This window comes from Cnephaeus nilssonii (genome assembly GCF_951640355.1).
Source record: "Cnephaeus nilssonii genome assembly, chromosome: X".
NCBI lineage: Eukaryota > Metazoa > Chordata > Mammalia > Chiroptera > Vespertilionidae > Cnephaeus > Cnephaeus nilssonii.
In genome coordinates, this window is record NC_137071.1 from 69,574,763 (window position 1) to 69,646,851 (window position 72,089).

General features: G+C 43.0%; 2 protein-coding genes across 8 annotated transcripts; both read left to right on the plus strand.

Annotated features, from left to right (window-relative positions):
- Positions 1-11,192: 11,192 nt before the first annotated feature.
- Positions 11,193-36,416, plus strand: LOC307095330 (nuclear RNA export factor 2-like; the record flags this gene model as incomplete). Its single annotated transcript, XM_079764562.1, is given in 29 exon segments — positions 11,193-11,213; positions 11,439-11,468; positions 11,472-11,522; positions 11,633-11,737; positions 11,895-11,930; positions 14,842-14,945; positions 15,130-15,240; positions 15,361-15,419; positions 15,501-15,622; positions 19,991-20,043; positions 24,021-24,147; positions 24,770-24,853; positions 24,965-25,069; positions 25,165-25,245; positions 25,366-25,435; positions 25,574-25,662; positions 25,781-25,888; positions 26,045-26,172; positions 28,210-28,246; positions 28,711-28,779; positions 28,863-28,918; positions 29,065-29,172; positions 29,293-29,351; positions 29,447-29,562; positions 29,664-29,706; positions 30,326-30,398; positions 30,924-31,106; positions 36,177-36,237; positions 36,372-36,416. Coding segments are annotated over 29 exon segments (2,334 nt in total).
- Positions 36,417-45,148: 8,732 nt separating this feature from the next.
- ARMCX5 (armadillo repeat containing X-linked 5) lies at positions 45,149-58,891 on the plus strand. 7 transcript variants are annotated; one of them, XR_013813258.1, is made up of 6 exons: positions 45,149-45,269; positions 45,487-45,545; positions 47,450-49,304; positions 50,398-50,494; positions 51,117-51,177; positions 51,253-51,389. XR_013813258.1 is itself a non-coding variant. In XM_079765923.1 (5 exons), exons 3-4 carry the CDS (start codon positions 47,850-47,852, stop codon positions 51,409-51,411), a joined length of 1,614 nt encoding a protein of 537 aa, XP_079622049.1. In that variant the 5' UTR covers positions 45,149-45,269; positions 45,487-45,545; positions 47,450-47,849; the 3' UTR covers positions 51,412-51,419; positions 58,459-58,891. The 7 variants fall into 7 exon arrangements, 4 of the variants coding, with proteins under 4 accessions (XP_079622049.1, XP_079622052.1, XP_079622050.1 ...); XR_013813259.1 differs by lacking the exon at positions 50,398-50,494 and having other exon boundaries at positions 47,450-47,542; positions 49,248-49,304; XR_013813260.1 differs by lacking the exon at positions 50,398-50,494 and having other exon boundaries at positions 49,248-49,304.
- Positions 58,892-72,089: the final 13,198 nt, after the last annotated feature.

The following is a 72,089-nucleotide window of genomic DNA, read 5'->3' on the forward strand; positions in this document are numbered from 1 at the left end:
TGGGTGGGACAAATACACAGAACAACTCGTCCTTTGGGTGGTAGTGTTAGCCTTGTACAAGGTCAGCTTTAGCTTCCTGAACATGCTGTACCTCTCATATCAGTCACAGGCCAGAGTAAAAAGGATTAGGATGATGAATCCAGTGGCTCCTTTTGAAGTTTTTGTTTTCAGGGCCATGAATGACTTCATAAAGGCCTCTTCTGGGACCTTGATCTAACCTATAAGAAGTGAAGTGAAGAAAGGGAGTTGGGAAATCATCAGTGCCAGGAGTCCTGAGTTTTATTCCAAAGCCACCCAACTTCTGCTTTCTTGCCCTGTATTCCACAATCCCACCTTGGGAAGAGCAAAAACCTATGTGGCTCTGATGTAGTCCTAGTGGTTGTCCTAAAGGAATCCTGAGTGTATGAGGACATACAACATCCATTAATACTAAAGTGGAGATACTCTGACAGCACAGTGCCATTTCTTAATCTATGTGACAAAAATGCACCTTTAAATGTCCTGTAACATATGCCCCAGAATGAGCACTGTGGCACATTGTGTATTGGGGAAACCTCTTGTAAATCTAAATGTCAATAATGGGAAAGGGTCCACGGAATTCAGAATATTACTATACATGTGTTCAAAGCACAAAGGCAGTTAAATTTATACTAAGAGAAAAAGATATTCTGGGTACTGAGAAATAAAAAAGGTGAATAAATACCTATAGTGGTAAGAATAGTAGAACATCTTTTTAGAGTAAAATTTGCTTGTATACATAGTAACTTATTTAAGATGTATTTACAGAGATTTTTTTTAAAATAAATTATCTATGAGTTCTCATTATTTACTCCCCTGATCCTCTCAACTGAGTCTTAGCCCTGTATCCTACCTAATAAAATGGTAATATGTAAATTACTATCACTCCACTATGCCCACGATTGGGCCAGAGGGAGGCGCAGGGGGCGGGACTCGGGGTGGCCGGGGTAGCCCATTGGGCCGGCAGGACACTAAGCTCGCATCACCAGTGGGGGCGCGAGCTCAGCATCTGCGTCATGGCTGTGCTGAGGAACAGAAGGGGCCTCTGGGGCAGCGAGCTCACGTCCCACCGGGGACCATCAAAAGAGGGGGCGATCGAAAGCAAAAGCGTGGGAGCTGGGTGCCTGTCAGCTTCGGCACCAGGCCTTTCAGAAGCCTCCGCTGCGCCTGGTGCACCAGCAGACAGGCACCCAGCTCCACCAAAAAAGCAAAAGCGGGTAGGGGACCCTACACGTGCATGATTCAATCATGCATTGGGCCTCTAGTATAACAATAATTACCTTTAATTACACCAAACAAGTTCATCTTAGACTGATGAAGAACACCTGTACCATTTCTAGCTGCTCCTGGGAGAAGTTAGGCATGGAATTGGAGGAGGGCATGGGTGGTAACTTGGAGAAAGTACTCTGTGTCTCTTCAGGGCTGATACTTTTCACAATCAGGTCATTATTGCAGATTTTTTACTTCACAGAACTGTGGGAGCTGAGTAAGTAAATTCTGTAACTTTGTCTTCTGAAATAAGAAGACCAAAGTTCAGACAGCCAGAAAGAGAAGCTAGATTTAAAATGGGGAAGAAGAGAAACAAACCATAATACATAAGCACAAGCTGGAGACCTTGATGGCAGACTGAGTTTGTTCTCAGTTTTCCATAGTTAATGGCATGGGTGTCATGCAGAATCTGAAGCCCTTTACCATATATATAAATACACATGCCAGATCAAGGAATCAGGAAAGCAAAGAGGATTCAGGGGAAATTTGGAGAAGTTGCATGCTTGGCCAATGTCTCACACTGTTAAGGTGAACCAGCCAATAAGCAATGTCTGAGCACTACAAAGAGGCAATGTCTTTACTTCCACTCTCAAAATCTCTCATCATAATCTCTCTTGTGACTCACTCTAAAAACAGACATACAGGTAAGTGAATATTTGAAAATGTAGTCCATTCTACCCAGGTTGACATATTTAAAACAGACATAATATGATTTCATTTATAAGACATTCTGGTGCCCAGGCAGTATGGATCAGCATTTGAACGTCGACCTATAAGCCAGGAGGTCACAGTTCGATTCCTGGTCAGGCACATGCCTGGGTTGCGGGCTTGATCTCCAGTATGGGGTGTGCAGGAAACAGCCGATCAATGATTCTCATCATTGATGTTTCTATCTCCCTCTCCCTTCCTCTCTGAAATCGATAAAAATATTTTTTTTTAAAAAAGACATTCTGGTAAAGGTAACCTACAGGAATAGAAAACTGATCAGTGGTTGCCAGGGGCTGGGACTGTATAAACGTTGTGACTACAAAGTGGCATGGGAAAATGTTTTGACTTGGTAGAAATTCTGTATCCCATCATCCCCACTGAAATAAGGATGATCATGTCAATGGCAGTATCTCCCATCTCATCTGTGACCTAAATGTGTCAGCTTCTTTGGAATACTTCAAAGATTAATATGCCATCCTTGGGAGGAATCAAGATGGCGGCAAAGTTAAACAACTAATCTGCTGCCTCGCACAACAATTTCAAAAATACAACTAAAAGACAAAACGTCTACCACCCAGAACCACGGGAAAGCTGGCTGAGTGGTAGATTTACAACTAAGGAGAGAAAGGAGCACAAACTCTGGAGAGCTGAGGTACGGAGGCGCGCGAAACGGGCTGGCGGCGGGTGACTGGGCGTGGAGCTTTTCTTCAACCCGCAGGGAGACAAGCTCCTGATCACTCTGAACTCCAGTTTCTGGGGACACGCGAGGGACCCAGACACCTACGGGGAGAAGCTGGACTCTCGGCCATTGGGTCGGAAAGTGAGAGTGACTTTTTTGCAGAGGTGTGCCCAGCAATCATTGTTTTACTGCGCTGGAGCGTGGGGCGCAGGGACTTGGAAACGCAGAAAGGCAGAGAAGGCTGACGCCAGCCATCGCCGTTTGCCACGCCCCAGCCTAGTGACGCCCTGAGACCCCGCCCAGCCCTGAGGCCCTGCCCCGCACATTTTACAAACCCGCCCAGACTCCACACAGCGGCTTTTGCATATAAATGGTCTGTTCTGTGGCAGCTTAACCAAATAAACTGCAGCTCCAGTCAGACTGCTCCAAAACCGCCCAAGCAAAGGAAGAGAAAACTAGTTCTTGCTGTAGCTCCTTCTGGGGGACACACAGTACACAAGGGTACACAAAGAGTGTCCACCTCAAGTAACTGGGAGGCTGACCCATTGAACCAATAGGACATCTAGTACACAAAGCTACCCTACCAACTCAGGGAAGCAGCGAAAATGAGGAGGCAAGGAAACAGATCACAAACCAAAGAAATGGAGGAGAACAAGCGACTGGACATAGAGTTCAAAACCACAGTTATAAGGTTTTTCAAGACTTTCATGGAAAAGGCTGATAAATTCAATGAGACCCTTGAGGATATGAAAAAGGACCAACTAGAAATTAAACATACACTGACTGAGATAAAAAATATTATACAGAGACCCAACAGCAGACTAGAGGATCGCAAGAATCAACTCAAAGATTTGGAATACAAAGAGGCCAAGGACACTCCTCCATAGAAGCAAGAAGAGAAGAGAATTCAGAAAGTTGAAGATAGTGTAAGAAGCCTCTGGGACAACTTCAAGTGAACCAACATCAGAATTATGGGGGTACCAGAAGAAGAGAGAGCAAGATGCTAAAAACCTATTTGAAGAAATAATGAACGAAAACTTCCCCCACCTGGTGAAAGAAATAGACTTACAAGTCCAGAAAGCACACAGAACCCCAAACAAAAGGAATCCAAAGAGGACCACACTAAGACACATCATAATTAAAATGCCAAGGGCAAAAGACAAAGAGAGAATCTTACAAGCAGCAAGAGAAAAACAGTTAGTTACATACAAGGGAGCACCCATACAATTATCAGCTAATTTCTCAACAGAAACCATGCAGGCCAGACGGGAGTGGCAAGAAATATTGAAAGTGATGAATAGCAGGAACCTACAACCAAGACTACTCTACCCAGCAAAGTTATCATTCAGAATTGAAGGGCAGATAAAGAGCTTCACAGATAAGAAAAAGCTAAAGGAGTTCATCACCACCAAACCAGTATTATATGAAATGCTGAAAGGCATTCTTTAAAAAGAAGAAGAAAGATAAAAATTATGAACAACAAATACATATCTATCAACAAGTGAATCTAAAAGTCAAGTGAATTAAAAATCTGAGGAACAGAATAAACTGGTGAACTTAATAGAATCAGAGGCATAGAATGGGAGTGGATTGATAATTCTCAGGGGGAAAGGGGTGTCTGTGTGGGGAGTACGGGAAGAGACTGGACAAAAATCATACACCTATGGATAAGGATAGCGGGGGGGAGGTAAGGGCAGAGGGGGAGTGGGAACTGGGTGGTGGGGAGATATGGGGGGGAAAAGGAAAAACAATTGTAATCTGAACAATAAAGATTCATTAAAATATATATATATATGCCATCCTTATCAAAACGTTCTCCAATGCTCTGGGAAAAGAAAAATCCTCTCAGTCCCTAACAGCAGCTTCTTGATCCACTAACACATTGACTTCAAAGGCATTTCAAAATATATGACCAAAGGTGATAACTTCTACAACTATTTTACCCTTGCATGTTATAGAATACATTTGTAGTCATATATATTTTACAATCCAACTTGTTGAAAGTTCCGATATTGCATTTTGTATTACACTTTTAGTTTGTATCTCATATCTGTGGTGAAATGATTTTTTGTAGGATTTGGTGAAATTCAAATGTAAATTCACACATAAATATACAGTATTAGATACTTTTATAAGCTAGAAATAATGCATGATTGATTAATATAAATTTTTAAAAAAACTAAAGGAACCAGAACTGGTAAAACAGCCAAATATCAGGAATTTTACCTTAGTTATTAAAAAGTTATTAGGTAATATAACAATCATGAAAATGCATCACTCAGATCTAATTAGTAGTAAGCATTGTTGACTGATGGTCCCAGCTGCTGTCCCTCTGAATTTACCCCCACATTCATACTGAGGCAATGCATCCCATGAGCTGATCCCTGCCAATAACTGGTGCTAATGTACTTGCATTTCTGTAAGGTGTGAGACTTCTCTAACCAGAGTCTTTGGCTCCAGGTCTCCCCTTCAGCCTGGCTTAAACCTTAGGATGTCACTGCAGTCTAACTAAGGCTCTTCCTGTTAAATCCTCCTTCCTTTACTTCTCTCCACCAATATCAGACCTGCATTGTCATCTGAAGGCTCTCCCCACCTTCTCCCATTTCCTCCCTTTTAGCATTCATGGTGTTTTGCCGGAAGCCAATTCCAGTATGTCAGCAAGGGCTGAATCATCTGGGGTGGCTGAAAGGCATTTCCCCAAACCTGAAAGGGATGCATAAATTGATTGCTTGCTGCCAGAGAGCTCAGGGCATCTTAATCTACATATTATTGCCTCCTACTGGCCAAACACCTGAACAGCCGCAGGCAATTCCTCAATCTGACAATGGACTCTGTAGACTAACCCTGGCCTTTGATGTATATCTCTACCTTGCCTTAGGACAAATTGTGTTAATAAAAAGCAAGGGGTCCTGAGACAAGGAGAACTTGGTTTCTTTAGCCAGGCTCCTCTGTCCCCGCCCCCCCCAAAATGCCTTTCAAAATTATGTTTCGTCTCTGGACTCTTTATTAATTTATGCACAGCCCCTTCTCCAGGTTTCCTAAACCCTTCTAGATGCCGGATCAAGACCACCGGCATTAAATGGCGCCCAACATGGGGCATTAGTGTTTACTCCATTTAATCTCTTAATCATTTATTCCCATTTGGACAGCTATTTCTCAGAGGACAGTGCTAACACAAATTGTCCAAGAAAACTGGTGGTAAAGTGGGGTTGGGTTCTGGCTCACTGCCCACAGGCAAATAAATAAAATAACCTGAGTGGCATGAGGACACAGAGAGTCCCTATCACAAGATGGCCAAATGGCTAGATATTTTATCAATCTTGAGGTGGAAAAAAAGCCTGCATGATAAAAACATCCTTGCTGGAATACGGGCATTTTAAAAGCTAGGAAAGGGATAATGCCTATTAGGAGAGTGGAGTTGTCTGCTTACTAGTTGGCTAAATTTATTAATACCCTGCAGAGGAAAAATGAGAGCTAAAGGTCATCAACAAGTATGAGAATCTGAGAGCATTGCTGGTAGCTTTTGCAGTGAAAGGGCAGAAAAAGCTGAGCATCAGACTTTGGAATTGATAGATATACAGAGCTTCAGATACATTTAAGTCAAGCATGTCAAACTTGCAGCCCGCGGGATGCATTGACTCACAATGAATATTTTTGTGGCTCCGCCAATATAACGGTATGTAAGAAATGTTTTAATAAAAATTTTCTGACTTAATTTTTACAATATCCTGTTATACACAATTATTAATAACTAACTACAACGTTCGCTAATGACTGATTACTATAATCATGTTGCATTAATTTCCCTTATGTGCCTTATGTGCAGGCGCACCATTTCTCTCCACTAATACTAGCAGCGAATATTTTAGCAGCCAATTGCCACATCATTAGTCTTGGACTGACTTGTTTGGTGTGTGCGACAGGAAATATTTTGCTTTCAGACAACAAGAAAAATGGGTTTATTTGCATTACGCTTATTAATTTGTGCAATTATTTGGTGTCTGGTAAGTTAATGTTCAAGAAAAAAATATTAATTTTTATTAAAACGTTCTATTATTTTATGTTAATGATTACTCATTTATTTCAGCCCTTTGTATTCAGCATGTTTCTATTGAAATAAACCTACGTTTCTATGAAACTTTTGTTCTCTTGCGGCCCACATAAACTTAAACCTTGTTTATTTGGCCTGTGTTAGCCTTTGAGTTTGACATGCTTAATTTAAGTACTCAGGCAAGGCAAGTGTTTATATTAATGTCAGGACTTTGGTTGAAAAAATCTGGGATTTGGAAATATGGAAGCAACATCTGGATGGATACCTCTAAGCACATCCTTGAGGATGTTGGTTTTGCAGATTACTTTGAACCTCAGAAATTGCAAAAATAGCCCATGATTGTTTAGTTACAATACACTCCCCTATATTTCCATCACCTCAACAATGCAACAGGTACTACCCTCCGAAGCTTCTTCTACACAAGGCTGCCAGACCATTAATGTTGTCACAGCATGAACTAACTGTGGGTATTCTGAGCTTCATAAGGAAGGAAAGAAATTTGATATTGAAGTTGCTGCATGTAAGAATTGCCTAGCATGTACCAGTAAGAGCTAGGGAAATAGTCCCAGGATTGGGTTCTACAGGTACTTGATCAAGGTGGCCAGAATATAATACTGGATAAGCAAGAATTCATTTACTTAGGAGCACTTTCTGGGGACATAGGATTTAATATCAGGAAGGACCCCAAGAGATAGGGCAAATTTGCTGTTAATGCACTCCTTAGAAGTATTGAGAAAGCAATGATCTATTTTGAATTAAATGTAAATGCCTGAGGTACTGGTATACAAGAGAGGGAAAATAATGCAAAGTCTCATAAAGGTGGCCTGGATGAAATGACTATTTTATAGGAGAAGAGAAGACTCAGCTGAGGATAATGTTCCATAGAAGGGCCCAGAGGAAACACTATTCATCTGGACCATCAGGAATGTGCTGCTAAGAGGAATACCAGCATCACTAAAATATTCAGTGGTGGTTTTCCTCTGTAGACCAGGAATGATGGTGAGAAGCACAATCACAGAGCTGAGCTTATTAATATCCATGGGATAAAGGCAGATCTTAAGTGCCTGAAGCCAAGAGGCCAAAATTATAGAAACCAGCAACATCAGTGGGGAATAAAAAGGGGGGTTACTCACAAGGAGTTGTGAATATGATGAATGGAACATGGAGTCCCTAGGAGGAATATAGCCGAATAACCTAAGAGCGTGTTGCTTAATATCTACAAGCTGAAAAAAAGACAAGAGTGTTGGAGAAGAAGGGTGATGGAGGTTTCCCCAATAACATCATGCTTCTTGCTCTGTTTCTGGACCCAGTTCAATTTTCAGATCCAGAACACATTTATTAAAGAGGGAGCAATGTCTTGAGAAGGAAGAACCCTGCAATATCACAATAATAGATACTATAATGATTCTGTTAGTCCTTCTCTAAAAGGAGCTATGGCTGTGCCCTCAGTTGACTGTATACAAGGGAAATGAAAATGCCAAGACATTTCAACAACTATTGAATGCAGAGCCTGAGTTTGACTTTGATATCTGGGGACCTATGAATCATCATGGCCCAACTGTTAAAGAGGGGGCATACAGAGACTAGGTAATAAATTTTAAGCTTTGCCGAAACCGGTTTGGCTCAGTGGATAGAGCGTTAGCCTGCAGACTCAAGGGTCCCAGGTTCAATTCCGGTCAAGGGCATGTACTTGGTTGCGGGCACATCCCCAGTAGGGGGTGTGCAAGAGGCAGCTGATCGATGTTTCTCTCTCATCGATGTTTCTAACTCTCTATCCCTCTCTCTTCCTCTCTGTAAAAAATCAATAAAATATATATTTTTTTAAAAATTTTAAGCCTCACAGTAACCACAAAGCAAAAATCTTCTATAGGCACACAAAAAACAAAGAGAAGGGAATCATAGAATACCACTATGAAAAATCATCAATTTACAAAGGAAGACAATAACAGAGGAAGAAACAAAGAAACTATAAAATATCCAGAAATAGTTAATAAAATGGCATTAATAAGTTCTTACCTATCAATAATTACTTTATATACAAATGGATTGAATTCCCCAATTAAAAGTCATAGAGTAGCTGAAAGGATAAAAATACAAGACCTAACTATATGCTGTCTACAAGAGGTATTTTCAACTTTAAGGACACATATAGGTTCAAGGTAAAGTTATGGGGAAAAATATTCCATGCAAATGGAAACCAATAAACTGCAGGGACAGACATATTAATATCAGAAAAAAATAGACTAACTCAAAAAATGTGACAAGATACAAAGAAGATCATTCTATAATGACAAAGAGGACAATTCATCAAGAGGATATAACAATTATCTATACTAATAAAAGGGTAATATGCTAATTAGACCAGACATCTTCCAGACGTCCTTCCAGACAAAGCCACAGTGGCAGGGGCCAAGGCAGAGGCAGTTAGGGGCAGGGGAGGGCGATCAGGCTGGCAGGGGAGGGTGGTTAGGGGTGATCAGTCTGGCAGGGGAGCAGTTAGGGTGCAATCAGGCCAGCAGGGGAGCAGTTAGGGTGCAATCAGGCCAGCAGGCAGAGGCTGTTAGGGGCAATCAGGCTGGCAGGTAGAGGCGGTTAGGGGCAATCAGACAGGCAGGCAGGTGAGCAGTTAGGAGCCAGCGGTCCCGGATTGTGAGAGGGATGTCTGACTGCCAGTGGGATTATACCTAAACCAGCAGTCAGACATCCCCCAAGGGGTCCCGGATTGGAGAAGGTTCAGGATGGGCTGAGGGACTCCCCCCCCCCCCCCCGTGCACGAATTTCATGCACCAGGCCTCTAGTAAATATATATACACCCAACATCAGAGCAGCTAAATATATTAAGGAAATACTAACAGATCTTAAGGAAGAAATAAATAGCAATACAACAATAAAAGCATACAGTCCTCGCTGGTTTGGCTCAGTGGATAGAACATCAGCCTGCAGACTGAAGGGTCCCAGGTTTGATTCCAGTCAAGGGCATATGCCCGGTTGTGGTCTCAATCCCCAGTAGGGGACATGCAGGAGGCAACCGATCAATGATTCTCTCTTGTCATGGGTGTTTCTATCTCTCTCTTCCTCTCCCTTCCTCTCTGAAATCAATAAAAATATATTTATAATAATAATAATATTAAAAGCATACAATGCAGGGGAGAGATCAACCAAAGGACTTGTGTGCAAGCATATGCGCCTAACCAGCGGTTGGGGACAACAGGGGGGTGGGGGCATGTATGGGGAGGGGTGTGGGATAGGAATGGGGGGATGAGGACAAATATGTGATACCTTAATCAATAAAGAAATTAAAAAAAGCATACAATGCAAAAAGAAATTAAACTGTCCCTATTTGCCAATGACATGATTTTCTACTTAAAATATTCCAAGGAATCTGTACAAACTCCTAGAACTAATACATGTGTTCAGCAAGTTGGTGGGATACAAGACCAACACACAAGAGGAAAAGGGGGGTTGGAAGGAGTTAGGAGAAGGCAAAGGGGGGATAAAGAATGATGAAAGGAGAGTTGATATAATCCAATATACACATTATGTATTATAGAATTATACAATTGAAATCTATATAATTTTATAACCAATGTCATTCCAATAAATTAAATTTTAAAAAATTTAAAAGTCAATCACATTTGCCTGGCTGCAGTGGCTCAGTTGGGGTTTTTTTTTAACAACTTTTTTTAGTTTAATTTCCAAAACATATAAAGAGTTCATACAACTCAATACCAAGCAAACAAACAACCCAATCACAAAGTAGTCAGAGGACCCGAAAATGCACCTCTCCTAAGTAGACATATGAACAGCCAATAGATATATGAATAGATGTTCAACCTCACTGGCAATGAGGGAAATGCAAATCAAAACTACAATGAAATACCACCTCACATTTGTTAAAGTGACCATTATCAACAAGACAAGCAATAACAAGTGTGGGGGGTGGGTTGTGGAAAAGAGGGAACCCTCATTCACTGCTGGTGCGAATGTAGACTGGTACAACCATTATGGAAAGAAGTCTGGTGATTCCTCAAAAAATTAAGAATACAGCTACCTTGTGACCTAACAATCCTTCTCTTATATATGTATTCGAAATCATGTATTTACACAGATATTTGTACCCCTACATTCATTGCAGCATTATTCACGGTGGCCAAGACATGGAAACAACCAAAGTGCCCTGTGATAGAGGACTGGATAAAGAAGATGTGATACATATACACAATGAATACTACTCAGCCATAAGAAAGATGAAATAGCGCCCAAAACAGATGGACCTTGAGAACATTATGCTAAGTGAAATTAGTCAGAAAAAGCTAAGAACTATGTGATTTCACTCACATATGGAATATAAAACTGAAAATCGTGAACACAAACAGCAGTGTAGTGATTGCTAGAGGGAAGAAGGTGGGAGGAGAAGGGGGTCTTAATATATGGTGACAGGAGAAGAGGACTTTGGGTGGTGGCCACATGGTGCCATTTTCAGATCTTGTAACATAGAAACCCACACCTGAAACCTATATGTTCATGTTGACCAATGTCACCCCAATAAATTTAATTTTAAAAAGAACAATGATAATAAATCATGCCATTGATCCCTTCTTTAGAAGCCCTTTAAATTTCAGGAGAAGTTTGGAAAAGAATAAAGTGTAGAATCTGTTCTCGAGCCTTAATTCTGTATTGTCTCTCCTCTCTAGCTCTTCTTTTCATTCTTAGGTTTCCTATGGAAGAAAGTATGATCAGACATAGTTGATAAAGTCAACCCAGAGCCATTGCAGTGTTCCCTTCACTCCAGTGAATGTAAAAAGGGATGGTGAAGCTTGATGATGGGACAGAGGAAAGGTGGAGAGACCTGCCTCAGATGGGGTCATTGACCTCTGACATTATTGTTGTTGCTTCAACCCCTGTAGTTTCACCATGTGCAAAACAGGGCCCGGTTCTTTGTCCAGGATGCTCGCACTGCCTTGGCAATGAAGGATGTCAGCTACAAGATTTGTGATGAGGAGAACCGAAAGGTGTGTGCTGAGGTCTTTATCTGTCCTTAGTCCTGGGACAGGAGGACAGGCAGAGCTGGTCACCTTCTGTAGTACTGGAGTTCCTGGTTCTAACCCAGCCTTTTGTTCCTACAGATGCTTGTCTTTGTCAATACTTCTGCTGTACCCTACTCTACAGAATAAGCTGGAGTTAGAAGAAATGGAGCAGCTAACGGTAATGCAGACTCAAGGCATATGTGTGGCCACATTCAGACCCACCTGCTCCTCCTCCAGCCCCTGACTTCCCTGTTTACAACACAGCCTCAGAGCTCTCTCTCTCTCTCTCTCTCTCTCTCTCTCTCTCTCTCTCTCTCTCCAGCTGTCCATGAGCACACAACATGATGTGTCCCAGAAAGCTCTTGATCTTCGTAAGCTTCCCTTTCACCCAGGTACAGTGGACAGCAGTAATTTTAGGGCAGGTGAAGGCAGAGGGTTCTGCCTGGGGCTTAGCAATGGTAATAAAGGAGGGCTTGGCACTGCCCTTAGACCCCTCACAACCTTCTGATTTCCAACTCTTGGCTTCCTGAAGACTTGGTGCACCATGACATTGATATAATTCTGAACAGAAGAAATTGCATGGCTGCCACCCTGCAGATCATTGAAGAGAATTTTCCTGAGGTGGGGCATTAGACCTAGTGCTGGTGTTATGGTAGAGGATGGAACAGATGGAATGGAGGGAAGATTTGTCTCCAAGCTCTTAGATAGTAACCATCACTCTAACTCATCTTCCCCAAAGCTGTTGTACTTGAACATGTGCAAAAACAAACTGTACCAGCTTCATGGCCTGCCTGACATTGTACAGATGGCACCCACAATGAACATCCCAAATCTTTCAAAAATGAGGTGAGAAGGAGCCAAATAAAATTTGGGTTGAGTTTGGGGTGTAGTGGCATCAGAGTGATGGCAGGAGGTAAGCAAAGATGCCAGTGGGAGAGAGAAGGGGCTGTGGGTGCAGTGACATGGATTTTCCTCTTCCCTTGGACTCTTTTTCTAGTATTCTTTTGATATTTCTCAGCTGAATTCAGCTTGGGAGTGGGAGAATATCAAAGGCCTGAAGCTCAAAGTGCTGTGGCTGGAAGGGAGCCCCTTGTGTGACACCTTCCCAGACCAGCCCACCTAAGGTTGGTGATAACCACTGCCACTCTTCCTCGGAATCTTTGCCCCCTGGGAGACTGAACTGACTCTGAGAATGCATGTGTGCAAGAAGCTACAACCCTTGTCCTCTGGAAGGACCACAGACCCCACTCTCTCTTCTTTCTCTGTTTCCCTTACCAGTGAGGAGTTTCCTTCTTCTGACCTGCTCACCTGTTCTCCTGGTCTGAGGTAAGTTCCCCACTCGTTTGCACCTAGCTTTCTCTAGCATGCCCTCCCAAGAGTGTGCTCCAGGAGCATCAAGACCCGGAGGGTCCAGCATTGAGCCCGATATGGTGCCCTGCACCGAAAAGGGCCCAGGGCCTCATGTTGAGAAAGCCTTCCTACTGGGTGCTGAGATGGGGCTTCCTTATCCTGCCCTGAGAAGAGCCCTGTTTCCCGTACACCAAAAGGATGGCTGCCGTGATGACATCTGTTCCTCTGACCCACTGCCACGAGCTGAGCCATCCTTAGGGGGAAAAAAAAGTTTCCCTGAGTTTAGAGGCCAGAAGTGAGCCACCAGCAGTGAGAAGAGGGCCTCTGGAGACAGCAGTGGAAGGCAGAGGGCAGAGTGGTTTGAGGAGACAGAAGGACAGTCCTCTCATGGGCACTGTCCCTCCCTCCATACATCATTTCAAATGCCTGGCCCTTCAGAGGAACCCTGAGTAGCCTGACATGAATAGGATTCCTCAGGCCAGGAATCATCTAAGACAGGCACAGATGCACAGTGGCCATGAGGCGAGAAGGCAGTGATTTTAAGAGGGGACCACAGACCCCCCCCCCCAAACCCAAGCTCAGCTGGGGCCTGATGCTTTACTCCTTCTGGGAAGGTCTCCTGATCCTGTGGCTGGTGTGTTTCCCCTGCCTAGTATAGACTGAGCTCCCATGTGTGACAAAGGCTCCACTGGTTTCCTATGGGCCTCAGGCCAACAGGTGCATGTTCCCCATTACTAACTGGAGATCCAGGGCCAGCCAGGGGCAGGTGAAGGAAAGGGCTGCTGCAGGGGAGCCATGTCCCCATTATTTTCTCTTCTTCCATGACCCACCCCCACTGCCAGGGAAAAGCTTCTTTCCCTTCCCTTTGCTTTGCTTTCTCTTTCTCCCTTGTCTCTACACTCCTGGGTCTCCACAATCCCCGCTATCTTTACTTCCTTTCTGTCTTCATCCCTCTCCCTTCCCCACCCTGCCACCTTAATCCTCCATCTCTCACCTCCCTGCCCCAGTGTTCTTGGGAGTGTCCTGGTCCTGGAAGGATGCTGGACCCTCAGTGAGGTAGCAGAGCCCTAGGCTCCCATCCCATTCCTTCTCTCTAGAGTGTTCACTGGGGACTTGGAGAAAGGAAGGGAGACAGGGAGGGGCAAGAATCTTGGAGCCTGGGCTGCAAAGGCTGCTAGTTGTGGCACTAGAGAAGGGAGTCAGAGTTGTTTAGGTGGGAACTACCTAAAGAGGAGGATCAAGAGTGAGAAAGGAGAGCTAGAGAGAAGCTTCACAACCCGGAACCGTGAATCCTTTTTATTTTTGGATTTGGACAGTTCCATCAGGGATGATTTCCCAGAGTTGTTATGGCTGGTAAGTGCCTTCATTCATCATCTTCTCTTACTAACTTGATTACCTCCACACCCTCAAGCCCTTTGAGTCCTGCCTAGATTACATGTTTGTATCAGACCATTATCCATATTGGGGGATATGAACTTCTGAAAACGACATGAACGTGATCTCTGGAAAAATGTTCTACACACAAACACATACATGCACACACAGGCAAAACTGCATATAACAGTAGAGATTTCCAGGACCTCATGATGCAGATGCCCACTGTAATCTTGCCATGAAATTTACAGGATCCTTTCATTCCTGACCTCTTACCTTCACCATCTCCTGGGCCCATCCTTTCCCCTAATCATCCAAGACCACCTCCCTGGTCTATACTGCTGACTTCCTCTTCTCTTTTTCAGGATGGCCAGGAGTTAGTTCTACTAACTACCATTGACATTGATAGACACCACTTAATAAAGCCTGCAAAAATGAAAAAGAAGGATCTAACATCATTGGGGGTATTGTAAGGGAGGCTTTATCAGCTACTTGGTCTCAAATGTATTTGATTCCAGGAAAGCTGTAAAGGATCTGGTGTTCTGAAGACTCAAGACCTGCAATTCATGCAGGAGTAAGTACCCCTGAAAGTTTTCAAGTCCCCTTTGAGGTTCTGTCCATTGAGGTAGACTGTATTCATTGTCCCCTCACAGATATTACTTGATCTATGACTCTGGAGATCGACACTGTCTTCTCTGTGCTTATCAAGATGAGGTCTGCTGCTCCCTGAGCATTCCTTTTATGCTGGACGACCCAGTCCATGAGTATCACAGCTCAGACTCTCATTCTGGGGGCAGGGAGTGTCTCTCCAGTAGAAACTTGTCAGCTGATTCAAACACCCCCACTGTCTGGACCTCCACATCCTGTTTTGTTTTTTCTCCTAGAAGCAGCTTGTTTGAGTACTTCAAGGATAACAGGAATATGAGGAACCTCCAGGACCCCAGTGCGTGTGGGATGTGGAAAACTGGTCAGTCATAGGACCCAGAGTGCAGCAACCCTGACTTTTGCTGTCCTTCCCCCACAGATTTGGCATTTTCAGCTGCTGAAACATACACAACAAAACGTGACATTGTGAGTTCCCTCTGTGTGTTGCCCAAAACTCAGCATGACCTCAGCTCCTTCGTGGTGGACGTGTGGTTCCAGTTAGTGAGTACCTACTTTCTCCCTCAGGCAGGCCCAGAAAGACACAGGTGTAAAAGGTGCTGTGCCTGCACTTGTTTTTTTGTTTTGTTTTGTTTTGTTTTGTTTTTCAGGAAAGGATGCTCTGCTTCTCTGTCAATGGGATAAGGAGTCCTGGCTGAGCTCTATCTCAGAACTCTCACAGCTTTCCTGATTTCTTCCCTTTCCCTCCTATTTCTTCTGTGTTATTCTGCCTCCACTCTGCCCCTGAAGAGTAACCTGTGTTATTTTTAAATCATAAATTCAATAAAAATTTAGAAATATATTCTGCACTGCCAAAAGAAAAAATTAAAATGTGAAAGCAGGAAGAACATATTTGCAAACAATATTGCAGACTTTGTGCTAATATGCCTGTATATAAAGGACTTTTGCTAACCACGAGCAAGAGAGACAAAGATATCAAAATTAATTAAAAAGCAAAATTTTTCTCCAATAAATGTTTGCACAGAAGCCAAACCACATTGCCCAAAGAAATATTCAGAGATGCCACAATTAGTAAAAATCCAATTTGCATAAAATCACTTATATGATTGAAAAATTTAAATATGTAAATATTCATATGCACACACACAAATATATATATATATGCATGTGTACATATGTATATGTATATAAAACATGAAAATATTTTAAGATAGGTAAACACCAACCTTACACATCTAGAAAATGTGCACCAATCTATTTAAAGTGGGTTTCTTTGGGTCATGTTGAGAGGATCATATAGATGAAAGATATGGGATGATTTTATTTTCTAAATATATATTTAATAGTGTTTAATATTTTGTAATTAGGCAAATTTGTTGAGACATTTGAAAATATCTAACATGTTGAAAGAAATTCCTATATTTACTTAGAAAATTTTTCATGTTATACTGTTTTACAAAATATTATAAAAATACAGCTTGACAGTTTATGTATATGTATGTGTTTTTTGTCTTATGTTTCCCTCATTCCAAATATTCACATTCTTGAGTGCTTATTTTTCTTCAGCTCATTTGGAGGTTGGATGTCCTCCTTCAGGGCATAGAAACCCAGGAAGGCACTGCTGCTGAGGGAGGGAAGTGGCTGAAAAACAACAGTTAAGTTCTGGCTAATTCATTGGAGCTCAGGCCCTTATCTCACTCTCTTCCCCTTAGGAAGCCTTCAGGTCAGACCTTCAAAGCTACAATTCTGGCTGTGGCCACTAAGTGGGTAGCTTCTCCCCAGGCACCACCCTTTCCACTGCCCCCCCTCCCCCCCACACACACACCCGAGCCACCCAAAGGAAAAGGTATGGTTTTTTTTTTCTACTCTCATTCCAGTGCCCCACCAAACTGTTTGCTATTTTCTTTATAAATTTCAGTTTGTCCCCGAGTATGACCTCTCTAAGGTGAACTGGAGTTATTTTTGCCATGTAACTATTTACAGATCTTTAACTTTGTCTTTCTTTAAGTCAATCTTATATATTTTACAGAGAGTTTATTAAAGCAATGCAAGGTGGAATAATGTCCATTCTATAAAGCTCAGCACCAGTGTCTGCATCACCATGTAATATCTTTATACTCCAAACAAGCTCCTCCTACACCTTCCTAAACTTCAGCAACTTCAGGGAAGGCAAGGACTCTTAATTTGCAGATACAAGTGTCCTTGTGAGGAATACATGAAGGAGTATAGTGTAATACAGCCCACACAGAAACTGGTCACAATTGACGATCTGAATTCTCTGGGAACTCTACGTGCAAACATCTACCTGGGAACTAGTCATATTAAATCTACTTAAAGCCTACGTGGAGTTGGCTTGGTTGGAAACAGTTGCCTAGGTGAGGCTAGTAGCAAACCCAGGGGGCAGTGAGAACAGGAAGTTAAGTCTTCTCTAGCTGCTAGGACCCTCCTCTCTATGGCCTTGGGGGAAGGGATTTCCTGTAAGGACTCCATCTTACTTGCGTCGACTTGATTCAAGTTTGCGCCCCTCCTCGTACTTGCCACAACCCTCCAGATTCCACAGATTCTCCTCATAAATACCATGTGAGGACAGTGGTGACAGGTTACTGCCTTCAGACTACACCAGCGGTGAGTTGGTCAGTGTGAGTCCTCACAGGACCGGAGGGATTCTAGGCCCCCTCCCCCACCCCTTCCCACGGGATACACAGCCAAGCCACTTTTAGATGGGGGAGAGTTGGCGGGGGCCCAGGCTATTTTCCACTCTCTTGAGGAAATGGGTAGAGTGGTCCCTGACACACCATCCTGGTTTCACATGGAAAATCTACTCCCCCCCCCCGCCCCCGCCGTGGGAAAATCTCCCCTCCTGTGGATATGGTTATGACAGAGCTGAGATATTCCCCTTGGATGAGGGGAAAGGTGTGAGTCATCTATACCTCTCTGGTCCAGGATTTAGTGAGTGGGGAGGGTTACATGAGCAAGGGAGTATTGGAAATTAACATTCTTTGGATGCATACTAGAGGTAGGGGAGGGGCAAGGAACCCACCATTATTATTGAATTTTTACACCAACCAGTCAGCATATATTGTATTATCTCCATAGCAGCGTCTTTTGGCTTGCTTTATAGCCCAGCATATGATCTGTTCTGGAATGTTGCATGGGTTGTCATGTGCAGTGTTCTATGTCAATTAACTAAATTTTGTTGTATGTGTTATTTAAAAATTCATTTAACTCATTTTTTATCTGAATGTTTTATCTGTCATTCGGTGAGGTGCATTAAAATTTCCCACTGTGAATTTGTTCATTTCTTTTACTTATGTCATTTTTTGCTGTATGTTCTCCATTTACTTCTATCAGATTTTGCTGTGTATCTTTTGGTTCTATGTTAAAAGGTACATACAAATTTAAAATTTATTAATATTTTAATATTGAATTGAACCTTTAGTAATAAAGACATCTCCCTTTTTCTCTAGTAATGTTTTTACTTAAGGTATGTTTTTTTCTCTTTTGAATTGTTACACCATCAGTCAGTCAGTGTTTAAATGGTATATCCTTTGCTATCGTTTTTAAAATTTTCTATACCATTATATTTACATATGTCCCTTTTAAGGAGCATTTGATTGAATAAATGTAGAACACTAATCCCAAAATAAAATTAAATAAATAAAAAATAAAAGAAAACTTTAAAAAAGGTAAAATAATAGTAGTAATAATAATAATTAAAAATAAAAATATAAAAGTAAAATCATGTGAGAAAAAAATTAATTTCTCAAGTAAAAGATAAAAAATAAAAATGTGAAGTAGTGAAGGTCATTCACTTCCTCTACTGTTCTGCTTGGCAGGTCTGTTTCCTGTCAGGTAGACAGCACAGTATTGAAGTTCCCTGCACTCTACCGCTCCTCTGTGTCATAAACCACAACCCTGTTTTCAAGCAGTCAGGAGCTCTTTGTTTCTCAGCTTGTCTTTAGTTGTATGTACACAAGAGTCAATTTCTGATACAACCCCTGGTTGGCAGTGTTTCTGTATTGATATCTGGTGCTAAAAGGCCCCTCCCCTACCCAATGATTAGATTGCTTTCACTGCAGCACTCAATACTGGGTTGGTGGGATAGACTGCCCTAGAGCTGGTTTTCTGCTGGTCTCTCCCTGCTCTGAACCCCAGGTTCCACAAAAACAGCTTTCCCCTGCAGTCTTGGCGAGTGTTTTTTAATTGGAAGATCCTATATACTGGGCTTAGTAATCAGAAGCAAGAATTTAAAAAGAAAAAGCCACAGGACACACACAGACTCGCATCTTTTCCCCCTGGCACTCAACAGCTTATATACTGGTAGAACTTCAGGCTGCCTTTCTGGGCCCAGCCCTGATATGGGTTAATTTCTGTAGTGCCTTTCTGCCAGCATCCCTGTGGACTCCCTTCCACATTTGAAGGCTACACTGGCCCCAGCAGCCGCGGATTTTGTGGGGCTCAGTCTTCCTCTGAGACTTTAGTTCCAGCTGCGCACATTTCACGTGCATTTTGCTCACGTTTCTCCCTCCAGCCTGGATTCAAGATCACACCTTTCCCTAGGCCCCTGGTCGGCAAACTGCGGCTCGTGAGCCTCACGTGGCTCTTTGGCCCCTTGAGTGTGGCTCTTCCACAAAATACCACAGCCTGAGCGAGTCTATTTTGAAGAAGTGGCATTAGAAGTTTAAGTTTAAAAAAATTGGCTCTCAAAAGAAATTTCAATCATTGTACTGTTGATATTTGGCTCTGTTGACTAATGAGTTTGCCGACCACTGCCCTAGGCAATATCTGACCTGTGTTTAATTTGCCAGTTCCGGGTGGATATTAATTGATTCAGCTGTTCCTTCTCTCCACTCTGTGAGAAGGCGCAGGGCTTGTCCGCATATTTGCGCTTCTTTGTCTCCTTCTGGACAGACTTTCTACGCCCCCAGGGTCGGAGAGGCTGGAGTCTTGGTGTTCCTGGATTCGTAGCTGAGGCAGCTCATCCCTGGGGGTTGTGGTTGTAGGATCCTGGGAGGTATCCGAGGTTCCCTGTTGAAGGTAAGGCTGGGCTTCAGATCACTGCCACTCTCCCCTTCAAGATGGCATGGTTTCCATGGCAGAGCTAGCTGCTCTGGGAGAGATTTCAGCAGCAGTAGAGGCTGCCTGGCCAGGTGAGCCTGGTCTGGCAGTCCCCAACAATTCCTTGGAATATAACTGTCCCTCACTAACAAATACAAACACTACCGCACATCCACACACTCTCCGTTCGTGCTTTCACTCACACACTATCTTGCAGCTTGCAGTCCCATCAGCAGCCATCTTGGATCTCTCCAGAGTATGTTCTCTAACCATATTGCTATCTATATCTATTTCCAGCTGAACAAAAAGGAAGCTTACTTATGATATTTCAAAGTATTATTGAGAGCAAGGCTGGACAGAGGGGGACAGTTTACGAAGCTGTTATATCAGTCTCATCTGACATTGAAGTTTGGACTGTACTGAAAAAGAATGTACAGCTTGCTAATTAGTCATGAAATAAATTTTGTATCTGATTATATTTTGAAGGTATGAGTTTGCTTCCCAGGTTGTGGCAGGGTTAATAGATTAGAAAGTCCTGATAGAAGGCAAAATTCATATGCCTTCCTAGTGTATAGCCCATGTATGTTCATACTTTTGTTCTTTATAAATCCTGTCTCATTTTCTAAATGTTTCCACACAGTTACTCCCTACTTGAAGATTTCTTTCCTGATTATGCCATCTTTTAAGTAAGACTCTCAAATCTAGAGGGGTAGAGGCATTTTCTTTCTGGGGTTTGTGTGATTATTCCACTCAGGCAGGTTGACACTTGGCTTCCCTATGATAATGTTAGGCCAAGATGTAGTACATGGTACGTGACCACTGATGTGTCTTCAAATTTATTTTTGTTCTCAATTTCAAATTACAATAATAGCAGTAGTTCTCTTCAAGGAAAAATAAAGGTTGGTATTTTTCCATAATTTGGGGGAAACTTCATTATGAATATGGTAGGTATGAGCATCAGCCTTTCACCTTCAGGAGGATGATGGAAACAAGGCAATGAGGGGTTCCCAGAAGGACCTTCAAATATGACAGTAACTATTCAGATAGCCTGGTTTGCATGTAGCAGCACCTAGTACTATGCAACTCTTTCACTCTCCATGGTCTTCTTTTTCTTTTCTTTTTTTTAAATAAATCTTTATTGTTCAGATTATTACAGTTGTTCCTATTTTTCCCCCCATAGCTCCCCTCCACCCAGTTCCCACCCTACCCTCTGTCCTTACCCCCCCCACACACACTGTCCTCATCCATAGGTGTATGATTTTTGTCTAGTCTCTTCCCCCAACACCCCCTTCCCCCCATGAATTGTCAGTCCACTCCCTTTCTATGCCCCTGATTCTATTATATTCACCAGTTTATTCTGTTCATCAGATTTTTTTATTCACTTGATTTTTAGATTCACTTGTTGATAGATACGTATTTGTGGTCACTTTGTTGTTCATAATTTTTATCTTTACCTTCTTCTTCCTCTTCTTAAAGAATACCCTTCAGCATTTCATATAATACTGGTTTGGCGGTGATGAACTCCTTTACCTTTTTCTTATCTGTGAAGCTCTTTATCTGACCTTCAATTCTAAATGATAGCTTTGCTGGGTAGAGTAATCTTGGTTGTAGGTTCTTGCTATTCATTACTTTGAATATTTCATATATATATATATATATATATATATATATATATATATATATATTTATTGATTTTTTACAGAGAGGAAGAGAGAGGGATAGAGAGTTAGAAACATCGATCAGCTGCCTCTTGCACACCCCCCACTGGGGATGTGCCCGCAACCAAGGTACATGCCTTTGACCGGAATCGAACCCGGGACCCTTGAGTCCGCAGGCCGACGCTCTATCCACTGAGCCAAACCGGTCAGGCCTGAATATTTCTTGCCACTCCCGTCTGGCCTGCATAGTTTCTGTTGAGAAATCATCTGATAGTCATATGGGTACTCCCTTGTAGGTAACTGTTTTTCTCTTGCTGCTTTTAAGATTCTCTCTTTGTCTTTTGCCCTTGGCATTTTAATTATGATGTGTCTTGGTGTGGTGCTCTTTGGATTCCTTTTGTTTGGGGTTCTCTGCACTTCCTGGACTTGTAAGTCTAGTTCTTTCACCAGGTAGGGGAAGTTTTCTGTCATTATTTCTTCAAATAGGTTTTAAATGTCTTGCTGTCTCTCTTCTTCTGGCACCCCCAAAATTTGTTGGTACACTTGAAGTTGTCCCAGAGGCTCCTTACACTATCTTCATATTTTTGGATTCTTTTTGTTTGTTTGTTTCTGGTTGGGTGTTTTTTGCTTCTTCGTATTTCAAATATTTGACTTGATTCTTGGGATCCTCTAGTCTGCTGTTGGATCTCTGTATATTATTCTTTATTTCAGTCAGTGTATGCTTAATTTCTAGTTGGTCCTTTTTCATATCCTTGAGGGTCTCACTAAATTTCTCGGAGGTTTCTAGAAGATTCGTGAGTAACTATATAACCGTGGCTTTGAACTTTATATCCAGTAGTTTGCTTTCCTCCATTTCTGTCATTTGTGACCTGTTTCTTTGTCTCCGCATTTTGGCTGCTTCCCTGTGTTGATAGCGTGGCTTTGTGTGCTAGGTGTCCTATAGGGCCCAGTGGCTCAGCCTCCCCAATTACCTGAGGTGGACACTCTTGGTGCACTCTTTTGTGGGCTGTGTGCACAGTCTTGTCGTTACGCCTTGATTGTTGTTGGTATCACTGGGAGGAATTGACCTCCAGGCCAATTGTCTGTGAGGATCAGTTGTGTCTACGATGGGAGAACTTCTTTGCTGGAGACACCCTAATGGGGCAAGACTTGCTTCAGTGGGGCTTTGACACTCGCTGAGTCTTCCCCCTGAGTGTGTCTCTTATGTATGTGAAGAGTTGTAATCTGGATGGTCTCACTCTGACCCCTGGGTACTCTGGCTCTTAGATCTCCAAGGAGGTGCAAAGTCAGCCACTGCCTGAAGCCACCCAGCAGGAGCTACAGAGAGATCTTCAGATTCCTCCTCTGTGTTTCGGGTTTGAAGGTGCCCAGATGAGGCCAAGCTGTGAAGCAATGCAAGCTGCTGTCCAGCTTTGGGCCCTCTTTTGGGGGCTCTGAGGATCTCTGACCCAGCTGCAGTATGTTAGGTTTTAGATTGCAAAGGGCCAGGCCATTCATATGCAAAAGCCTCTGCGCACAGCTTGGGTGGGTTTGTAAATTGGGTGGGGCGGGGTCTCAGGGAATCACCAGGGCGGAGCAAACAGCTATGGCTGACCATCAGCCCTGCCCCGATGAGGTCCCCGGCTCTCTGTGTCCCACGGCACCGTGCAGGAACAATGATCGCTGCAAGCACCTCTGAAAGAAAGCCGCCCTTGTGTTCTGGCCCAATGCCAGACAGTTCAGTTTCTCTGTATGAGTCTGGGTACCCAGAGTCTCACCCGGAACTGGAGTTCAGAGCAGTCAGGAGCTTGTGTCTCCTGCCCGATTGAAAAACAACAGCGTACTCAGTTGCCAGCCCTTTTCCGTGCTCACCTCCGGACCTCCACACTTCACTTCCGCTCCTTTGCACCTCCTACGAGTCTCAGTGCGCTTTTCTCTTTTCTTCTAGTTGTATAATTTCCACTCAGCCAGCCTTCCCGTGGTTCTGGATGATATCCATTTTGTCTTTTAGTTGTAATTTTGAAGTGGTTGTGCAAGGCAGCAAGTTCAGTTGTTTACCTATGCCGCATGTTGGTTTCTCTCTCTTCTTTTTCTTTTCTTGCTGTAAAAGTGAAGAGTGATAGAACCGGAATAATGGTTGAACATTCCCAATTGTAGACCTGTTATAATTGAGGTGAGCACATATAGGAAACTTTTTAGCATTTCTATACATATCTGAACACGTACTTCTATACACTTCCCTACAGAACCCTCTCTAACTTCCACCCTAACAATATTGGTGTGAAGTGGATTAAAGCATACCAAGATAGAACTCCAGAAAGACAAATGGAAAACACACAGGATGGAACCCTGGGGGACTGGTTCAAGATCACAGTGAGTATCCTGACAAAATGTAGGAAATGTGTAAGAGAGGCAGATCAAGGGGAGTTGTGTTGATCTCATATAAAGATGCTAGGAACTTTGTTAAGATCAGGAGGAATTAACATCTTTGATTATCCAAAGGTCAGGTTCAGAGAAGCAGTAAAAAGGGAACAGAGTGACTGAAGGAAGGTCGACTACAGGCAAAGGTAGAAACTACTGCCAAGGAGATGGAGCAACTCCACACTAGATGTCTCCGTTTGATTCTCTAAAGGTTGTGTGTGTGTGTGTGTGTGTGTGTGTGTGTGTGTGTGTGTGTGTTTTATCAGAGGGACAGGTAGGGTCTTTAATAGGTAGGATCTTCCCTGGAGCCTTATTAAAGGAAGCTCATTTTAAGCATCTAAATTTGATTATTTGGAAGGTAAATATTGGAATAGAGAAAAAGGATAATTAGAAAATCCATCTGGCAAAAAAATAAAAAATAAAAACACGTTGAAGTCATGTTAATGGTCCCTACTTTAAAGTCTTTTAAAGTTTGGTAGGAGGTCAGAATGAAACACTGTGTTGGGCTATTCTCTAGCCTTATTTCCATGTTGTCTCTCCTCTCTCCCACCCCTTCCCTTTGTCTCATCCTTAGGTCCCTTATGGGATAAAATACGACAGGACATGGCTAATGAATTCAATCCAGAGCCATTGCAGTGTCCCCTTCACTCCAGTGGATGTAAGAGGGATGGTAAAGCCAGATGAGGAGGCTCAGGGAAGGGGGGAGAGATGTGGATCAGCTAAGGCCAGAGGCCACTGACATTATTGCTGTTGCTTTTAATCCATGTAGTTCCACTATGTTAAACACCTGGCCCAGTTCTTTGTCCAGGATGCTAGTGCTGCCTCTGCATTGAAGGATATAAACTGCAAGATTTGTGATGACGAGAACCAAAAGGTATATGTTGAAGATACTCTGAACACAGGCCAGAGGCTACTAACCTTCTTTGGTATTAGAGTTTCGGGTGCTTATCCCACCTCTTCTTCTTGCAGATATTTATCTTTGTTAATACTTCTGCTGTACCCTACTCTGTGTGCAATAAGTTGGAGCCAGAAAAAATGGAGCAGCTAAAGGTAATGTAGACATAAGGCATGTTGTGTGCCCACACTCAGACCCACGTCTTCCTCCTTCAGTCCCCAATTTCCCTATCACCACAATAACCTCAGAGCAGCTCTCTTCATCTCCCTCTACAGCTGACCATAAGCAAACGTTATGATGTTTCTCAGAAAGCTCTTGACCTTCATAAGCTCCGCTTTGACCCAGGTACAGCTAATACTAGTAATTCTAGGGAAGGTGAAGACAGAGGAATCTGCCTGAGAGGGAGACCTAGAAATGGTAATGAGGGAGGTGCTGGTCCTGGAACCCTCAACCTTCTGATTCCCTACTCTTGGTTCCCTGAAGACTTACTGGGCCATGATATTATTATAATCCTAAATCGAAGAAACTGCATGGCTGCCACCCTGCAGATCATCAAAAAGAATTTCCCTGAGGTGAGGCCTTAGACCCAGTACTGGTGTTACAGTAGGGGGTGGAACAGATGGGACAGTGGGCAGATTTGTCTCTCAGGTCCTAGATGGTAAGCATAACTCTAACTCTTCTTCCCCAAAGCTGTTGTCCCTGAATTTGTGTAAGAACAAACTGTGCCAGCTGGATGGCCTGTCTGAGATTATGCAGATTGCCCCCACAATCAAGATCCTGAACCTTGCAAAAAATCAGGTGAGAAGAGGGAGCCAGGTCAAAGTTGGGTTGAGAATGGGTGGTAGTGGTCATCAGAGTGATGACAGGAGGGATGCAAAAGTACCTGTGGGAGAGAGAGGGGGTTGTGGGTGCAGGAGCCCAGATGTACTCTTTTCCTGATATTTCTTTTCCAATTTCCCTCATATTTCTCAGCTAAAGTCAGCCTGGGAGTTGGACAAGATAAAAGGGCTGATGCTCGAAGAGCTGTGGCTGGAAGGGAACCCCTTGTGCAGTACCTTCCCAAACCAGCCCACTTACATAAGGTTGGTGAAACCACTGTTACCCTTTTTGGGAGAGATCTTTCCTCCACCCCCTAAGAACCAAATTATCCCTGACTCTGTCCCTCTGCAAGACATAGAACCTCTAGTCCTCTGGGAGGACCACAGGCCCTGCCCTCTTATTTCTCATTGTATGTGACTCTCACCTGAGCTTGGAAGTCTCCTTTCCTGCCCTAACCGGTTTGGCTCAGTGGATAGAGCGTCGGCCTGTGGACTGAAGGGTCCCAGGTTCGATTCCGGTCAATGGCATGTACCTTGGTTGCGGGCACATCCCCAGTGGAGGTGTGCAGGAGGCAGCTGATCGATGTTTCTCTCTCATCGATGTTTCTAACTCTCTATCCCTCTCCCTTCCTCTCTGTAAAAAAATCAATAAAATATATATTTGTTAAAAAGTCTCCTTTCCTTTCTCTGACCTGATCTCCTCATGTGGAGTTTGTTTTCCACTTCTCTGCACCCACCATTCTCTAGCATGCCCTCCCAAGAGTGTGCTCCAGGAAACAGGACTCTCCTTCATCACAAGAACCAAGGGTGTCCAGTCTTGAGACAGATGCTGGTTCCTTGCATTAAGAAGGATCTTCTAGCCCAGGGCCTCATGTTCAGACAGGGCTTCTTGCTTCTTAGATGATATAGAGTATCCTTATCCTATTCTGGGAAGAACCTTCTACAATCCCACACTGACATGAGGACTTTCCCACCCCATGCTGTTGCCAATTCCCCCAGAGGGCTGCTGTCATGGCATCCGTTCCTCTGGCCCAATGCCAGGAGCTGGGCTCTCCTTGGGAGAACCCAGAGTTCCCTAGATAAAGGGCCAGAAATTAGCAGAGGGCCTCTTGAGGAAGCAGTGGAAAGCTGAGGGCAGAGAAGGTTGAGAAAGAAAGTCCTCTCAAGGACACGACCCCTTCCTCCACACTTCCTGCCTGATCATTCAGAGGAGCCCTGGGTAATATGATATGAATAGGATTCCTTAGGCAGGGAACCAACTAAGACAGGTACAGGTGCACAGGGGCCATGAGGAGAGAAGGTGGTGATCACAAGATGGGGCCACAGACCCCCAACCCCAACTTCAGCTGGGGCCTGACCCTTCTGGAAAGGTCTCCTGTTCCCATGGCTGCTGTGTTTCCCATGCCCAATTCATATTAATCTCTCATAGGTGACAAAGGCTCAGCCAGCATCCTCTGGCCCTCAGGCCAACAGGTGCATGTTTTCCATTCCTACCTGGAGACCCAGGGCCAGCCAGGGGCAGATGAAGGAAAGGGCTGCTGCAGGGGAGCCATGTCCCTTTTCTTCTCTCTTCTTCCCTGACCCACCCCCACTGCCAGGGCAGAGCTTCTTTCCCTTCCCTTTACTTTCTCTTTATTCTGTGCCTCTACTATTCTGTGTCTTCCCAATCTCTGCTCCTATTTTCACTCTCTTTCTGTCTTCATCCTTCTCCCTTCCACTCCCTGTCTCCTAATCCCTCCCTCCATCACCCCCTTGCCCTAGGGTCCTGGGCCATCCCTGGGGCATGTCCTGTTCCTGGCAGGATGCTGGATCCCCAGTGAGGTGGCAGAGCCCTGGGCCCCCACCCCATTCCCTCTTCTCTCTGGAGCCATCAGTGTGGCCTGGGAGAAGGAAAGGGAGGCAGGGAGGGAGAAGGAGCTCTGGAGTCTGGGGTCCAAATGCTGAGGGCTGTGGCACTGAGGAAGGAGGCAGGGCCTTCTAGGCAGGAGTTAACCAGGAGGATGGAGAGGGATGGAGGGATGGAGGGAAAAGCTGAGGGATGCAGGAAGGAAGGGAGGTAATATGAATGTGAAGGTGTGGAGAGAGGTGAGGAGACTGTATTTCAGAGATTCCATGTGGCAGATGGTCAGTGCTCAGCAGGGAAGTGGACCCAGAAGCCTTGAAATGTGAGGCTGAGGAGGGCAAAGGGGATTCTGGGTGGGCAGAACACCCGTCTCTGTTCATTACATCAGTGTTTTTTAAGTAAATGGAAGCATTGCAACCCAAACTATCAACCACTTCTTTCTTTTTGCATTTGGACAGCGCCATCAGGAAATACTTCCCCAAGTTGTTACGCTTGGTAAGTGCCTACATTCATCATCTCTTACTTACATTGACAACCTCCACACCTGCCCTCAAGCCCTTTATGTCTTGCCTGGATTACATGTTTGCATCAAACTCTTATCCATTTGGGGGAACGTGGACTTCTGAAAAAATACACGAATATCTCTGCAAAACTGTATACACACAAAGAGAGAAAGAAAGAGAGCCAGGGAGAGAGGGAACGAGGGCAGGAGGGAGGAAAAGTGAAAGAGGGAGAAATACACACACACACACACACACACACACACACACACATGTTGAATAAAACAGTAGAGACTTCCAGAACCTCATGATGCAGACACCCACTGGAATCTTGCCCATGGAATTTCCAGGTCCTTTTCACCCTTGACCTCTGATCTTCACCATTTCCTGGGTCCATCCTTTCCCTTAATCACCCAGGACCACCTCCTTATACTGCTAACTTATTCCTCCCTTCTTCAGGATGGCCAGGATTTACCTCCACCAACTGTAATTGACATTGTAGACATGGACATAATAAAACCCTGTAAGGTAAGAACAGATCAAGCACGATTGGGGTGTAACAAGGGATGCTTTGTCTACCCACATATTTTGAAGTTGTCTTTTGATTCCAGGAAAGCTTTAAAGGGCCTGAGACCCTAAAGAATCTAGTCTTTCAATTCCTGCTTCAGTAAGTACCCCTGGGATCATGAAGCAAAGGAGGACTGGGACAGGAAAGGATACACAACACAGGTCTGCTCGTGGGTTAATAGAAGCTTTCAAGGCCCCTTGGTGGGCCCAAATCTGAGAGAGAGCCTGTTCCCCTTTCCCCCACAGATATTATTTGATTTATGATTCTGAAGACCGAGAGAGTCTCCTCAGCGCTTACCACGAGGAGGCCTGCTTCTCCCTGACAGTTGCCTTCAAGTCCGAAGACCCAGCCCTGTGAGTATTACAGCTCAGACTCTGATCCTGGGCCATGTTGCTCCCCAGCAGACATAGACCAGCTCTTGGAAACACCTACCCTGTCTGGACCACCACTTCCTGTTTCTCTTTTTCCCCTAGAAGCAGCTTGTGCGAGTACTTAAAGGATAACAGGAATATGAAGGAAGTCAAGGATTCTGGTAATTGCATGATATGAAATCAGTATGGGAAAGGGGTGTAAAGGGGGCAATCATAGTCACCAAGGGACCAACCCTCCCTTCTCGTTCCTCCACAGACCTGCGGGTTCAGCTACTGAAGCATACAAAGTGTGAAATTGTGAACTCCCTCTGTGTGTTCCCCAAAACTCAGCATGACCTTAACTCCTATGTGGTAGACCTGTGGGCCCACACGGTGAGCACCTGTTTTCTCTCTCCTGCAGACCAAGAAAGTCAGAGGTGGGTAGGAGGTTTAGAAGGATACTGAGAGCCCTAATAACTATTCTTTCCTTTCAGGAAATTATGCTCTGTTTTTCTGTCAGTGGGGTTTTTAAGGAAGGTGAGTGTATGTAGAGTTCATTCCCCAGATCCCCCACTACTCCCTTTCCCTAACTGGACTTACTCCCAAACTTTCCCCCGCTTCCCAGGTTACTCCCTTTCCTTCCCTTCCCTCCCCTTTCTTTTCTTTCCCCCTCCCCTTCCCTTCCCTTTCTCCCACACCTACCTTGCCCCCAACCTATTGTGTTCTGACATGCATCCATGCCTTTTTATCTCAACACAGCTTAGATATTAGAGACTCAACCTGTAGAGTTTTATAGCTTTCATCTCAGTTCTTTACTCTGTGACATAAGACCCAATATCAAACCATTTCGTTTTCTCATTTGCAAAATGGGCTAGTAATATCCTTTTCTAGGAATGCTTTAAAAAGTGAATCAAGTGAACATGTGTTTTTCAGAAGATGTGACACGTTAGGGGGTCCTATTACTGGGAGTTGATTATCTCTATTGTTGTCTTCTCAGTCCTTGAAACTCCCTCCTGAGTCACAGTGAAATACTGTCCTGATCTGGTTCCCATCAGGGTGCTGCAAGAGTATCAGTTAAGTCCCTGATTGGGGAATGCTGCTGGTGTGAAAAGTATGTACAACTCTAAGAGGGGTTACTTTTTTGTTGTTATTAAAGTGGAAGGAAAGTCTCAAGGGTCTGTCCATGCCTTCACCCGGACCTTCATCTTGTCTTCTGGCAGCAATTCCAGGTAAGTGCTGTGTTGTGGGTACAACATGGGAATGAACACCCATCCCAGCCTAATTCCCGTGGTGTAGGAATATGGTGGTGCAGCCTGGAGCTTTTCTCAGTATTGTGGAAAGCCAACAGGTAGATCCAAAGAGAGGTATAGGTTAGTGGTTAAGACTGTGAGCTCTGGAATCAGAATACCATATTCTTTTCTGATCTCAATACTCAATAGCAGGCTAGAGTGACTTTGGTGAAGATGTAAGACCTTAGTGACTCATTGTCCCCTTCTGAAAATGGGAATTAGAACATCCATTCCTTGGGCTGCTGTAAAGGGTAAATGCATTAGTACTAAATCTAAAAATTGAGTGAAACTGGTCCTCAGAATCATAAATCAATCTCTTCAAAGGTGAGCTTAGTAGGAGAGGCAGAGGTACCAGGCAAGGAATCTGGGGGGCAGGCACAGTTGGGGTATAGAAGGAAACTGGTTTCTGAGTGGCAGTGGGGGCCGGATCATTTTTGGGAGTCTGAGGGCCCATCTTTCTTCCAGTATGTGCATCGTGAACGATATATTGACTGTGGGGAACGCCAGGATAGAAGAAACCCAAAGTGCATTCTCCATTCCAGTACCTACACCCACCTTCAGCTCCCTGTCTACCCTGTCCCAGGAACAGCAAGAAATGGTGCAGGTTTTCTCCACCCAGTCTGGGATAAGCCTCCAGTGGTCTCAGAAGTGAGTGCTGGGAATCTATGGGAATAAGAGAGAGCTGGGAAGGCAAAGGAATGGATAATGGTAACTTGTAGTTAATTTGTAAAAATAATTATTTGGATGTTGTGCTTTCAAAAAGAGCTCATAAAATATGTATATTAATTTTATTCTGATATCATATATAATAAAAGTCTAATATGCTAAGTGTCCAGTTGACCAGCCAGCAGTTCAACCAATCAAAGTGTAATATGTTAATGATACGCTAAGGCCGCTCAACCACTCGCTATGATGTGCACCGACCACCAGGGGGCAGACGCTCTGACCAGTAGGTTAGCTTGCTGTTGGGGTCCAGCCCGATGAGCCAGATGGGCCGGCTGAGCGAGAGGGGCCTGCTGAGCAAGAGGGGCCGGATACGCCCTGGAGCCCTCCTGCAGTCCCTCCTTAGCTGGCCAACCTCCCACGTCTCTCCCTGACCCCGATCTTGCACTGCTGGGGTCCCTCAGCCTGGCCTGTGCCCTCTCACAATCCGGGACACCTCGGGGGATGTCCGAGAGCTGGTTTCAGCCTGATCCCACAGGGGGAGCCCCACTCAGCCAGAAGCCAGGCTCACGACTGGCAAGTGCAACAGTGGTGGCAGGAGCCTCTCCCACCTCCGTGGCAGTGCTAAGGATGTCCAACTGTCATCTTAGGCCCGCTACCCCCAGGGACATCCCCCAAGGGCTCCTGAACTGCGAGAGGGTTTAGGCTGGGCTGAGGGACCCCCCCCACCAGGTTTCGTGCACCGGGCCTCTAGTATGTAAATAATTTTTAAAAATATATTGTTCAGATGACATGAACTTGTATATACAGTATATAATCCTAAGGAAAACATTAAAATTTTATAATTAATAAACAAGTTCAGCATGATTTCAGGATAGAAGATCAATACATAAAAATCAGTTATATTTCTGTACACCAGTAATGAACAATCCGATAAGGGGTTAATCTCCAAAATATATAGGGTACTCATACAACTTAACAAAAGGAAAACAATCCTATTTTAAAATGGGCAAAGGACCTAAATACATACTTCTCTAAAGTGGACAGACAGAAGGCCAAGAGACATGAAAAAATACTCTAAGTCACTAATCACAGATGCAAATTAAAATGACAATGTGCTATCACCTCACACCTGTCAGAATGGTTATCATCAACAAACAACAAGTGTTGGCAAGATGTAGAGAAAAGGTGGGAATGCAGACTGATGCAGACACTGTGGAAAACAGTATGGAGTTTCTTTGAAAAATTTAAAATGGAACTCCCATTTGACCCAGTGACCCACTTCTAGGAATATATCCTAAGAAATCAGAAACACCAATCAGAATATATGCATGCTATGTTCATACCAGCACAATTTACAATAGGTAAGATTTGAAAACAGCCCAAGGGCCCATCAGCAAATTAGTGGATAAAAAAAGTTGTAGTACATTTTCACAATGGAATACTAGGCTGCTGTAGAAAAGAAAGAACTCTTACCATTTGCAACAGTGTGGATGGATCGGGAGTATTATGCTAAGCAAAATAAGCCAGTCAGAGAAAGATAAGTATCACATGATCTCACTCATATGTAGAATCTAGTGACCAAAATAAACTGAAGAACAAAATAGATCCAGAGATTGAGAAGCATGAAACAGACTATCAAAACCCAGAGGGAAGGCAGGGGAGGGTGGGTAGGTAGGAAGATATCAACCAAAGAACTTGTATGCATATATGCATTACCCATGAACACAGACAATAGGATGGTGAAGACCAGGGGTGGGCTAGAGGTGGTCAATGGGAGGAAAAAGGAGACATATGTAATATAACAACAAAGAGTAAAAAAAGGAAAACATTTTCATTTATAATAACATCAAAAATAACATACTAAAGAACAAATTTAACAAAAAATGTATACTACAAAATTTGCAAAACATTGTTGAAATAAATTTTAAAAGACCTAAATAAGTAGAAAGATATCCCATGTTTCTGGATCAGAAGAATTAATATTAAGATTGCAATACTCCCCAAATTTATATACACATTCAATGCAATTATGTCAAAATCCCAGCTGGTTTCTTTGTACAACTGATAAGTTAATTTAAAATTCATAGGAAAATGCAGTAGACCCAGAATAGACACAATAATCTTCAAAAAGAATAAAGATGACTCATAACTTCCCTATTTCGAAACAGTACAAAGCTACAGTAATCAATACCATGTGGTACTGGCTAAGGATAGACATATAGACCAATGGAATAGAATTAGAATCTACACACACACACACACACACACACACACACACACACACACACATACCTCACCGTTATGGATAATTGATTTTCAACCAGGGTGGCAAAAATATTCAATGAATAATGAATAGTCTTTTCAGCAACTGATTCAGGGACAACTGGATACACACTCACAAAAGAATTAATTTGTACCTCTATCTCACACCATATACAAATACAAATCAAAAGTTATAGCTAACACTATAAAAATCTTAGAAGAAAATATTGGGTTAAGTTCTTTTTTATCTTGAATTAGGCAACAGATTCTGACATTGATGCTAAAAGCACAAACAAAAAAATAAAAATTAAATCAATTGTACTTCATCAAAACTTAAAATTTTTGCATCAAAGGACACTAACAAAATGAAAAGACAACACACAGAATCAGAGATGATATTTTCAAATCATATACCTGATAAGGGATGTGTATCCAGAATATATATTTAAAAAGCCTCTTAGAATTCAAAAATAAAAAGGCAAATAACTCAATTAAAATGAACAAAGATCTCAAAAATAAAATAAAATGAACAAAGATCTTAATAGACATTTATCCAAAACAGTGACCAAAAGGCAAATGAAAAGATACTTAGCATCATTAGTCATTTGCAAAATGCAAAACAAAAATATAATGAGATACTATTTAACACATATTAGGATGGCTATAAATGTTGGCAAAAATGTGGAAAAACTGGAACCCTCATATTTTGTTGGTGGGAATGGAAAATGTTGTAGCCACTAAGGAAAAATGTTTGGAAGGTCCTCAAAATGTTAAACATGACCCTAACTGGTTTGGCCCAGTGGATAGAACATTGGCCTTCAGACTGAAGAGTCCCCAGTTCGATTCCAGTCAAGGGCATGTACCTTGGTTCCGGGCACATCCCCAGTTGGGGGTGTGCAGGAGGCAGCTGATCAATGTTTCTCATCGATGTTTCTAACTCTCTATCCTTCTCCCTTCCTCTCTGTAAAAAAAAAAAAATCAATAAAATATATATATTTTTAAAATGTTAAACATGCATTTACCCTATGAGTCAGAAATTCCACTCATCTATCTTATATAATAAAGAGGTAATATGCAAATTGACCATCACACCTTTGCACAAGATGGCCATCCCCATATGGTCATAAGATGGCCACCACAAGATGGCCGGTAGGGGAGGGAAGTTGTGGGCAATCAGGCCGTCAGGGGAGGGCAGTTGGGGGCAACCAGGCCTGCAGGGGAGGTAAGTTGCAGGGGGGACCAGGCCTGCAGGGGAGGGCAGTTGGGGATAACCAGGCCTTCAGGGGAGCAGTTAGACGTCAATCAGGCTGGCAGGGGAGTGGTTAGGGGCAATCAGGCAGGCAGGCAGGCGAGCAGTTGGGAGCCAGCATTCCTGGATTATGAGAGGGATGTCCCAGACTAGAGAGGGTGCAGACTGGGCTGAGGGACACACCCCCCACAGTGCACAAATTTCGTGCACCAGGCCTCTAGTATACAGTATATAAAAGCCTAATATGCAAATTGTTCCCACTGGAGTTCAACTGGGAGACCTATCGCTTGCTATGATGTGCACTGACCACCAGGGGGTGGTGCGGAATGAAGGAAAGCCCCAGCTGGCATCTGGCAGCTGGGGAAGGGAGGCCCTGGCCAGCAGCTGGAAGGCTCCGATTGGCCCTGATCACTGGCCAGGCCTAGGGACCCTACCTCTGCATGAATTTCATGCACCGGGCCTCTAGTGAATATATATCAAGATAATTGAAAACATATGTTCACACAAAAATTGTATGCAAATATTCACAGCAGCATTCTTCTTTTTTCAAAATATATTTTTATTGATTTCAGAGAGGATGGGAGAGGGACAGAGAGACAGAAACATCAATTATGAGAGAGAATCATGAATTGACTGCCTCCTGCATGCCCCACACCAGGGATGGAGCCCACAACCCAGGCATGTGCTCGGGAATCCAACTGTGACCTGGTTCAGAGGTCAACACTCAACCACTGAGCCATGCTGGCCAGGCTCACAGCAGCATTATTCTTAACAGCCAAAATGTGGAAACAACCTAAATGTCCATCAATTTAGTAAAGGATAAATAAAATGTGGTATATCTATACAATGGAATATTGTTCAATAATAAAATAGAATGTTCTGATACCTGTCATAACATGGATGAACCTTGATACTATTATGTTAAGTGAAAGAGGCAGACACAAAAGACCATGTATTATATACGGTAAGTCCACTTACATGAAATACCCAAATAAGAAAATGCATGTAGTCAGGTAGCAGATTAATGGTTACTAGGGTCTGGGGAAATGGGGGACTAGAGAGTGACTGCTAATGGGTAATGAGTTTTATTTACGGCGATAAGAATGCCTTGGTGTTAGATTCAGAGTTCTGATGATTGCAAAATATTGTGAATATACTAGAAAATTACCGAATTGTGGATGTTTCACCTTAAAATGATGAACACTACAGTATGTACATTATAAACTAATTTAAAATGATTGGAAATTTGTATTTTAAAATTTACATTTGTTATTTTCTTGAACATCTTTCTTTATCAATATACTGTATATTAAGCTCCCTTGATCTTTTGAACATCTCTGTTTTTAATTCTAGTGGGAATGAATGCTAGTGACAGACGTTTTGGTTTTCACTAGGTCTTTCTTCCTCATTACACAGAGTGCTCATTCTGGTACATGTATCCCAGCATAGATTTACTGGCATAGGTTTAGTGGTGGCATTGCATGGTCGGCGTGTCTGTACTGTGGTACTGATGGAGATCACTCGATCTTCTCCCACTCCAGGTGCCTTCAGGACAATGAGTGGGACTACATCAAAGCTGCTCAGGTCTTCGCTACGCTCAAGGTGAGGTCTGGGTATCAAGTGGGTTAAAGATAGATGTTTCTGGGCCTTGGGGGAGGCCAAGAAGGCGGAGACTGGTGCCCTGGACTAAAACTCAGGGAGCTGGCTCTTCTGACACCCTGACTCTTCCTCTCCAGACCCAGGGCAAGATCCCAGAGGAGGCCTTCGAACAAATCCCTTAAAAAGAGCTCTTGGTATCATCTTTGTCTTCATCCACATTATTTCTCTTTTCTGCTGCCTAAGGCCATACCCGTGACTGGGGCTGGAGGCCTGGCTGACCAAGAAGCCAAAGTTACCTAACCACCTGAACTGCCATTTGTTCTGTTTATTCTTCCCATTCATGATCACTGTGGTTGTATTGTTGTTTTTTAAATTTTTCTTCATAATAAAGAGTGGTGTTACACATTGTATGTTATGTGTCTTGGATCTCTCTTCCTGTGCCCAACCATGAGCAATGGGTCCAGGACTGAAAGGCCCTTCCCGCTCCATCCCCAGCTCCCCCATTCACTCTGGCAGTCTCTAGCAGACACATCAGGCTTGACTACATAGGCAGTTTGTCAATAGATTCTAATGAGAATGGACACATATGCTTCCAGAGATTGGCCTTTGGAGACAGTGTGAATCAGTGAGATGCTCTATCTGGAGGTCCGCAGAAGCAGGCATGGGTCCTGGCACAAAGGGATTTTGCAAGGAATGCCTAATACAACATGTATGAACCATTACGCTAACTTAAAGAAATAAGTTACAAAGGACCATATAATGTATTATTCCACTTATATGAAACATTCAAAGTATGAAAATCCATAGATATAAAGTAGATTAGTGCTGGATCCCGGGTCCGGGTGAGGCCGTGCGCCCCTGGGTCCGGGTGAGGCCATGCGCCCTGGGGTCCGGGTGAGGCCACGCGCCCCTGGGTCTGGGTGAAGCTGGATCCGGGGTCCGGGTGAGGCCACGCGCCCCTGGATCCGGGTGAGGCTGGGTCCCGGGTCCAGGTGAGGCCGCGCCCCTGGGTCCGGGAGAGGCCATGCGCCCCTGGGTCCGGGTGAGGCCACGCGCCCCTGGGTCAGGGTGAAGCTGGATCCCAGGTCCGGGTGAGGCCACGCGCCCCGGGGCCTGGGTAATGCTGGGTCCCAGGTCCGGGTGAGGCCGCGCGCTCCTGAGTCCGGGTGAAGCCGCGCCCCTGGGTTCGGGCATGACCAAACCAGAGGGAGTCGGACCTGCATTACCACCATTTGTCCACCATCCAGAGCTGAAAAGTCAGTGCCAACATGTACACATAAGGAACTGGTGGACATTGAAATTGGGTCTCAAAAGAACTGTTGGTCCAGAAAGAAACTTACTACAGACTGATTCATTTGCCTGTCACCATAACCATTATTGCTTGTCTCACATTCAGTTCTTATAAGTATATCTCTAGTAACACATGATCTCACTCATCTAGGGGAAATGATGAACAACATAGACTGATGAACAAGAACAGACCCAGAAACAAGGAGGCATCGATCGGACTGTCGGGCCTCAGAGGGAGGGTAGGGGAGGGTGGGGGTAGGGGGGAGAGATCAACCAAAGCACGTGTGTGCATGCATACAAGCCTAACCAATGGTTAAGGACAACAGGGGGGTGGGGGCCTCCGTGGGGAGGGATAGGGGATGGGAATGGGGGGATGAGGACAAATATGTGACACCTTAATCAATAAAGAAATTAAAATGAATAAATAAATGAATAAATAAATAAATAAAGTAGATTAGTGTGTGCCAGGCTCAGGAGCCAAAGGGAAATGGAACATGACATCTTAATGGACATAGGATCTCCTTTTAGGGTGATGAAAATGTTCTGGAACTATATCGTGATGATGGTTGTACAAAATTTGTACTAAATGCCACTGAATTGTTGACTTTAAAATGGTTAAAAATGTAAGTTTGTTATGTAATTTTTTTCCACAATTAAAAAAACATACACTAAAATGTGGATGAACCCTGAAAATACTTTCTTAAGTGAAAAAATCCATTTATATGAAATATCTAGAATAGGTAAACCACAGTGACAGAAAGCAGATACGTGGTTGCCAGGGCCTGGGTGGAGGGAGAATGAGCGTAAGTGCTTAATAATATGGGGTTTGTAAATAATTTGTGTAACTAGATAATGATGGTTATACAACATTGTGAACATACGTAATGCTACTGCATTGTACACTTTAAAATGATTAAAGTGGTAAATTTTATGCTGTCTATTGAAAGATGAAACAGAGGGCTGGAGACCATGGGATACCAGGATACAGGCTTTATTGGAGAGAAGACTCCTGCTGGCTCCCTTCCAGAGGTAAAAAGAGAAGGCGTGCCAGGGTGAACATGCCTTTTGAGGGGAGGAAAAGAGGGGACGGGGCTTAGGGTACTCAGCACACGCTGATTGGTAGTTTCATGTAAGGCACATGATTAGGCACCTAGGGACTTAGGAATCGGAGGCTTAGGATATTTGGCTGGTGCTGAATGGTGGTTCAATGTACAGTCCATATAAGGTGTTCAGGAATGTCCGGCTGCAGGTGGAGTTTACGTCATACTCCGTCCATCAGTTGGTGGAAGGGAGGATTTATCATTCCAGGCTTTTGTTAATATTAAAAAAAAAAAAATTGAGAGTCCGGGCAAGGTCAGGGAGTGGAGGTCCATCTTCCATAACTGCTTCCAGCTGAGAGGGGGCGTCGTTAGGGGCGTCTACCAGGGGTCTCAAGGATTCTGGTGTTAGGTTCTGAATTCAGCGCCAGATAGATCTCTCCCACCTTCTGGTTGGCGAACGCCTGCATTCTGTTCTGCAAGAAACTAGTGAAACAACGCATGAGACATGGGCCAAAGAGCAAAATTAAGAGTATAGATACCAGTGGGTCTAGTAGTGGGGGGAGCCATGGGGTAAGTGAGCAAAAAACAGGTAGTGTTTTCTGTGCTGGACAAGGGGTGCAGCAGCATGATTTCCCCAAGAGACTGGTTGGTGAAGTCTTGAGAGTGATCCTGTTGAGTCACTTGGGAGGTAAAAGCTGGTCCTGAGGCTGCCACAGCATCACTTGTCTGGTTTTGCTGCTTTTCTGGGCCTGGAACTGAAATACAACTGAGACCTAGATGTTATTTTTAGGGGGAAAAGAGTAGGGGTCTCAATTGCCTCACTAGTAATATGAAAGGGGAGAAGAGGTTACCCTGGGGGTGAAGTTCTTGTTTTCCTAGTTTTGCCCCTTGCTGGGCATTCACATGTTTCTGGGGCCACATGTTTCATCTTTCATCTTGGTGCTGAAGAACCTGGGTGAACGTGGACAATCCCCAGACCTAGCTCCAAGCTCTGGCTCTGCTCTGAGGCATGGTTTTGGGTTGATTGGCCCGTTCAGAACACTTCTCAAACCCTGCCTTGCCAGGACACGTGGGAATCTCGTCACTTCCTTCTAACCGGTAGGCTTCAGGGATTCCCCCCCTCCCCCCCCCCCCCCCCCCCCCGATTCCCTTGACCTGAAAGGGCCTCAGAGTTTTCCTGACTACTCGGCTACATGTTCTACATTCTATGTTCTACATTCTACGAAAGCCCAGGTACCTGGCCGGGAAAACTCTGCTCTACTCCACGGGAAAGGTCTCAGGGTGACAACCTGGCAACCTTCTCTCGTCTTTTTCTTTCTACGGGTTGGCTGAGGGAAAAGAAGGACGCTTCTTATTCCTTCCCCAACTTCTCGGTGGCCCTTTCCCTCCGGTCATGGGAACCTCTCAATCCAAACCCCCTTGTTTGGCATCAAACCAAAGCAATGTCTCTCTGTGGCCTGAAAAGCTCTACCTGGCCACAATATAAATTCGAAACGGCACTTTTGATTCCAATATCCTCTGAGATCTAGATAATTTTTGCCACCAGACAAGGAAGCCTCAGAGATTCCTATGAACAGGCTTCCCCTCCCCCCCCCACCCTCGCTCTCCCCCCTTGCTTTACTCCTCTGGAAGTCCTCTTTGCCCTCTCAAACCCCTTTCTCTGTCTTCTGACTCTTTCAACCCAGCGGATGGTTTCTCTCCATGTGTCTCACTTCCACCACCTCCTTACAACCCTAAACCTGTCCCTCTCTGACTAAGCACTTTTTTCCCCCAGGTCAACGCTGGAGTGCAGAAGTCCTTGGCGAACTCTGGGAGTACGTTTAGCCATTTTTTTTTCCTTTACACTCACTGGCCCCGCCCACTGACCAGCAGCAGCGGCTGCAGCGGTGCTTGCACGCCCCTCCCTGTGCAGCCCCTCCTGGTCCCGCCCTCATTATGGGAGGCAGGATGGGGCATTTCTACCTCTGAGAATTCTAACCCCACCACCACCTTCCCCTGTGCTGTCCACCTAATCTCCGCTCCTGTGGCCTCCAGCAAACGAATTCACAGGTGGCTGGCCATTTCCCTTCTCACTCTCTGATCTTTCTCAAATTGAAAAACGCCTAGGCTCTTTCTCTTCAGACCCTCTTAACCAGCAGCCGCCTTCTCCCCAGTCCCAGAGCCCAAATCCTGAGAACCTGAGCTCCAAAACAGCCTTTCCCATCTAACACTCATTCTCAGGCCCCAAGACTGCCTTCCTCAACAGCCTCTTCTATTCCTGGGTCCACTCTACCCCTGAGGGAGGCAGCAGGAACTGAGGGCACACTCTTGGAGTCCATGTCCCATTCTCTATGTCCAGCCTCACAGATTGAGAGGCATCTCAGGTTTCTTTTTCCACTGACCTGACCACCTTTACTCCCCGACATACGCCGCAACTGCAGGTCCACAAACCCCTCAAAAGACCTCGTTAACCTGACCTTTAAGGTCTTTAATAATAGAGACAAGGATATCCAAATCCAAAATCAAAGGCGAGATCAGCCAAGGCGGAGGCCCAGTAGGGGGCCTTCCAGCTCCTAGCCACCGCTCTCATGAACCCCAAAGAAGCGCCAGTCCTCCAACCGCGGGTAAGTCAGGGGCTAAGCCTCCTCCGGGCTCATGCTTCAAATGTAGCAAGGAAGGACACTGAGCCAAGTCCTGCTCAAACCCGAGACCCCCGTCTGGGCCCTGCCCAAGGTGTGGAAGGGAAGGCCACTGGAAATCAGACTGTAGTCTGGCTCCTCCTGGTCTGGCCTCAGCCAGTCCAGCAGGCCGCCCTCTGGATCGGTTTAGAGCTCCCAGACCTCCTGGGACTGGCCACCACCGAAGAAGCTGCCCAGGCCCTGACAGGGCCCCACAGACTTACATCACCAGGACAGAGCCTCGGGTAATGACTGTGGTGGCAGGTAAGCCGATCTCCTTTTTAATTGACACTAGGGCCACTTATTCTGCCCTCTCTGAATTCGCTGGGACCCTTGTCCCCTCCTCAGTCTCTATTATGGGGGTTGACGGATCAGTCTCACAGCCATTAGCCACCTCACGTCTACACTGCATCTTACTAAATTCCTCCATTCACTCTTTTCTCATTCTACCTTGGTGCCCGGCCAGGGCTACCATGCATACCCTCTTAAAACCCAGTTGTCCCAAAACCACAGTCACCTACCTCAGTTTCACTCTCTTACCCCACAAGGCCGAGCCATTCCTTGGACAGTAAACGCCTTATCTCCTTATCTCCTCTATGATCATTATCTCTAGGAAGAATGTGCCGGTTTGGGACTGAAGGGGCTAGAGGCCCTCCCCCGCCCCCTGCCTTTTAGAAATAAAGAAAGAAAGAAGTTGCTCTCAGCAAGAAAGTGAGGCTTCAGTCTCCAAGCCTGGCAGGACAAGGTTTCTGGATACTTCTTAAGCTAAACCAGAATATTCAGTGTCTAACCTCTTATCCAACCATCCAGGTCCCTGGCATCCACTACTCCTTTCCTTCCCTTTCCCTCCCACTTTCACTGCAACACAATCTCAATTACTCATCTGTCACCCCTTATTGGTAGCGCTATGGCGACTACTCTCTCAGCTTGGAGTGCGGAACTAGAAAAAAGAATCTCATACCCTTTAGTCCACCTCTTCTCCCTACACCTTTCAGCTTGTCTCCATGATAGGGATTTTTCTTCCTCTGTGGGGAAAACACATCCCATCAGCTGGACAGGAACCTGTACTCTCGTATCTCTCACCCAATGTAGATGCAGCCCCCAATAATCAGTCTTTACCTGTCCCCGTAACCCATTATATCTGACACAAAAGGGCAGTCCAGATCATCCCTCTCCTCCTAACCCTCAGCATCACAGCAGGAGTTGGAACTGCCACAGGGAGCTTAACCACTGCTCTACCTATTTTGAAACCCTGTCTCAGGACCTACAAGAAACATGTGGATGCCCAGCAAGGGGCAAAACTGGGAAAACAAAAACCTCACCCCAAGGTAACCTATTCTCCCCTTTCATATCACTAGTGAGGCAACTGAGACCCCTACTCTTTTCCCCCTAAAAATAACATCTAGGTCTCAGTTGTATTTCAAGCCCAGAAAAGCGGCAAAACCAGACAAGTGATGCTGTGGCAGCCTCAGGACCAGCTTTTACCTCCCAAGTGACTCAACATAATCACTCTTGAGACTTCACCAACCAGTCTCTTGGGGAAATTATGCTGCTGCACTCCTCGTCCAGCCTCCCATCATTAGGCCAACTGGTGTCTATTTCTTTACCCCCCGTCTCATGCGCTGTTTCACTAGTTTCTTGCAGAACAGAATGCAGGCGTTCGCCAACCAGAAGGTGGGAGAGATCTGGCACTGAATTCAGAACCTAACACCAGAATCCTTGAGATCCGGGTAGACGCCCCTAACGACGCCCCCTCTCAGCTGGAAGCAGTTATGGAAGATGGACCTCCACCCCCTGACCTTGCCCGGACTCTCACTTTTTTAAAAAATATTAACAAAAGCCTGGAATGATAGATCCTCCCTTCCCCCAACTGATGGACAGAGTATGATGTAAACTCCACCTGCAGCCGGACATTCCTGAACACCTTATATGGACTGTACATTGAACCACCATTCAGCACCAGCCAAATACCCTAAGCCCCTGATTCCTAAGTCCCTAGGTGCCTAATCAAGTGCCTTATATGAAACTACCAATCAGCGTGTGCTGAGTGCCCTAAGCCCCGTCCCCTCTTTTCCTCCCCTCAAAAGGCGCTTTCACCCCGGCACGCCCTCTTTTTTTCCCTCTGGAAGGGAGCAGGCAGGGGTCTTCTCTCCAATAAAGCCTGTATCCTGGTATCCCATGGTCTCCAGCCCTCTGTTTCATCTTTCATCTATATTTTGTCATAATCTTTAAAAATCTACAGTGGAGTTCTTTTAAAAATGGTACTGAATTTTTCAAGAATATAATATACTTACTATATTGAAATGTTGAAAATACAGAGACTATAAAAACCAAAGGGGGAAAAACTCTCACAATCCAAATCATGAGCACAATCTTCATTGCTGTTTTTTGCTTTTCTTTATACATACTCTACCCATATAACATCATCTAGATAACATTGTTTTACAGAATATTTTTTTTCTTTTTTTTTCTTTATTGATTAAGGTGTCACATATTTGTCCTCATCCCCCCATTCCCATCCCACACCCCTCCCCACGGATGCCCCCACCCCCCTGTTGTCCTTAACCATTGGTTAGGCTCATATGCATGCACACAAGTCCTTTGGTTGATCTCTCCCCCCTCCCCCCACCCTCCCCTATCCTCCCTCTGAGGCCCAATAGTCCGATCGATGCCTCCTTATTTACAGAATATTTTTTTCAGTTGGCATCATTTCTTTGGAATTTTCCCTATATTACTAAAATCTTCTAAAACATTTTTAAAGCAATTTGCAAAATACTACAAATAAACCAACAGAAAAATAGTTGACCTCCATGGCAGCTCCCTCCCACTTTCTTCCCCTCTGTGGCCCCCTGAACAGTGCAAGAGGAACTTGGGAAGGCCACCCCAGAACCTCCAGAGTCTGGCCTTAAATTGCCTTTCCTCTCTCAGCCTGCTTTCCTGACACGTCCTCTACCCACCTTTTTGTGCAGGAGCTGTGGTGGGTCAGGCCTAGAAGGGGCGCACAATGGGATAATGGGATAGTTTAGCATTTAATCCGTTCTCACTTCAGTAGCTGCTTACCTCTGTTCTACTTCATCCTCCATTGTAGGTGACAAGCAAACTATGAGATTGGGAGGGAAGGGTTATGGGCACAAAGATATTTGAGTATTAATCCTCTTCCATGAGTACAGAATTATTTTTCCTCATGCCCACGCTCAAGCTCCCACATATTTAGGTGTGAAAAATATCATCGTTGGCATCAGGAGGGGAGGCAGAACATAAGAATGGGACATGTACACACAAGGGTAGTTCGGTATTCATATGCTTCTCTCTTCCATTTGTTTTCCCTATATCCTTATCCCACCTTTACCTTGACTATTTCCCTGTAGGAAATATGGTAAGCAACAAGGGCGAGAGACTTAGGGAGAAACAAGACTACGGTGTTTGATATTGATCAACAAATCAGACCAGAGCAGCTTTCCAGACGCCCCGCCCCATTTCGTGTGGAAGGGCTTCTCAAAGAGGGGACATACAGTTTTGAAATAGGTTAGAATTTATCCTCGTCTCTCAGTCTCGAGCCTCTCTCCCAACCTTACCTCAACTTGCCCATTTCGGTGGGCCGGGGGACTTGGTGATGTGAACCTGTAAATACGGCGCTTTGGTGACAAGAATGTGTAAATACGACACTTTGGTATCCATCCGCCTAGTCAAGGCTGGAGCTGGTTCACTGACGTCACCGCCCGAAACCCGCGAACATTACAGAGCGGGGGAATGTAGGCTTGCTGGGGGGAGCTCCTAAAAGAGGGGAACTAATACCTAGGCCCTTTGACAAAAGCCTGCTTCTCTCCATCCAGGGCTGCTTTCTCTATCTCCAGATTCCCGCGGCTGCACATTCCAATCCGGAAACAGCCGTGGCAGCGGGGCGGAAGTCAGTGACAGAGAAGTGGCGTCCTGCACAGCGTGGTATCAATCCGCTTTCTGTGGCCGGGCCTCCTTAAACTACACTAGCTCCTCCCGCTGTCGGGTTTGATTTTGGAGACGAAACAAGGCAGAGCCTGCGGAGGGAAAGGTAGCTGTTAATTTAGTCACTAGGAGCGTGTCTCTGAGGAACCCTGGGGATGAGAAGGAAAGGGAAATGCCCCAAAGTGACTATTGTTTGGCAATGACGGCCCTTAATCTGATACAGCAGGTATCTCGTCCCAGGCGCGGGGCCAATCCCCAAACACAGTCGCCGCCATTGTCTCGTGTCCTTGTGTCCATCTGACTGTCCTTCCCTCTTTCTGTAGGGCACGGCATCCCCTGAGGCAAGGAAATGAGAAAACTGCCCCTGATCCAAGCAGAGCAGGTCAGTGAGAAGGCGGGTATGGTTTGGGAATGTGGATATGGGTATCAGAGATGAATGTGGAATACGCGACCTGGTCATGAGGCGTGGGCGGTGAGAGTGATAGAGGGACGGAGGTAATTTGAGCGCCACACAGCGATAAAGTTAAAATGATATGTCTCTTGTTAGTTTGACTTTTCAGACCCTCACCCCACCTCCGACCGTGTTTGGGAAGGGAAAGGAGTGTAATAGCAGCTTCTAGTGGAGAAGTGGCGGATTATATAATAGAAGGAAGGGCTGCAGCTATTGGTTAAGAAAAGTTGCCTGGAGAGTCCAGGAAGGGAGAGAGGGTAAATGCAGGTTGTACGTGTTTGATAATCAAGGCCCTGAACTAGAAAAGGGTCTCATGTCCTGGTTACTAGTCTGACCAGTAATAACCAAGTCTCTCCCAACCGTCGTTTAATTTGGTTTCTGGATGCATATCAATGCATTTTATATGTGTAGGTCTGTTTCTAAGTTTGCGGTACTCCATGCTTCTGTAATCTGTAGGGGGCAGAGGACCTCGAAGGGACGGGATAAGAAAAAGAAAATTAGCCTAATTTTTGTTGAATGGGCAGTGCTTTGAAGGTGGTAGATAGCTAAGACTAGAGCAGGTAGGGGTCTAGGGGAAACTCCAGATCTCCTATCTGCCAGCTTTCCGAACAGTCTTTAATACTCTCACTGTGTTGAAGCAACTGATAGGTTTTGGGGAGAGTATGAAAACATAAGAACTTAGATGAAATTTGAAAATAATACTTTTCATTGATTTCCCAGCGAACTTCCATGGCTGAGCATTCCATCCCTATTGACACCACCGCTATAATGCAGGGATGTTTGTATTGTCAGATTTGGGGAATGAAGCAGAGAAGATTGGAGATTTGGGAGAAGGGGAGGTAGAAATTTTTGGCGAAAAAGTATCTGTATCAAGAAGGCATTGGTGTCCTAGATGCCGCTCTCTACCAAGGACTCAGTCTCCATTGTGTCCTGTGTCTCCGTTGGTTTATCTCTGCATTTGTAAATCTCTGTGTGTTCTCTAAGTCTGTAGAACTCACAGTTGTGAAGGTTTATACATGGTAACCCAACTTGAAGCTAGGAAATGATGAAAAGTGCCCTGTGTCTGTGAAGATTGGCGTGATGGTAAAGGGACTAGAGAATTGTATCCCTTCTGTTTTGCCCTGTTGGATCCACTGCTGATTTAGTTGGGAGTCTTCATAAGCATTGGGGTTACAGAAGGGTAACATCTGCTTTTCTAACTTCCCATCTGATTTTCCTATCCGTATGCTTCACCCTAGCCCAATTCTAAACAAGGAAAATGTTAGGGCAGTCACTGAAGAGGAAAATGGTTGGCAGCAGGAAGGAGAGGAGTAGTCCTAAAGCAGGACAATGGGGAGAAGGGTCCAGAAGGAGGGAAACACTGGAAAAAGTACAAATATAGGGAAAGTACAAGGTCTGTCTACCAAGAGATCAGTTTTCATAACCTCCTGTTTGATTATCTGTCCATAGATCTTTTGTGGGGCTTATCATCATTGGAAGCAAGGAAAGGAGGAGTAATTACTCCAAATCAGTGCAGATTGGTATGGATGTGGATGGAGACATCCTCAGTAGTCATGTAGGATGAGGTAGTGGAGATGTGCTTGGGTCCAGCAGGGGTAAAGAGCCAATCTAGGGATTTCTCTGTCTCACTCCCATCCAGCTTTCCCACTCTCCATACTCTTGTTTTGTGTCTGGAAAGAAGATTAGTAGCACCTGCAGTTGAAGAGTGTGAATTTAAGGGGGAGATTGCTAATTATCTACCTCTCCCACTTAACACTGAGTTTCCGTCCTCTCCTGTCAAAATGAGCAAAACATTGGATGATACTCAAAGCCCCATTTCCTTCCTCCACTCCTAGGTCCAACTTCAGTGGCAGATCTGGTGGCCTTGGAGGGGCTGAAGACCACCACCCTCCACAGGGTTGCGCTCAGGCACACAGCCATTCTTCTGAGTGAGCTTTCTCTGCACATTGTTTATATCACTGGCAGAGCCTGTAGTTGAAAAGGGGGCTGAGTGACTACTGGACTTTGTATGAAAACACCAACCTGGGATGGACCTTTGGTTAAGGCTGTGACAGGGGTGGGGGTATGTAAATTGGCCTTAACTTTAATTTTGATCATGACTGGCTCATCAGTGGCCCTGCCAAAGCTAAAATCCAGGCCAAGGCAGTGGCTGAGGCAGAACTGAAAACAGGACCCAGGCCAAGGCTGGGGATGGAGCAGTGGCCAGGACACAGAAAGTGACCTCTGGCCGTGGCTATGGCAAAGGAAGTGAGCAAGATGGAAGCAAAGAGTAAGACTAGAGTCATGGCTGAAACTAAGGCAAAACCCCTGGCAGAACCTGGTGTAGTGCCCCCAAACAATTCAAAAGCCATGCCTACATCCAGGTTCAGTGCTGTGTACAAGTATGAAGTCAAGGCTGATGCTGGAAGTGAAGCCAATATCAGGTCCTTTTCCAAGGTTGATAATAAGGCCGATATTGGATCCAGACCCCTGAGAAGGAAAGAGGCCAGCACCAAGTTCAGGGATGGGGACAGAGCTGGTATAATCGAGTCCAATGATGAGGATGAAGAAAATGTCTGCTCCTGGTTCTGGACTGGAGAAGAGCCTAGTTTAGGATCCTGGTTCTGGCCTGAAGAAGAGAACCCTTTTCAAGTTTATAACCCTCCAGCACCTCAGATCGAGGAACAGCCCGAGCCCACACCCAAACCTGAACTTACTATAAAGCAAAAAGCAGCAGCATGGTCAAGGGCCAGGTATAGTGTCCTAGTCCCAATAGATGGAGGGGAACCATCCTTGCCTCCAGAAGGGAATTGGACTCTGGTTGCAACCTTGATTGAAACTCCTCTGGGTATTCGGCCTCTGACCAAGATCCCACCCTTTGATGATGGGCCTTACTTCCAGACCTTAGCTGAGATCAAAGAACAGATTAGGTATAGGGAAAAGTATGGGCCCAATCCAAAAACCTGCCGCTGCAAATCACGTGTCTTCACTTTAGAGCCTAAAGAGTTTGATAAACTTGTTGCCCTACTTACGTTAACTAGGGATCCTTTCATTCATGGAATAGCAAGGATGATAATGGGCATCAGTCCTGCTTATCCATTTACCCAAGATATAGTTCATGATGTGGGTATTACTGTTATGATTGAAAACCTGGTCAATAATCCCAATGTTAAAGAACACCCTAGAGCTTTAAATAAAGTGGATGACAACTCTGAATCTTCTGAAGAATCAAGAACAGGAGAGTCATATGTAAATGAAGTCTGTAAGGACATAATCTCTTATCCTTTGAACTCCCCTGTGCAACTTGCTGAACTAAAATTATTGGAGCACTTGAGTGTGAAATTTGAGAATCACCATATGATTGCCAATTATATTCCAGATCTCCTCACCTTGTTAAACAAGGGAAATGTCAAAACCAAGTTTTATGTTTTAAAAGTGTTTTCGCGCTTGTCTAAAAATCAAGCCAATACAAGAGAATTGATCAGTGCCAAAGTACTGTCATCATTGGTTGCGCCCTTTAACAAGAATGAGTCAAAGGCCAATATTCTTAATATTATTGAAATTTTTGAGAATATAAATTTCCAATTCAAAAAGAAGGTGAAGTTATTTACCAAGGAAGAGTTCACTAAATCTGAACTTATTTCCATATTCCAGGAAGCAAAACAGTTTGGTCAGAAACTCCAAGACTTAGCAGAACACAGTGATCCTGAGGTGAGAGATAAAGTTATACGATTAATACTCAAACTCTGAATAGCTGAATGTTCTCACAAAGCCTTGAATAATTTTTGGTGTAATATGAAACCAATGCATATTATAAGTTCAGTATTTATGTTATCTGTGTTGTCTGAAGAAGGCAATTTTATGGATACCAAATGATGTTGAGAACTTAAATATTTGTTCATTTTTATTATGCTATATAAATTGAGATATTTTCATTATTTGTGTAACATGATCTGATACTGAAACTGTTCATCCTGAGTAAGTTATACTTCTGTGCTTTATATCGACATAAGTGTACTCATTTGAGACTTCATTTACATAATAAAGTTGCATGCTAAAACTGGTGAAAAAATTGTCCTAGTTCTTCAGTTGAAGTATAGTCAGGGATAAAGCACAACCAGTACAAAGATATTAAAAAGCACTGTTTGTGTGTGTAGAGGGATACCAACAAAACAAGTTCACATTGACAGATCCTTTAGTTGCATGTTCAAAGAGTAGAATCACTCTGTACACAAGAAGACATGACTGCTACTGGCTGACATCTGGACCAATCTGGGGACAGGGGTGAAGGCACAGACTTAGGAGAAAGGGAACACAGATGGTTTCATCCCAGTCTGAGTCCCAGAACTTGTGTTCAGCCTTTCGCATAGGATATGTCATCAGGATACCTTTAACTTTTTAACCCCCAAAATGATTCCCAGTTCTCACACTCATTCAGCAAAGCCATGGAAGTGTGGTTGTGATACAACAACTCCACCCTGCCCTCAACATCCAGGTAACCCATCTAGAGGTACCAGATTTACTGCTTCATCTGAGATCCCTCCCCCTGTAGTCCTGAGCCTCAGAGGAAGATCTTTCTGGGTACCAACTACAACTACAGAAACAGCTTCATGTATAGTTTCATTTATCCTGCCTTGGTGACTATTTAGTCTCATCCTTGCTTCTTTTTTTTTTTTTTTTTTTTTTTTGCTGGCCAATCCTTTGGACTTATTTGTGCCTATCCTTGATGGCAACCCTGTTTTTTTGTTTTGTTTTGTTTTTTGGTTAATCCTTACCCCAGGATATTTTTCCCATTGATTTTTAGAGAGAGTGGAAGAGAAGGGGAGAGACAGAGAGAGAGAAACATCTATGTGAGAGAGACATCAATTGGACCGAGGCCAGGGATCAAGCCTGCAACTGAGGTATATGCCCTTGACCGGAATCGAACCTGAGACCCTTCAGTCCACAGGCTGACCCTTTAACCACTGAGCAAACCAGCCAGGGCACAGTCGGTTTTCACTGATCCCTTTTGGTCAGAGCTCAACTCTAAGACAGTCATAGGATACCGAAGTCTTTTAGGAGTACGTTGCTTTAAAGAAATTAATTCCCCTATCCCACTAGCCTATTTGTTCAGGTGTACAATTTACATAGTTCAGGTGTACAATTTAGTATAGCCATGTTGTCTATACTATCTCAGCTCCTCCTATTTAAACTTAACTAAAGTTAGATTCTGGCTTGGGGGTTGTGGCATAGAATGCCAGAGTATAGATTGGGATGTGGGGTCACCTCTGTCTCTTCTAACCTCTGCTTCCTTTGCTGCTGTTATCCTCTTTACTGCCCAGAATTGGGAGATAGAGATATTAGTATCAGTGTACAAATATTAGTCTTTCTGTTGAACTTCCTCTCTCTCTTAACATTTTATGTATTGGGCAGAAGGCCTAAACTGAAAAATCTTAACAAGGTGTCATGTACCCCTAGTTTTAGCAGCTATCTGAAGTTATGTTCTATTAAGATAAAGTCTGAACTTCTATTTCATACATCCAGGAGTTAAAATGAAGGACAACTGGTCACACTTGGGCATTAAGCTTACCTGAAAAAAAAGCAGGTAAGATTTTTGGAATGTGCAATTGCAATTTATATGATTTTTTAAGTTATTTATAACTTGCTTTTTAATCCACAGAACTCCCAAAGCCTGGAATTCCAGCTCTGGGTACTGCTTTCAGAGTTGAGAACCTTCACTATACAATTGGACCAGACCCTTTGGAATATTCTGTGTCTCGAACACCCTATGGAGCACACACTTAATCAGTTGATGACTATAGATTTTTCCATCAGCTAAAGAGAAGGGTGAGTGTGGGGTATGTCAGTATTTGTATCAAAGCAAGTAACTGATGGTCTCTTTTTGGGCGGGAATCAGGGGAGACAGAATCATTTGCCAAATTATTCTTGGGGTGTCCTTGAGATCAAAACTTAATCTCTGTTTCATCTCCTTTCCTGGTAAAATAATTCAGGCAAGCCCATGTAGTATCAGGGCTAATCAAGATGTTAATTATACTAAAGTGTTGTGACCAGGAGTAAAAATTAGTGTGGATATCTCATCTTGCAAAAGGAACAAAATAGAGGAACAACAACAACAAAAACACACCTCTGGAAATGCAGAAGGAGCTATTAATTACAACATGGGGTAAGGGAAGATAAGGGTGTCTGAGAAGACGTCAAAAAGGACCTGGACTCTTTGCAAGGAATCTTCCTCCAGCACAGCTGGACTATTGGCACCCACTGGCCCTCTACTATGCCCTCAATTTTAAAAGAGGAACTTTCAGTGGAAATTTATCTATAAGATATCACCAAGTTCCCTAGCAAGGCTTTCAAAACTCTTTATTCTTCAGCACTTTTTCATTTTCCCCATTATATCCCACTAATTGACCTATATTCAAGTCACTGGAGTATTTGTTGACTATTCCATGTACTTTTCCTACTTTTGTGCATTTCCTCATGCTGTTCACTATGATGCAATGCCCTTATAACCTTTTTCTGCCTATGGGGAAACTAATTCATTATTTTAAGCTCAGTTAAAATGCCAGGTCCTTTTTGAAGTCTTCTCTGACACCCTTATCTTCCCTTCCCCCACGTTGAAATTAATAGCTCCTTCTGCATTTCCAGAGGTGTTTTGTTTGTTTGTTTGTTTTGTTCCTCTATCTTAGCATTTGTGTCTTTATATCATGTCTTGGAATCTTAATTTTAAGTTTGAACTTGTGTTTAGGGACAGTTAGTATAGAGGGGGAAGCTTGGGTTTGAGAGTGTCTGACTCTAAAGACTGATTTTTTTTTATTATGTACAGTAATAATAATTAACATTTATACATTTATTGAAGTGCCTACTATGTACCAGATACTGTTCTATGTGCTTTACTTGTATTAACTCATTTAATTCCTAAAACAGTCCAATGGAGTAGATACTGTTATCCACATTTTACATGTGAGAAAGCTGAGATACTGACTGGTTAAATAACTTGACCAAGCTCACTGAATTTGTTTTTGTTGTTCCTCTATTTTGTTCCTTTTGAGATCCAAAGCTTTGCATTCTGAATCTTGAGCTAGCATATGTGACCACTTTTTAACTCTGTACTCCCACATAAGCTCCTAGTAAAGTACATTGCCCATCCCAAATTTAATTTGTGTGTTGATACACCTGATCCTTATCTTTTACCTTTGTGTAGACCACTTCTGCCTTACCTTCATTTCCTACCTAAGAATTTATGGTTTATCACTTTCAACATGTTATTAAATTTGCCTTTTTATTGTGGTAAAATACATAACATGAAAATTGGCATGTTAATGACTTTAAGTGTACAATTAATTGACACCATCACTACAATCTATTTCCAAAACATTTTCATCACCTGATAGAGAAGCTGTGCAACCATTAAGTAATAATTTCTCATTCCCCCCTCCCTCTAGCCCCTGGTAATCACCAGTCTACTTTTAAGTAGAATCATATAGTATTTGTCCTTTTGTGTCTGGCTTATATCACTTAGTATGCCATTTTCAAAGTTTATCCATGTTGTAGCATGTATCAGAACTTTATTCCTTTTTAAGTTTTTTTAAATTGTTATTTATTGATTTTAGAGACAGAGGAAGGGAGGGAGAGCGAGAGTAATATTCCTATGTGTGTTCACCACATTTTGTTTACCATTCATCTGTTGATGGACACTTAAATTGTTTCCACTTTTATGAATAACACTGCAGTGAACATTGGTGTACTGTTCGAGTTCCTGCTTTCAATTCTTTTGAATATACCTAGAAGTAGAGTTGCTGAGCTATATGGTAATTCTATGTTTAGCTTTTGGAAGAACTGCCAAACTGTTTTTCACAGCAATGGCACCATTTTACATTCCCACTCAAGGGTTTGTTTAATAGTCTGTTTTTTCCCATTGAATGGACTTGGCACCCTTGTCAAAATCAATTGGTCCTAGACATATTGGTTTATTTCTGGACTCTTAATTTCATTCCATTCCTTTCTATGTCTATCTTTATTCCACAGGGGGTTTTGATTACTATAGCTTTGTAATAACTTTAGAAATCAGGAAGTGTAAGTGCTCCACAGTTTCTTCTTTTTCAATATTGTTTTTGTTAATCTATCTCTTTCCATTCTATATGATTTTAGGATCAGCTTTTCCATTTATACAAAAAAAAAAGCCATTTGGATTTTTGACAGGGATTTCATTCAATCTATAGATTGCTTTGGGAGTATTGCCATCTCAATGACATTAAGTCTTCCAATCTATGAACAAAGGATTCTTTTCCATTTATATAAATATTTAGTTTATTTTAGCAATATTTTGTCTGTCAATGGACATTTTGGTTGTTTCCACCTTTTGGCTATTGTTCATAATTCTGTTAAGAACACTGGTTGTACAAATATCTGTTTGAGTCCCTGCTTTTGGTTATTTTGGGTATATAACTAGAGTAGAATTATTAAAAATAGAATTATAATATGTTTAATTTTTTGAGGAATTTCCATACTGTTTTCCAAAGAAGCAGCATTTTACATTTCCAACAGCAGTGCACATGGGTTTCAATTTATCCTCATCCTTGCCAACATTTGTTATTTTCTGTGTTTTGACCCGTTTGAATGTGTGTGAAGTGGTATCTTGTGGTTTGGCTTTGTATTTCCCTAATATCTGGTGATGTTGAATATATTTCCACTAGAGGCCCAATGCACGAAATTCATGCAAGGGGCTCGGCCCTCGCAGCCCCGGCTTCGTCCAGAAGGTCGTCTGGAAGGTTGTCCAGACGGTCCTTCCACTGTTCAGCCATTCAGTTGATTTGCATATTATGCTTTTATTATTATAGATTTTCTTATTGGCCATTTGTATGTCCTCTTTGAAGAAATGTCTGTTCATGACCTTTGCCCTAAAATTAAAACTTTAAAAATAGGTTTGTTTGGTCTTTTGTTGTTGAGTTTTAGGAGTTCTTCATGTATTGTTGATATTAACCCCTTATCATATGATTTACAAGTATTTAATCCCATTCGGTGGGACTGCCTTTTTACTTTCCTGAAATGGTCTTTTGATACACAAAAGTTTTTAATTTTGATGAAGTCCAATTTATCTATTTATCTTATGGGTTTTTTTTTTGTCATATCTAATAAATCATTGCCAAACCCAGTGCCATGAAGTTCTTCCCTATGTTCTAACAGTCTCAAAGTTTTAGCTCTTAAGTTTGTCTTGGATCCATTTTGAGTTAATTTTTTATATATGATGTAAGGTAAAGGTCCAAATTCATTATTTTGCATGAGGATATTCAGTTTTCCCAGCACCATTTTTAAAGGAATGTTTGTTTCCCATTGAATGGTCTTGGTACCCTTGTCAAAAACCATTTGGCCATGTATGCAGGGGGTTATTTCTGGGCTATCCTGTTTCACTGGTTTATTGTCTAACTTTTTGTCAGTACAGTAAAATCTCGATATAATAGACTAATTCAAGCAAGGGGAGTCCATTAAAGCCGAAAGTCGGTTATATAATAAAGTAGGTTTTCCAAATGGGTATGTTAAAAAATGTACAAATTAGTTGACCTTTTTTACTTATGAAGACACGTTTCTGTAATGAAAATTAAGTATTAATTTCACAGAAAAGTTTTCTATATGTATTACTGTAATTTTAAATTTATACTGAAGAGGTCTAGTAAATGTGTACATTCACCAGTCACCTCAAGTAAACAAATGCATGCAGCTGGGGCATGGCTGAACATACAAGGGAACATTGGCCAGCATGCTTTAAAACTGCTGTAGAAAGTCACACCAGGTGACAACAGAACCAATTACCAAGCTCGATGCTTTGTGATCACATGCTAATCATTCACTGAACGTTGTTTGCGAATGGTGACTCTTGGATTTAAATATGTAGACTATAGTTGTAGATATGTAATATTTATTTATGTTGGTGGAATTACAGCAGTGTTTTTCAAACTTATGACCTGTTAGCTAAAATTTGTTAAAAGTAACAGTGAATTAATAACCAAAAAAGCTGTTAATTTAACTGTAAGCAAATCTTAGTTCAAAGCATTTTAAAATGAACGGGGTGTTAATCTTCACATATGACATACGGACTGGAAATTTTGTCTGTTAAATACGAAATCCACTAAATCGAGGTCCACAAAATTGAGGGTTTACTGTACCATACTGCTTAGATTACCAAAGTTGTTGTAACAAGCTTTGTGTGATATTGTGATTTGTAAGAAATATGCATATATTTGGTCATTCCAATGACCAAAATATACTTCTCATATATAGTTTGTATTTGTCCACAGTTCCTGGCTGACAGCTCCCAAAATGGTTGAAATTTCCTGAGTGATAAGAGTAATAGGGGCTTATTTTGTCACAAGGAGCCCGTTGCAGGAAGATTCCTGCAAGTACAGGGCTTCCGCAGGGCTGGCAGGGCTGGCAGGGCAGGCGGCGGGCACAGTGCACTGTGTGCCCTGCCCACTGCTGCCGCCACCAGCTCCGCGGCTGCCGCGGCCTCGCACACCACTGCACACAGCACCCGCAGCGGCCCTGCCCCGCCTGCCGCCGCTGCCGAGGCCACCAAGGCCGCGCGTGCCTCAGCCTCTGCTGTGCGCCCCGCCCGCTGCCACAGCCGCCCACCCCATAAACCATCCGCCCCGCCAGCCGCCGCCACCACCCGCCCCGCCTGCACAGCCACCTTGCTTTCCGCTTTCTTCAGTCTAAACTCCCTCCCTCAGCGTATACAAATTAACCACCATCTTGGTTGGGTTAGTTTGCATACTCGCCCTGATTGGCTGGTGGACGTGGCTTGGGCGTAGCGAAGGTGTGGTCAATTTGCATATTACTATTTTATTAGGTAGGATTATATTTTGTCTCGTCTTTAGTTCCTGAAATTTACTTCAGAGCCACTGAAGTAAAATGGGTGTGTTGTTATTTATAGCAAGCCCCTTTCCACCATGACTGGGTTTATATTAATGAGGTGACTTTTGGAAAGCACCTAAAGATGATAGCTGATTGGCGGAGGAACCAACTATGTGATTACAGGGTTGAAACTTTCATCCAACCACCCTACCACTACCTCTTAGGAAAGGAGAAGGGCTGGAGGTTGAATCAATTACCAATGGCCAATGATTTAATCATTCCTGTAATAAAACCTCCATAAAAAAAAACCCAAAAATATAGGGTTTGGAGAGCTTCTGGGTTTGTGAACACGTGTAGATTCTGGGATAGTAGAGCACTGGGAGACAGCATGGAAGCTCTGCACCTTTTCCCCATACCTTGCCATATCTCTTTCATCTGGATTTTCCTGAGTTATATCCTTTGATAATAAACCAGTAATCTGGTAAATAAAATGTTTCTCTGAGTTCTGTGAGCCAAGAGCAAATTAATCAGACCTAAGGAGGTGGTCATTGGAATTTCCTGTCTGGGAGAAAGCTGCATCCCCAGCTCTTGCTCTGATGCCAGACAGTTCAATTTCTCCCTTTACATCTCTGGTGCCTTTCAAGCTGCTCCCCCAGTGCTGGAGCTCAGAGAAGTGAGTCCAAATACTAGGTGTAACGGTTAATAATGGCAGATTTTGTAATCAAAGAAAACACGATAATTTCAAGAGAAACATCAAAAGTGCTTTATTCAAAGTAATGTCCATCGTTAGCTACACATTTCCCCCATCTTTCAGGTAATTTGTGGATACCGTCCCAATAGAACTTTTCTTGTTTTGAGGCAAACTATTCAGAGACCCAATTTTCCACTTCTTCGTACGTTTTGAAGTGCTTCTCAGAAAGTGCATGTGCCATCGATTGGAACAAGTGGTAATCTGAAGGAGCAAGGTCTGGTGAATACAGCGGGTGGCTTAATACTTCCCAGGCAAGATCTTTTAATGTGTCTTTAACTGGTTTTGAAGTGTATGATGGTGCATTATCATGAACCAAAATTACTTTGCCGTGTCTTCTGGCACATTCTGGTCATTTCATGATCAAAGCATGGTTCAAATTGATTATTCTTTGTCGGTAGCAATCAGTATTAGCGGTTCCAGGGGTTTTAGAAGCTCATAATACACCACACCTCCTAATCCCACCAAACCCAGAGCATTGTTGTCTTTCCAAAGCGATTTTGCCTTGCAGTCGATGTTGATGGTTGACCTGGATCAACCCATGATTTTGTGCGTTTCAGATTCTCAAAATAAATCCACTTTTCATCACCAGTCACAATTCAATGCAAAAAAGACTCTTTCGTGCTGTTGAAGCAACATTTTACTGATGACTTTTCGGTTTTCCACTTGTCTTTCGTTCAGTTGATGTGGCACCCATTTTCCTTCCTTTAAAATCTTTCCCATTGCTTGTAAACCATCGGAAATTGTTTGCTGAGCAACGTTGAATCTTTCTGCAAGTTGTTTTTGAGTTTGACACGCATCTTCATCCAATAATGCTTGTAATTGTTGGTCTTCAAACTTTTTCGATTGACCTGAAAGTTCTTTGCCTTTCACATCGAAATAATCACTTTTAAAGCGTTTAAACCAGCGTTCACAAGTGTCTTGAGATGGAGCATGTTCACTATAAGCTTCCCGAATTATACGATAACTTTTTCTTCAAATAAAGTAATGAATTAAAACTTCCCGCAAATGCTCTTTTTTTGACACAAAATTTGACATTTTTAAGTGTAAAATATCTATGATGTTAACACCTTCAGCAAATTTGACATATGAAGTTTTGAAGCTTGCTGTCAATACAACAAAATAGCATACATATCAAATCGCATATATATCAACATATGTATAACTCCATCTATTGAAAAAAATCCGCATTATTAACTGGTATACCTAGTAAGTGCATGGACCCTTTAACAGGAACAGTCTGGGACTCCAGCATCCTTTTGTCTTCCTCAGCCTCAATCCCTGCTGGTTTATGCAGTCAGAAGTTATGGAGACTTCTCTTTCTGGCACTGGAACCCTGGGCTGGAGGTCTGGTGTGGTGCTGGAACCCCCTGATTCCTCAGGGGGGACCTCTGCAGCTGAGATATAGCCTACATGTGAGTGTGGACTAGCTCATTCTGTGTCTCTGCCCCTTCTGTGAGTCTCGATATGGCTTCTTCTTTATTTCCCTAGTTTTAGTACTTCCCTTTAGCCAGATTTCAGGTGGTTCTGAATGATGGTTGTTGTGTAGTTTAGTTGTAATTTTGATGTGGTTGTGGAAGGAGGCAAGTACTACATTTACCTGCACTGCCATCTTGACTGGAAGTCTATTCTTATATTTCAATATTGTGTTGGCAATTTTTGTTTTTCTGCCTTTTTTAAATAAGCGTTTGAATAATTTTTCAATATCCAGAAAGTAATTTGCTTGGATTTGAAATCCAAGCAAAGTTGAGAAGAACTGATGTCTTAACAATACTGAGTCTACTTATCTATAAACATGGAGTGCCTCTCCATTTACTTTGATCTTTTATTTCTTTCATCAGTGTTTTTTAGTTCATATAGTATTTTGTAGGTTTTGTGCATATTTTGCTAATTTATACTTAAGTATTTTATTTATGGATGCAGACGTAAATGTTATTGCACTTTTAATTTCAAATTTCAATTTTATTACTGGTCTGTAGAGAAGAAATTGATTTTTGTATGTTAAACTTGTATCCTGAAACCTTGTTATAATTGCTAGTTTTATGAGTGTTTTGGTTGATTCTTTGAGATTTGTACATACACAATCTTATCATCTGAGAACAAAAATAGCTTTATTTCTTCTTTTCTAATCTGTGTACCTTTTATTTTCTTATCTTATTCCTTTAGTTGGAATTTCCAGTATGATGTTGATTAGGAGAGGTGAAGAGGGGTCATCCTTACCTAGTTCTTGATATTAGTGTGAAAGCACCTACTTTCTCACCATGAAGTATGATGTTTGCTGAAATTTTTTTTAGCTTCTCTTTATTAAGTTGAAGAAGCTACCCTCATTCTAATTTGCTGAGATTTTTTTAAAAATCATGAATAGGTGTTATATTTTGTCAAATGCTTTTATTGCATGTATTGATGTGATTGTGTGATTTTTTTCTTCACCATGTTGATGTGATTTGTTCCATTAATAGATTTTCAAATGCTGAAATGAGCCATATATACCTGGGATAAATCCCATTAATTATGATATATATTCTATATATTTTAGAGTTAACTCATTAATGTTTGTTGAGGCTTTTTATATCTTGCTTTATGATATACTAGAGGCCCAGTGCAGAAAATTTGTGGACTTGGGGTGGGGGGGTGGTCTCTCAGCCCAGCCTGCACCCTCTCGCAGTCTGGGAGCCCTTAGGGGATGTCCGACTGATGGCTTAGCGCTGCCACGGAAGCAAGAGAGGCTCCTGCCACTGCCGCTGTGCTCGCCAGCCGTGAGCCCAGCTTCTGGTGCACTGACCACCAGGAGGCAGCTCCTAAATTGAGTGTCTGCCCCCTGGTGGTCAGTGCACTTCATAGCAACCAGTCATTCCACTGTTCTGTTGATTTGCGTATTAGCCTTTTATTATATAGGATAGTTATCCGATTTTGGTATTAGGAAGTATCACCTCTGCTATCATTTGTAGAGAGTTAGTATAATTTCTTACTGAAATACTTGATAGAATTCATCAGTGAAAATACCTGAGCCTTGCACTCTCTATTTTGGAAGTTTATCAATTATTGATTCAATTTCTTTAATAGATATAGATCTATTTAACTTACCTATTTCCTTTGTGTAAATTTTGGTACATGGTGTCCAGGAATAACAGGAAAATAATAAAGCTTGTCCTTTTCAACTTGGTTATCAAATATGTGCATAGAGTTGTTTATAATATTTCTTTATTACCCTTTTAATGTTAATAGATTCAATTGTGCTGTCACCTCTTTCATTTCTGATATTGATAATTTGTGTCTTCTCTCTTTTTTCTCAATTAGTCAAGTTAGAGGCTTATCCATTTTTGTAATCTTTCCAAAGAACCAACTTTATTTCAGTTGATTTCTCTATTGATTTTCTGCTTTCAATTTCACTGAATTCTGCTCTAATTTTTATTCTTCGGCTCAATTTAGATTTAATATGCTCTTCTTTTTCTAGTTTTCTAAAGTGAAAGGTTAGCTTTTAAATGTAAGATATTTTGTCTTTACTAATATATGCATTCAAATGTATAAATATCCAGCTGATTTTTGCTTTTGTTATATCCCTGAAAATTTTGAAAGTTGTATCTTTATCTTGGTTCATTTTAAAATATTGCTTTAAATTTAGAGTTCTTTCACCCATATGTAATTAATAAACATGTTGTTTAATTTTCCAGTATTTTGAGAGCTTTCAGTTATTTTTCTATTATTGATTTCTAGTTTTATTCCATTGTAGTCTGAGAACATATATTGCATGATTTCTATTCTTTTAAATTTGTTAAGATACAGAATGTGGTCCATCTTGATGTGTTCCATGTGAATTTGAGAATTTATATTCTGTTGTTGTTGGATGACATAGTCTATAGATGTCAGTTAGATCTAATTGATTGACTGTGCTGTTCAGTTCAACTGTGTCTTTACTGATTTTCTGCCTGATGGATCTTTCAGTTACTTTTAGAGGAGTGTGGAGTTTAAATATCATAGTGGATTCATCTATTTATTTATACAATTCTATCAGTTTTTGCCTCACAGATTTTATTTCTTGTATATGGGTGTTTTTTTGTTTGTTTGTTTGCTTAAACAATAAATATTTATTTCTCATAATTTTGGAAAATGGAAAGTCTACAATCAAGATAAATATAAAAACAAATAATATAATAAAAACACAAAGTAAATAATTATAGAATGTCAGTAAACCATTTCTTTTATTATTCAAAACCCATTTGGAGCAAGTATCTATAAAATACTCTATTCAGAACTTTCTCTCTTTCCAGATTCATCCCATCCCTCTATTTGGAGGTTATTAACCTCTCTCATAAGATATTTGGCTCCCATTAGTGGTCTTATTTGCCATTAAGGAATTAATTTTCTTCTTACAGTTAATTCTGGCTTTCGGGTCCAACATTTTTTGCCACAAGGAACCATTGTGTACTTTTATAATAGAATCTAGCCCTAGCCGGTTTGGCTCAGTAGATAGAGTGTCAGCCTTTGGACTGAAGGGTCTAGGATCGATTCCAGTTAAGGGCACATGCCCGGGTTGCAGGCTTGATCCCTAGTAGGGGTCGTGCAGGGGGCAGCCAATCAATGATTCTCTCTCATCATTGATGTTTCTATCTCTCTCTCTCCCTCTCCCTTCCTCTCAGAAATCAATAAAAATATATTTTAATAAAATAGAATCTATTTGAATTATTTATTTCCTTTGTGTGACTTTTGATACATGGTGTCCAGGAATTGGTCCTTTTCAACTTGATTATAAAATTAATGTGCATAAAGTTGTTTATAATATTTCTTTGTTATACTAATCCAAACTTGAAGAAGCCTGTATGATATAACTTTTAAACCCCCTGCTGTGAGGTCAAAATATTTGAGTTATACTAATCTGACTTGATCCAATGATAGAACCTAAACTACTTAAGGAAGTGAGACAATAGCATGTACTTATATGCTTTCCATAAATAATAATTTTCTTATGCCTCATATATATTTATACTCTTTCGTTAAGGCATACACACTAAGGCAAGCATGTCAAACTCAAAGGCTAACATGGGCCAAATAAACAAGGTTTACGTTTATGTGGGCCATAAAAACCCAAAAGCTTCAATTTTCATAGAAACGTAGGTTTATTTCAATAGAGACATGCTGAATATAAAGGGCTGAAATAAATGAGTAGTTGTTAGCATAAAAAGAACATTTTAATAAAAATTAATATTTTTTTCTTGAACATTAACTTACCAGACACTGAATAACTGCACAAATTAATAAGCGTAATGCAAATAAACCTATTTTTCTTGTTCTCCAAAAGTGAAATATTCCTGTTGTGCACACCAAACAAGTCATTACAAGACTAATGACATGGCAATCGACTGCTAAAATATTCGCTGCTAGTATTAGTGGAGAGAAATGGTGCGCCTGTGTGTAAGGTGCATAAGGGAAATAAATGCAACATGATTGTAGTAATCAGTCATTAGTGAACATTGTAGTTTGTTATTGATAATCCTATATAATAAAAGCCTAGGTGGCATCACACCCTTACGTGACATCATCACAATGTGGCCGCCACAAGGTGGCTGGCAGGGTAGGGCAGTTGTGGGCGATCAGGCCGGCAGGGGAGGGCATTTGGGGGCAAACAGGCCAGTAGGGGAGGGCAGTTGGGGGCGACCGGCTCTGCAGGGAAGGGCAGTTGGGGTGACCAGGCCTGCAGGGGAGGGCATTTGGGAGCAACCAGGCCAGCAGTGGAGGGCAGTTGGGGGCAATTGGGCCGGCAGGGGAGGGCAGTTGCGGGTGATCGGGCCAGCAGGGGAGGGCAGTTGGGGGCAATCAGGCTGGCAGGGGAGCAGTTAGGCATCAATCGGGCCAGCAGGGGAGTGGTTAGGGCGCAATCCGGCTGGCAAGCAGAAGTGGTTAAGGGCAATCAGGAATCAGGTAGGCAGGCAGGCGAGTGGTTAGGAGCCAGCAGTCCCGGATTGTGAGGGATCGGGCCTGAACCAGCAGTCGGACATCCCCTGAGGGGTCCCAGATTGGAGAGGGTATAGGCTGGGCTGAGGGAATTTCGTGCACTGGGTCTTTAGTCCTATTTAATAAAAGCCTAATATGCAATTCAACCAAACAGTGGAACAACTGGTTGACCAGGGCAGGCCGGCAAGTGGGTGGCGCCAGGCCAGCCAAAGCAGCTACCAGCAGGCAGAGGGACATGAAGGCGATCAGGGGGTGGTGGTGGAAGGGCCGTCGGGGTCGGGGCCAGCTGCTCACTGGCTGGTGCTATCCTCCAATCAGCCCACGGGTCGCCTCCCGCAGAGGGAGACCAGATTGCTGCTTAGGCCTGCTCCCCGCAGGACACGGGCCTAAGCTGTCAGTTGCACATCCCCCGAGGGCCCCTAGTCTGCGAGAGGGCATAGGCTGGACTTAGGGACCCCCCCCCCCAGTGCATGAATTTTTATGCACTGTGCCTCTAGTCTTATATAATAAATGCCTACGTGGCGTTGCGTGGCATCATCACAAGATGGCCACTGCGACATCATCACAAGATGGCCGCACGCACAGTGGAGGAGGGGCCTGGCAGTAGCTCCATGTGGTGAAGCCTGGGGGTCCCGCGGCTCTGCTGGCAGGGAAGAGGTTAGGGGGTGATCAGGCTGGCAGGCAGAAGCAGTTAGGGGCAATCAGGCAGGCAGGCAAACGGTTAGGATCAGCAGTCCCGGATTGTGAGAAGGATTAGGCCTAAACCGGCAGTTGGGGGGGTCTCAGATTGGAGATGGTGCAGGCAGGGTTGAGGGACACACACACACACACACACACACACACCCCGCACGAATTTTGTGCAATGGGCCTCTAGTTATATATAACAGGATATTGTAAAAATTAAGTCACAAAATTTTTATTAAAACATTTCTTACATACCATTATATTGGCTGGGCCACAAAAATATTTGTTGTGGGCCACATGTGGCCCATGGGCCACGAGTTTGACATGCTTGCACTAAGAGTTATTATGTCTTTGATTTGATCCATTATCATTTGTAGTGGGATCTTTATTCCTGATAATTTACCTTCCTCTGAAGTCTGCTTTGTATGAAAATAATAAAGCTTCTCCAACTTTCTTTTGGGGGTGCTAAAAGTATTATGTTATTCATTTCAGACTTAACTTGTTCACCACTAGTACATACTAAAACAAGTGACTTTTGTTTATTAACCTTATCCTCTAAACTTGTTAAAATGTCTTATTAGTTCCAGGAGTTTTTTGTTTGTTCTTTCAGATTTTCTACATTACACAATCATGTCATCTGTGAACAAAGACAGTGTTATTTCTTCTTCCAATCTGTATTCCTTTTATTTCCTTTTCTGGTCTTAATGCATTTACTATGAATTCCAGTATAATGTTGTAAAGGAGTAGTGTGAGGGAACATACTTGACTTTTTCTTGATCTTAATGGTTGAAACTTCTAGTTTCAACCATTAAGTGTGATATCAGCTATAGAGTTTTTGTAGATATTCTTTATCAGGTCAAGGAAGTTCCACTCTCCCTGATTTGCTGAGCCAACTTTATTCTTTTACATGTGGATATTTAATTGTCTTAGCATTGCTTATAAACAGACAGGATTTTTAAAAAATGGTGATTGAATTCCAGTCAGTGGAATATGAGTGAAAATTATATGGGCATTTCTTGACTGAGGATTTTAAGAGGCAGGTGGACTACCTCTACTCTTTTTTTCCCTAAATTTTGCTGGCTGGACACAGGCTGTGATGATGTCCCATGGTAGTGATGCAATAAGTAAGTGATGACCCAGCCAGTGTGACTCAGTGGTTTAGTGTTGACCCATGAACCAGAAGGTCATAGTTCGATTCCCGGTCAGGGCACATGCCCGGGTTGCAGGCTCAATCCGGGGGTGTGCAGGAGGCAGCCGATCAATGATTCTCTCTCATCATTGATGTTTTTATTCTTCTCTCCCTTTCCTTTCCTCTCTCTAAAGTCAATTAACAAACAAATTTTAAAAAATAAATAAATAAGTAAAATAAGTAAGTGATGGTTAGGTACTCTGAAACATAACAAAAGGTACTGTATACTTCTCATTTTCTTTCTATTTTGAAAGTAATTTGACATTCAATTAAATGTCAATATTTGCTGGCATTGTGGAAATTCAGGATTTCCTCTCCCTGCAAATCAAATAACCTCACCTCATCAACTCCTTTAGATCTAGCAATCCTCAAGGAGTATTTTCCATGTCCTGAATTTCAGTGGATTTCACATGATTTTTTTCAAGTGTTGTTGCCACACTAAGCTTTACTGTCAAACACTTAAATCCCTCCAACTGCTCCTTCTAATTTTCCCAACCACTTCCCATACCTAGAGTCCTCATCATGTCAGAGCTGAGTAGTCTAGAGAATAGAGAGAAGGATGTTTTCCTCTCTTTAAGTTGCACTTTATAAATGGGATTTGCACACCAGAGTATAACAGAGTTTATTTTAAAACAGTGCTTTCTGGGATAACTTATGAACCTGCATTTTGTTATGACATATAGTTGAGGGCATATGTTAGAACAGAAAAAAATAGGAACCCTAATCCACGTGCTGCCATTAGAATAGCTGTATTCCCCTAATGACAAGGTAGTGTTCCTGGGCTGAGGTCATTGTGCCTGGTTCTGTTTTCCCTCAGGATAAATTCTCTTAAAGCAGAACTCACACCAAATATGAACTGAAAATATTCTTGGGTCAAGTCTACCCACCAGTTCTCCAGATATGCCTTGTCTCAAGAAGTAAAAGTTAGGTTGAGATCTTTCCCAAAGGCTCTTCAGTCTCTATTGGAAGTAGACATCTGTTAAGCCAATTTTATCACAAGAGCTCAACCTGGTCTGCTTGGTCCCAGCTGCAAGTGACTTGAGTTCTTATGCAAAGCTCTTGAAAATCAGGGATAGACGTATAGATACATTCTAAGAATGAACAGGGTTTGGCTCAAACTTGGACAAAAGGGAGATTCCAGAAAAAAAGTTTGTCTGAGGCACATGAAGGAGAGAACAGAGGCAAATTTAACTAAGTGGGCATAAACCCAGGTCCATGCCCACAATGTTTGAGAAAGACTGGAGATCATTTGAGCTGCACAGGCAAGGGATATTCTAGTGTGAAAGTTTACTTGCATGGATGTGGGATGTGAGGGTGGAGGTGTGGGCAGAGTTGTAGGTATGATGAAGCATCACAGCTGCTTCTCTAACCTGGGCTTAATGCTTGGCAGAATGCTTGGTTCTGAAATTGTTCCATAGCCCTTCTGTATCCTGGGCTTAATTCTTGGGAGAATGTTTGGTTCTGAAATTGTTCCATAGCTCATGAGCCTATTGTGGTAGCTCCCTGAGCTAGTAATGTTGGGGGTGGGGGCAGGCGAGGGGGGTGACACAACAAACATGGGGCTCTGCTTTTATTAGATCTGAGGGTGAGGAGCCTAGGGTTCTACAGGTTCACTCTTCATTGGCTTATTTAAAGTATAAGAGCAGGGCCCTGACCAGGTGGTTAAGTCGGTTGGAGCATAGTCCCGTACACCAGAAGGTTGTGGGTTCAATTCAAGGTTAGGGAACATACATAGGTTGCGGGTTTTATCCCCAGTTGGGACACATATGGGAGGCAGCAGATTGATGTTTCTCTCTCACATTGATGTCTCTTTCTTTCTCTCTCTTTCTCTCTTCCTCTCTCTGGAATCAATAAAATCATATCCTTGAATGAAGATTAAATAAATACATAGAGTATAAAAACTTTATTTTTATACTTTATTTAAATAGGTTGTGGAATGGATAAAGTGGGGTCATTTAAGGATTCAGTTATTTACGTTACCCAGGGTTTTCTGAAAAAGAGAACTTCATAGGTGAGGGTGGCCTCATTCATTATCCAGTTGTTTTCCTAGTAGCTGTGTCATATAGCTGGCAATGTCATTATGCATTATGGATGTCTTTTGAAATAGATACCTTGGCAATCAAAAGCTTAATGTCAGGTACTTAGACTAAAGAAATTTAAGTATCAGAGGCTAGTCAAGTTTACACAACTACTAGTAGTGATAATGGGGAATGGAACAATGTATATTGCAGTCAGACTGGGATCATTTTTAGGAAGAACTAAATATTATATTAATTAGCAGTCAGACAGACATAAGTCACTAGCATCCTATTTCAATCTTTACTTTGCTCTCTGGATTTTAAAGATGACATTTCACCTATCTGGTATCCTATATAATAAAAGCCTAATATGCTAAGTGTCTTGTCCACCAGTCAGCCATTCAATCAAAGCATAATATGCTAATGATATGCTAAGGCCACTCAACCACTCACAATAACATGTACTGACTGCCAGGGGGCAGACAGTTGACCAGTCGACCAGTCGCTATGACGTGCACTGACCACCAGGGGGCAGATGCTCTGACTAGTAGGTTAGCTTGCTGCTGGGGTCTGGCCAATCTGGACTGACCGAGACGGGTCCTGGAGCCCTCCTGTGTCCCTCCCTGGCCCTGATCGTGCACTAGTGGGTTCCCTCAGCCTGGCCTGCACCCTCTCACAATCCAGGACCCCTTGGGGGATGTCGGAGAGCCAGTTTTGGCCCAATCCTGCAGGCCAGGCTGAGGGACCCCACTGGTGTACAAATTCGTGCACCGGGCCTCTAGTATACACATAAAGAGCTTAAAATAGGACTTTCCTCAGTTCAATAAATGTTAATTTGCATATTGTGCCTGTGTTAGCATAGGCAGCTAGGAGTTAACAAAAGAGAAGGGAGCTAGATTGGCTGGGCCTAGCTGAGTCTGAAAGTTATACTTAATGAGACATAGGTCTGGAAGTTATAGCTTCAGACACTCCAGAGGATAGCTGAATCCTGTCAAGGGGATTACATCTCTCTGCACCCCCCTTCCCACGTGTAGGGAGGAAGGACCAGCTTTCCAATCTCCCAAGGGGACCACTTGTCCATTCCCGCATGACACAGGGGTAGGTCCTTCTACTGAGGCATGTGCAGTAGAAACCAAGATGGTGCAGGGATGGGCTTTCTACTTTGAGACATGTGCAGTAGGAGCCAAGATGGCCACCATAAAGGAGCAGAGTCTAGCCTGGAAAACCTGGGAATAAAGACAAGAGGACCCAACACAAGCCTGCAAAAAGCCAGGCAAGAGATTGGTTAGTTTAAAAGAAAAGCCTCTCCAAGAGCATACAATGGAGTCAAGATAGTCTCTTCAATAAATGGTGCTGGGAAAATTGAACAGATACATGCAAAAAAAATGAAACTAGATCACCAACTTACACCAGACACAAGGATAAAATCAAAATGGATAAAATACTTAAATGAAAGTCGTGGAACCATAAAAATCATAGAAGAAACCGTAGGCAGCAAAATCTCAGACATCTTTCATAGCAGTGTGTTTACAGATACATCTAGGACAAAGGAAACTCAGGAGAAAATAAACAAATAGGACTACATCAAAATAAAAAGCTTCTGCACAGCAAAAGAAACCATCAACAAAATGAAAAGGGAGCCCACTACATGGGAGAATGTATTTGGCAATGATACATCTGATAGGGAATTAATTTCCAAAATATATAGGGAACTCATATAATTAAACAAAAGGTAAACAAACAATCCAATTTTTAAAATGGCCAAAGGACCTAAATAGACACTTCTCCAAAGTGGACATACAGAAGGCCAAGAGACATATGAAAAAACGCTCAAAGTCACTGATCATCCGAGAGATGCACATCAAAATGACAATGCGGTACCATCTCAAACCTGTCAGAATGGCTGTCATCAACAAATCAACAAATGACAAGTGTTGGCAAAGATGTGGAGAAAAGGGAACCCTAATACACTGCTGGTGGGAATGCAGACTGATGCAGCCACTATGGAAAACAGTATAGAGTTTCCTCAAAAAATTAAAAAATTAACTCCCATTTGACCCAGTGATCCCACTTCTAGGAATATATCCCAAGAAATCAGAAACACCAGTCAGAAAGAATATATGCACCCATATGTTCATAGAAGCACAATTTACAGTAGCTAAGATTTGGAAACAGCCCAAGTGCCCATCATCCGATGAGTGGATTAAAAAAACACTGTGATACATTTACACAATGGAATACCACTCAACTGTAAAAAGAAAGAACTCTTACCACTTGCAACAGCATGGATGGACCTGGAGAGTATTATGCTAACCAAAATAAGCCAGTCCAAGAAAGATAAGTACCGCATGATCTCACTCATATGTGAAGTCTAATGAACAAAATAAACTAATGAATAAAATAGAACCAGAGACATAGAAGCATGGAACAGACTGAGGAATTTCAGAGAGAAGGTGGAGGTGGGAGGGGAGTGATGAACCAGGGAACTTATATGCATATATGCATAACCCATGGACACAGACAATAGAGCGGTGAAGGCCTGGTAAGGGCGGATATGGGGTGGAAGGGGGAAAAAACACGAAGAGGACATCTGTAATACTTTCAACAATAAAGATTTTAAAAAGAAAGAAAGAAAAGCCTCTCCTAAGCCTGAGGTAATATAAGCAAAGCCTAACAAAGGCCCCTCTTGGTAGCACGTTTGCCACTTCCTTCACCTATTTGGGTGTGTTCTCGCTCCATAGCAGCTGCAACGCTCCAAGCGCAGGTTTGGTGCAAATAGCACAGCACTAGCTGGAGCACAGCAGGGAACAGAGACTAAGCTAGCTGAATGGAGATAGAGACTGAGCTGGACTAAGCTTTGGCATAGTCTTAACTGAACTGCGACAGCCTCACATGCCCTGCTGATACCAGGTAATGGCATAACATCTGTGGATTCTGGCCCTTTTTCTGGGCTTGGTGAAGATAATGCTTGGTTTCTTACACAGCTGGATGGAGCCAAACCATCTGATCGTAGATGAGACATTGGGCACTTAGGGACAGTCCTTTGTGTTTGCTCCAGCTCCAATAAATCTTACCGCCACACCTCATCCTTCCACACGTGGGTCCCCAAAATGCTTTTCTCTTGACTCCCTGGAAGAGCCCTATTTTCCACCAGCAACACCTATTCTATCAATGAATTGAGAGCAAGTTACACAAAAAAAATATTTCAAAATCTCACAGTAAAATCCACCTTTTGCAGATCCACTCCCCTGTCAATAAATATCTTGGAATCAATATTCCAGCACCTTGAGTATTATCAGATACCTTATGCTGGCATGACTGTAAACTTTTAGTTAGGAAATTAAATAATATGGAAACCACAAGTGAATGTAAGCTCCATAAGAACTGTAAATTCTTTTTTTTGTTGTTGTTTACACTGCATCCCTAGTGCCTAGAACGAAGTCTGTACTCATTCTATACTTTTGGAATGAATGAAAGACACAAGTAGCTTTAAGAAAGAGAAGGAGCAGTTTAGAGTCAAAGAGATTCACACACACCCACAGATCCCAGCAGTAGTCATGTCACTGGAAAAGACCAGGACCAAGGCGGTCTGCCCTGCACAGTCTGGAACATGTGGGTTCTTCACTTTGTGCAGGAAGGATTTCACAATACAAGTCCAAGTGATTTTGAGAGTACATTTATTAAAGCTGGGCACAGTAAGACAAAGGAAGGGCTCTAAATAGAAGAGGCAAGATCACAGCAACAGGAGTGAGCCTAGGTAGAGCTGATTTTGGGCTCACTGAAAAGTTAGCAAAAAGAGAGCCCTTGGAGACAGGTTCAGGGGGTTAGCCCAGGAAAAGCTACCACTGCCTGCTGCTCCCCTGGTTGCAAGTCTCCTGGGAACCTTTAGGGTTTAGGATTAAAAACAACAACAAAGATACACACCTGAGGAGGGAATGGAGAGAAGGCACATGCATGCTCTAGAGCAGTGGTTCTCAACCTTTCTAATGCCGCGACCCTTTAATACACTTCCTCATGTTGCGGTGACCCCCAACCATAAAATTATTTTCGTTGCTACTTCATAACTGTAATTTTGCTACTGTTATGAATCGTAATGTAAATATCTGTGTTTTCTGATGGTCTTAGGCTCTACATCAGCGGTTCTCAACCTGTGGGAATCTCAAGAGAATAGTCATCAGCTTTCCAAGTGTGTCCTTTAATATGCTGATTCATCAAAATGCATCTATAGAGGGATCAGGGTCATTCTCTGGTCAGTTTCACCTTCAAAAAATGTCACTGAAGAGGGACCAGGACATAGGTGGGTCTGCCCCTGCACCTTCTGGAATGTTTAAACCACTTGCTAAGTAAGTTCTCAACTTTTGCTACTGTTATGAATCGTAATGTAAATATCTGTGTTTTCCGATGGTCTTAGGCGACCCTGCTAGTGGTTCTCAACCTGTGGGTCGCAACCCACAGGTTGAGAACCGCTGATGTAGAGCCTAAGACCATCGGAAAACACAGATATTTACATTACGATTCATAACAGTAGCAAAATTACAGTTATGAAGTAGTAACGAAAATAATTTTATGGTTGGGGGTCACCACAACATGAGGAACTGTATTAAAGGGTCGCGGCATTAGAAAGGTTGAGAACCACTACTCTAGAGAGAGCATGCACTGGGTCCTTTGTCTTAAGAGCTTTTATCTGTTTTCTAAAGGGGGGAATTTTAAGGGAGGTTTCAGGGGAGAATCTCAAGAGAATAGTCATCAGCTTTCCAAGTGTGTCCTTTAATATGCTGATTCATCACAATGCATCTATAGAGGGGTCAGGGTCATTCTCTGGTCAGTTTCACCTTCAAAAAATGTCACTGAAGAGGGACCAGGACATAGGTGGGTCTGCCCCTGCACCTTCTGGAATGTGTAAACCACTTGCTAAGTATCCTTGGTTAGGGAAGATTTAGTATCTGGCTGTAAATTGCTTGGCCACTTAACTATGTCTCAGTTTCCCTATTCCACTTGCCAAGGAATTTTCCTAGCTTCTACTTAACCTGCCTCATTCAGATTCCCTTCTTCAAGTCTAGTAT

Coding starts and splice junctions, on each gene's coding strand:
- ARMCX5 (XM_079765923.1), top strand. CDS start 47,850: ATGGCAAAGGAAGTGAGCAAGATGGAAGCAAAGAGTAAGACTAGAGTC. Junction 49,305..51,252: donor CAGAACACAGTGATCCTGAG/GTGAGAGATAAA, acceptor TTTAATCCACAG/AACTCCCAAAGCCTGGAATT.